Here is a 60948-nt window from a genome sequence, read left to right on the forward strand (position 1 = left end):
TGAGGCACATAGACCTGCAGCACTAGGGAACATAGAACCGCAGCACTGGGGCACATAGAACCGCAGCACTGAGGCACATAGACCTGCAGCACTAGGGAACATAGAACCGCAGCACTGAGGCACATTGAGCCGGCATACTGGAGCACATAGAGCCGCTGCACAGGGGCACATAGAGACGCTGTTGACCCATGCTCTCTGAGTAAAGGTAGGCTACAAGTTCCAGAATGTACTACAATGGTAACAACAAAACACGACTTAGAAAAATAAACAGTTTACCTGATATGTGTCAGGTAAAGCATAGTGTTGAACGAGTGGGGCACATAGAACCGCAGCACTGAGGCACATACTGTAGAACAGCAGCACTGGGGCACATAGAGCCGCTGCTCTGGGGCACATTGAGCCGGCATACTGGAGCACATAGAGCCGCTGCACAGGGGCACATAGAGACGCTGTTGACCCATGCTCTCTGAGTAAAGGTAGGCTACAAGTTCCAGAATGTAAAAATATACTCCATTACAGTAGCAAAAAGTATTTAATGTCTCAAATTTAAAGTGCGCATGAAAATGGTCCCTGTGTGGAATCTCAATCTGGAGGATAAATTCAGTCTTTTTAAAAAAGGAGCTTAATCTCCTGAATTGATACTATTGTAATTCTAATTGTCATACTTTGAGGAGCCATGAAAGACCAACACATTCTCCATTTTGCGTGTTCTGTTTGTGATAGAGGTTCTGGTGAGCACAAAAGACATAAAGCTATGGTACAGTCCATGTTTTTTTTTTATCAAACACAAAGATAACATGTGTATGTACAGTCATGTACAGTGTTCAACACAACATTACATCAATATGAAAACACTTGATTAAGATAGTCAGCTAATTTACATACATGACATACTTATGTCAAAGTGTCTCCTAATCAAAAAAGCTGCAACTTGATATTTAACTTGAAACAAACATATTTGATAACTATAAACATAAAATAACTTGCAGCATTAGTGAGCTTTGTAGGGTATGTGTATGATTTACATGTGGCTTATTATTACAGGTACTTTAAGAAGGTTCTCATAGTAAAAGTTGAATTTAATTACAGGTCCCCTTTGTGGACAGTATTAGTTGCAGACATTTAGAAAGTTCTTCCACAAAAAGGTGCTTAAAAGGAAAGCTGGTTACACAGTCAATTATGGCTTCAAGTTCAAAGCCTCTCAGGATATATAATAATATAAATATTTCTCGTATGGCTTAAGAACAATAAATATTAGAACATGTAAATTACATAAAGGTTATATTGGTTAGTTTAAACTAAAATGACCTTTAAATGGTTCACAATATTATTCAGTATCAGGATACAGTGTTATTTGAAATAAAATAAAAAGATTTTTAGTCTTACATAACCACCAGAAGAGCAGCAACAATGCATTTCAATAAAAAGTTAATAACAATAAAAGGATGTATTAAAAAACGTCTCTTTTTTCAGCTACGCCATTGACAGAAAAATACTTCCAATGCATTAGCAAGGATATCCATAATATGATTAACAAAGAGTGAACAAAAAGACCAAGTGCCTAGATTAATTTATAACACCAATAATTTTACCCTGTAAAACACAGACGTCATGATTACCCTGTAAAATAAGACTTTGTCTTTTGAACTAATCTAAATCAGAGCAAACGAGTCTTCATGTGAACTGGAAGCTGCCATCCTCACTCCAACAGCACAGACGATGTGAAACAGCCCACTTTAACCAAACCTAAACATTCTCAGTATTTTCCCTGCAGTCTGTCAGTAACAACCTTTCCCATAGCAGTTGTATCGAATGTGGAGATGGCTGACTGTTAGCTACCCTTTATTGTTGTCTATACATTATCCTCATTGGTTCACACTTCTTATTTCTTTTTTCTCTGGCTTCTTGCCTCATGCATCATTGAGTGTGCAGGTGCCTGGTTGCTTTTTCCTGTAGGAAAGAAAATTAGATATTGATATAAAAACATATAACTGTATAGATGAAGAAAGTGGGGGCACAGACACTGACTTTAGAAAAAATAAACATTTATAGAAGCATTTAATTGGTTTAACTGCTCATTGTCTGTGGATAGAGCTTACAGCAGGTATCTAAACTCCACAAGTAGGCTTGCTTTAAATGGGAGTGAATGAACATACTCGTGTTGGGTAAGGGGGGCTTTGTCGCAGGTGACCTCTGTTAGCTGCCTCGAGTCCTTAGTGAGTGTCTGCACCCCTGCATCCACATGTTGCATACTGCCTCTGGGAGTGGATATACCCTTCAGCTTCACTTCTCTGCAGCCACACAAAGGTTTGAAATATGACGATGACAACTCAATGATGGAAAAAGTGACACAGTATATGTTCAAGATATACGTGAATAAACACTTTCCCAATGTCTACATACCCGTTGGTGGTTCCTTCTCCTTCTTCAAGCATTTTGAGGCCTGGGACTTTCTGTCCAAAGAGTTTCACAGCGATGGACATGAGAAGGCCGCAGCGATTTCTGTAGCAGCAGGTGGCATCCACCACCAGGAATACCACCAGGAAGATCAGCATGACGATGCCAACCACGCTGCCTTTGGTCAGGCTGGTCGCTTTGGCTGGATGGAGAGATGAAACAGTCAAGGTATGGCAAACATCCTCATTTGTGCCAAGAAACACATTTTTGTTAGGGGATCCGTTTCACCACAACATTGATGTGCAGTTAATCTCTATTTGTGTCACCACTCCCTGTTCATAGCCACATTTCCTGGCTACCGGGCTAAAGTGTATGATGTTGGGAGCAGGAGGCCACATACCAGGCTGTCCTCCGATGGTGAAGTTGAACATGGCAGGGATGGAGGACCCATTAGCGTTGACAGCCGCGACTTCCAGTTGATAGTTTGAGCTATAGGACAGGTCTTGAAGGGAGACAGAGTTTGCATCGGATGACAGCTGTATCTCTTTCCAATCAGCCTCCTGTTTATCCTGAGAGAGCATGGGAGAGAGATGAAGGTAAGGACACAAAAGGAGAGGAACTCATTACAAAAGGCAGACTAACACCGTCGCTTACCTGCCCGTATCGTACGTTGAAGTGCAGCAGAGGAGTTCCACCATCATCAATCTGTTTAATAGGGACAGAGACGGAGTTACCCTCTACCTTCATCTCATCGCACGACAACACTGGACTGTCTGGTTCACCTGCAGACAGGAAGCAGGGAGAAAAGAAATAACCGATTACCTTCCATGACAGATATACATACAGACTGACTGAGCATGTCAGTTATTTTTTCATTGTTTATTAGATCAAGTTGGGTACTTTACCCCCTGAGGACGGATGACAGTGGATTACATCAGCAGCAGGAATGAACATCAGGCGGCAGATGATCGTGTCGTGGAAAAGTTATGATGATGGTTACATGAAAGATAAATAAGAACAATAAGTGATGGCAGAGGAGAAACACATATTTACACTAGCATGCATACATACATGCACTTACACATAATATACTGTGTACATCAATAAATGAGCATCACTTCTACTTTTATGTATTGCTCCACAATGCTTAATGCTCCACGTGTAGATGTATGGATTTGGCGTGTGTTGACAGTGTATTGCTGCTGATATGTCGTTTGTGTTCAGCACTTACGTATTCCTTGGGTGCGGACGTCACTTGTGTCTGAGAACTGTCCAAATCCCACTGCATTCATGGCAGCCAAGCGTACTGTGTACGAGGTGTACGGCTTGAGGGAGGTGATAGCGAGGGGATCTACAAAAGCAGGCACAGAGAGACACCACATTGGCTTATGTGCATAATTAAATGTCAATTTATAGTCTAAGTTTTTTAAAGTATAAATGATTCACTGAGTGATTTTCTCCTGAGAGAGCTGCACAGTTTTTGTGAAAAGTAGATGTTTTACCTGAAGCTGGGACTGTGAGCTCACTCCACTGTTCTGCTGCACTTTGCCTCCACTGCAGGAAGAAACTAGTGATTGGTGTTCCTCCATTGATGGGCAGGGTTTTGATGGAGAAGAGGACTGAGGTTGGTCCAGGGGAGACGGACAGGTAGAGAGGCTGGCCGGGCTGAGCTGCGTATGAGGAATCATTGTAAGAGGCATGATTATAAGTAAAGTGTTAATCTACTTTTCTTTCCCTTTGGTCTTAAAGACAAAGACAGACAAAAACTCTTACTGTGTATTGCAACGTCTCTTGATGCATTTCCAGAGGTGCTGACAGCCATACAGGAATACAGCCCACCATCAGAGGGCGCCATCTCATCAATCACCAACATACCATCGACAACATGGACATGACCAGAGCTGGAGTCCTGACAGAGGGAGGCACAAATCCAAACATCCAATCACATGTTGGACCGAACATGTCTGTGAATGCTCACATGTTATGTTGTTGGAGTAGTTAAATAGCGTTGAATGTCAACAAGCAGCAACAGCACCATGTAATTGGGATGTGCAGCAGACCCTTACCACTGTGCGTCCATTGTGCTTGTTGAGCCAGTGTAGCTGAGGCGGAGGATGGCCAGAGACGTTACAGGACACGGACACACGCTCGCCCACGGATACACTCTGCTGCTCTGCTGACACAAACACCTCCGGGGCCTCTGAAATGAAACACTTCGAGAGTCATTATATGCAACGGGAAGTGAACGCGTCACCATGGAGCAGGTTCACGTTGAGTGATTAATTTGTTTGTTTTCATGGCATGTCGGTGTTTGTTAGTTGTGTCTCAGTGATCTAATGGAGCTATCAGAGAGTTGGAAAAAGAAAAGAACTGACCATAAACATGAAGCATAAGGGTAGCAGTGCTCTCGCCTATCTTGTTGATGGCGGTGCAGATGTACTCTCCATAGTCGACCCTGGCAACAGACCTTATGGTGAACTGGCTGCGGTCTGAGTTAAAGTGATGACGTGAAGGGTCAAACGTCACCGGCCTGGGAGGAGGACAGAGCAAAATACTCACTGAGTAATGCTGAAGAGATTGGTTAAGCATTTGTATTTGAAAGGCCATGTAGGTATTTGCAGGCACAACTTAATGAGATATAGGACATTTCACGTTTTACCGCACATTAATGCATAATGTGCCTCTCTGAACAAAATACTACACATGATGTTACCCACTCTCCACAGGTCAGGACTTACATGGTCCAGGTGATGTTGGGTTTTGGTAGACCGTCCACCAAACACAGCAGGGATACGTTGGTTTCTGGTCCGGCCATCACTTTTTTTACCTCTTCTCTCAGACGCACAGAAGGAGGAGCTGTGGGATGGAATCGTACTTTAATCTAAATAATGCTTTATTTACAGATTTATGATGGCTTCATTATCCCTCAAAGCAAAATACTATTTTTTTAACCACATATATTATTCATTATGTTCTAAACCCCTGACCACTGTTTAATCTTGATGAGGAAGCAACACCAACCGTTGACGACAACAGAGACGGAGAGTGGCTGAGAGATGGACCTTCCTCTGATCTGGGCCTGACAAATGTATGTCCCAGCGTCCTCTCTCTTCACTTTCTCAATGAGGACTGTATTATCAGGCAGCTGATGCACACGCATTCCTGCTGAAGTTAGAAATGTAGGGAAAGACCGTGTGAGACAGAGTGATGAAAAAAAGGGTAAAAGCAGGCGCAAAAAGACAGAAAAGAAAGTTATGTTTCTGCATGAAGAACCACTATCCACTCTTGTTACACAGACATATTCTGTTTTCAGTGTAATTTTACCACTCTACATATTCAGAGTAAGTCCATGCCCAGGGTGCTGGTCATACCATTAGAGGGGATCTCTTCTTTGTCCCTCATCCAGCGAACATCCACTGCTGGCTGGCCAGTCACCATGCATGGCAGCACCCCATCTGTGCCCTCCAGAAACTCATGGTAGGTGTTGGTACTTCCAAATGATGGACCCTCTGACAAAATAGGGAAAAGATTAGGATGCTTATTTTCTATGCAATGAATGATTAAAATGGGGTTTGGTTCATTAAGTCCTCATATGTTTACCAATGTATATACCTAAATAAAGGATCTGTTACAATAGACAGGTAACAACTGCCAATTGTTACGTACCATAAATATACAGCTGTGTGGAAATCTCATCGCTGTGTCCGCTATCAAATTCACACTGGCAAGTATACCTGCCCGCATCCTGCATCTTAGCCATCTTAATGATCAATTTGGAGGACGTCTCATCTACAGGTTTTACGTTTTCTTGATCAACATCTTCTCCATCCTTCTGCCACGTTATTTCTCCCTCTCCCCCAGCTAGGACAGGAGAAGAGACGGAAAGGAGGAAGAGGATTCAATATATGCTTTAAAATGCTGGACGAGGTTCAAACTGGAAAAAGGAGTAATGACTCACCTTTACAGAATAATAGGATCTCTTCTCCAACCTGAACATCTGACTTAGCGATTATCATCATCTTTGCATCTAGATGAGGAGAAGAGTTTTGGTTTTCTTGTTTTCCTGTTTCTGCTTTCCCCTAATACCATTTTGATTTAACGTCCACACCATTGATTCTTTTTTGATAACTTAACTCATTTTGGCAAAAAAAGAAAAATGCAAATATCAGAATTATAGAACAGTGATTATTACCGTGTGACAGTTTTAAACATAAAAAATGGACTGATATAAAGTATCCAACACTTGTGAGGTGTGAACCGATGTGGTTTGAGGCACCTGACAACAACATCATCTAGAGTGACGGCATAACCGAAAACTCAAATCTAAACTTGCTTGGTAATAATTTAGACTACTTTTTGTATAGCAAACAAAAAAATGAATCAACCTTTTCAGCTGCAGAAAGATGTCAACTGTTTATATGACTTTTAATCTTTTTCTAACTGTTTTAATCCAATTGATGTTCCTTGTTTATACAGACTTCAAACTTTAGATTTGGGACAAAAACAATCAGATATTGGTTATTTCCTGAATGATTTCCTGCTTACACTTTAAATTACCAACATAAACTTACTAAGTCTTCATATTCAGCCATGCATTGTGTACCAAAACATATTATTACAATACCGTCTTTCTTGCTTAATCTTAATAATCAGATTATTACTCAACAGGTCTTACCTGTTTTGTGCAGCAGCAGCAGCACAGCCATCTTTAGGATGAGAGTTGAGTGGTCCGTCATGTTCACCTGGCTTCGGATTGCCAATCCTGTATGACTTCAGATCAAAACTCAAAAGTCTGAATGTTTTGGTTTTCAAGTCAGACAGAATACCCAATATTCTTATAACTTATACTGTTTAAGTAACTGCAAAGCTGCCTCAAATCTCAAGTGTCACACTGACATGCAGACACCTGTTGTTTCCTAACATCCATGTGGTAGGGAGAGGGTCTGTGTCAGAGGTTATATAGGGCCACAAGAGCAGAGGAGAGGAAACAAGAAAGGGGTGGGAGAGAGAGAGAGAGAGAGAGAGAGAGAGAGAGAGAGAGAGAGAGAGAGAGAGAGAGAGAGAGAGAGAGAGAGAGAGAGAGAGAGAGAGAGAGTGAGAGTTGCTCTGGCATCCTCCTATAACCCCAAAAGAGTTACTGTTGGTTATTCATGAAGAGAAATAAGAAGTGATGACTGAATGATGTCCATCCAACTCTCAATTGTTGTGACTCAAAAGTGTCCCTACCTATCCTTTGTCTGCCTCTTTTTTAATCTTTAATATATATTTTACATTGTTCTCTCTCTCTCCTTCTCCGTCTCTCTCTCCATGCTGTTCTCCCTCTCTTCCCCGAGACCACCGGATGAAAGCGGGGAAAGCAGCCCCCACCCCTCACCCAGGGGAAGAAGAGATGGGGAGAGATATTTTTATCATTCCATCATTTTTCCTCCCTCGTTTGAGAAAAAGGTCACATACTTCTCAGGCACACGCAACAAATGGCACACAGTATGCCAAAATTCACCACGCCGCCACCATTCACATTTCCTGAAAACGCACATCCTTTAGGATGCTGAAATCAACGCACCTCAGTGACACCCATTCTACTGCAGAGAAAACATTTTCTGAACTTTGAAGAATGGCCCATAGTCTACTCGCTGATTGCAGAAGAAACTGCATTTGATGGTGTTGATTGTCTAGTCTACTATTTTTACTCATCTAATCCAAGTGTCACAAGTCAAAGTAACATCAAAGTAGACTTTAAAGAAACATTTTGATTAAAGTCAGCATAAAGCATAAACCAGCATAAAATGGTTCTTTGTTTATTTATTTATTTTTTGCTCTATTTAACTGTCATAGTAGGTCGTGTTACTGAGCAAGCACACACAATGGGCTTTTTAACAGCAGAAAACACATCACCTGGTATTTTATATTATATATATTTTATATGCCGGCTCATGACTTACTGGTACTCTAACAACAGAGTCTCACACACACAGAGAGAGAGAAAGAGAGAAAAAGAGAGAGAGAGAGAGAGAGAGAGAGAGAGAGAGAGAGAGAGAGAGAGAGAGAGAGAGAGAGAGAGAGAGAGAGAGAGAGAGAGAGAACATGACATGAAATACTGGTTAAGCTGCCTACTGTGAGGTAGGACACACAGCCTTGCAAAGCGGAGCACAGGTGTGTAATATGTCTTCTGTTTCGAGACAAATAGTCAGTTGTAGCCGTCACCGGCAAGCGGGGTCGAAGATGAACAAACAACAGTACAACAAATACCCTTAGTTTTAGGAAAAAAACATCACAGTTTGGTTTAAGTGACCACGTCTCTAAAGTGAACAAAAACACATACAACCACCAGATGTGAACACAAGAAACAACACATGGTCTCTCTGGGACAAGAACAGCTGTTGCTAAAGTGAAAATAAAATGACACATTGTGAACACTAAACAACACGTTTCACAGGAGACATGAAGAACCAGTGTTTTTTGGCCCTCTCACCGGCCTTGTGTGGGGTTTTCTGGTCTTGATACTATGTCATCACATCACATTCCCACGCTAAAGGGTGTGTGGGTATTAGACGCTGAGGGGCATGATAAAGTGTCTGGATTTGACGAGTTGGGAGTGAGGATGTGCTCGATGTAATTATATGAAAATAGTGTCCCAGTAAGTCAAGACAGTGAGCCTGCGTGTACAATACCAGCGCCCCGCAACTGAAGCAGCTAAATGGAATTCAGCCATCATTATTTGTATCAACTCTGAACATCAGTTTTAGTCACTGGCCAAAGTTTGATGCTTCAGGCTTCAACATTAATGGGATACATGGGGTCAGCAATCTGACCACCTTCAACTGAAACACCCAAACAGCTTGATGTACGTCATTGGCCTTTCATCTTTGTGGTGGTGTTGGGGCCCACTGCCAGTCAAGTTTTGCTCCTCTGGGTCCCATCACTTCTATTGGCCAACAGCCAGCCTGCCCCTCCCACCTCCCCCTTGATAGCCTATCAGTCTCTCCACACGGCTGTCTTACCGGCCAATGAAACGGGTAGAGAGTCCAAAGGGGCCACCTATCAGGCTGATTATCTGGAGGTGCTATTATGGCTCATTAGATCGGAGTGTGCTCATAACGAGGGCTGCTAACGAGGGCCATTAACAAGGGTGGGCACACACAGCTGCCCTACATCACATCACATTCTTTTGAGCAGTTCTTGTTCACTCACATACTTATAAAAAATGTCAAAACTCATATCACATTGTGTAAATGCAGACTCAAGACTCAGTTACAACATCAACAACAGAGAGGCTTTTTGAGGCCAATCCTTAAGAGCATCATTCTGACCTGCTCCATCATAATCTTCATGTCTATCTTTTCTATGCAAAATTATGTTATTGTTGTTGGGACCTAACCGTTAGGACTACACAATGCGGCCTACAAAGCCTACACAATGCGGCCAGACAATGGGACAAAGGAGATAAAAAACTACAACCACCATTTTAGTGTCACCTCCACCTGGTCGCGAGATCTGACGTCACACAACTGGTGCCCTATTGGCTGGCAACTGCATGGGATTCCAGGGGGTCCCCCGGACCAGCCGTGAGCTATAAATCCCGCGGCCACCAGAAAAATTTTCTCTCTCCAAAGTAACTTGCGTTACACCAGGAGGTGAATATAACGTCTGCAGCGTTTTCCTTTGTCCTAGGCCGCAGTCTTTCCCCCAAACTCGCTGGACGAGCAACAGACTGTTTTACCCCTCTTTTTCTCTACTCGTTTTATTTTTCTTTTGTTTATCATTTTGGATCCCGAGGAGACCACCGCGACAGCGCGACTCTCCCGTTCCCCGCGGTAAGAAGAAAAACTTTCTTCGTGCCAGCTGCCAGCAGAACGGATAACTCGACCCGTCTTTTTTCTGAAATCAGCTGACTAAATCGCCGAGCCCCGCGATCGTTCATCATTTCCCTGCAGAAGGATGAATAACTAACGGTTTTCTTCAACCAATTGGATCCGGCGCTGAACGAGCGCCCACGAACTACCGTCCGTTGCCGGTGTCAAGGAACGCCATCACCGCACGGGACGAAACCCTCACATCGACGCATTTCACATCGACAAAAGTAAGAGGATATTTGTCTGGGCAGAAGCAGAGATTCGATAGTGTAGGACATGCTTGTAATTCTTGTTAATGTGTTTTAAGTTCTGATCGCGGACCGCCGAGTCCGTTTGTTCATGTGCTGCTGTATGTGAATGCTGATTGGGTACCCACGCAGCTGGGTTGATTTCTGTAACAGTGTTTTCGACTAACCTCCACCATATTCGCGAGTTCAGAAAGCCTCTACTATCAGTTAAAAGACCGGTCTCGCGGAATAAACGCCAGTTCATTTACGCGAGCCCGTGTGATAGCGGCACGGCTTCTGGGCCTCAGAATATCGCTCGCGCATTCTCTCTCTCTTTGTTTGTGTCCCGCTAACACACACACACACATACACGCCGCACACACGTGACCTAAGCCAGCTGTTCCCGGCCGACGCTAGGGACATAGCTACATCTGGTGGCTACGGCTATCTCTCTCTCTCTCTCTCTCTCTCTCTCTCGCTACTCCATCGGACGTCAGTGGCTCCGCCCCTGAACGCTGCGAGGAATAGCTCCACCTCTCTCTCTCTCTCTCTCGCTACCCCATCGGACATCAGTGGCTCCGCCCCTGAACGCTGCGAGGAATAGCTCCATCTGGTGGCCGCACATAGCCATCTCTCCCTCTCTCTCTCGCTCTCTCTCTCTCGACACGCACGCAGCACACACACGCACATGCACACGCACACGCACACACATACGCACACACACACACTCCACGTGTGTCTCTCCCTTTGTTTAGCTTAGCTTTGTGTGTTAGGTAGTTAGGTAATAAGGCTTTGTTAATTGCAGTGTTATTGATTGTGATCATTATTACTGATTTTAATAAATCTTATTATATTATAACTAGCGGTCTCTTGTGCTTGTTGTGTATATGTCACTGGATAACAGCAGGTTGTGAAGGCTAGTGCTTGAATTTCACGCCCTTCTTAATTGTTAGATTGTTTTTATGCTTCCATGCCAATGATCACGATGATTGGCATGTGAGTATGAAACCTTTATATTGAGACTGAATACAGTTTTAGGTTATCTTTTCCCTGATCCCAGGGTGGTGCCCCGTTTATTCATGATTATATCATGATAATATATTAAATATAATTATTAATACCGATAATCATATTGATATTGATAGTTAACTGTTGATAACCAAATCTGCTCCTGCTACAACCCCAACATTGTTCAAGTGTTTTGGTCAACTGATATCTCATTCTTAAATTTTAAAATAAGCGTTTACATGGAACCAGTATAGACAGAAGACCTCGTCTACGCCCATGACAGGGGGAAAGCTTGGAAGCAGCAGTTACTAGTATCTGTTTAGTGACGTTGTGCACTCCTGTTTTTTGACAGCAATTATGGAAAATCTAGGGTCATGTCCTCAAAATACGTGACTATGCAAAACTTTGACCTAAGGACAATAAAGATGAAGACCTCATCTATGCCCACGACACGGGGAAAGCTTGGAAGCAGCAGTAACCGGTATCTGTTTAGTGCCGTTGTGCATTCCTGTTTTTTGACAGCAATTACTGTATGTCAAGTCTAGGGTCATGTCCTCAAAAAACGTGACCACACAAAACTTTGACTTAAGGACAATAAAGATGCTTCTGTTGCAGTTACGTCTGTGAACGTGAGTGAAGCTTGAGCTGTTTTGGTGTGGAGAGCTGCATCAGTTGTAATATACGTCTATCCGTACAGTGACGCGTAAAGACAAAACGTGCAGGTAGCCTGTTAAAGGTGAATTAACCCATATTCTTCAACAAGGCTTTAAATGGCTAACCCAGACCTAACCGTAATAATAAAAACACTGTTTGTTCAGTGTTTAAAATATTCCTCATCGGTGCATTTTTTCGTCTCGTCTGCTTTTGAAAATAGCAAAATAGGAGTTTTCTAAAAACACTATGATAAAAACACTAGTTTACATTGAAAAGGCTATTTCAGTCACCCTTCCACAGGAATGTAGCTTACAAGGACTCATTGACTCACTTTTTGAATGTTTGCTTTTGAATGGTACACGTGTACAAGAAACAGACAATACACAAAATACATTGTATATAGTAAAAATAAAATACATTTACACTATCCATGTTTTTGGTATCTGTGTATATATAGTGCAGAGACAAAAACAATGTATGCATAAATAGTTACACGTAACACACAGACCGACAGAAACAATGAAGTGACGAAGAAGACATGAGGACGAGACAGGCAGGAAGGAGAGAGAGACAGAGACAGAGACTCTCGTGACTGGAGAAAACACACCCTCACTCTTCCCTTTGTGTGGATAAAGCAGACCTGTGTGTCTGTGTGTGTGTGTGTGTGTGTGTGTGTGTGTGTGTGTGTGTGTGTGTGTGTGTGTGTGTGTGCATGTCTATGAGTATCCTTGCTGTGCAGATAAGCTTGGCCCTTTGGTTTATGTAACTGGAACCTCATTAAACAGTAGGCTTGCTGTCTAAAGGCAAAACATGCCATTTCCTCACTGTTTTACACTTTTATTTTCAGAGATGCTTGGATCCGGAGTCAGGACAGGAAAAAATATCAACAATTGTCCCCTTTTGGAAATGAAGTAAATCACCGAATCTCATCTGCAAAATACTGACTGTGTTTATCTTGGCAGAAAATATGTGCCTGTTAACAGGGATGAACCTTCACTTCCAAATTATTCAAATGTTGCTCAATTTCCCATGTCTTGAATTTACAGCAACTTTAATAATTATAATAATAAAATAATAATTAATAGAATTATCAGCCATTTCTATTGTTTCGCGTCAAAGTTAAAACCTGAAATAATAAAATAAGTCAAAATTAGTAACAACCATGCCTTCATTCCAGTTACAGTCATGGCGTCACTCTAGTATTACTCTAACGTCAACATGCAGGAAGTACTTAAAGTAGACAAAGATAGTGATCAGTGCTGAGTTTGCGCAAGTGTATGTGTGCAGCCACACGTCCTCTCCAGCCAGCTGAAGTATGGTTGACGTAAACCAAAGAGCGGCGCCGTCACACCGGCTGAAGATAACTGAATGTGTTGTGTGCTCCCTTCACCAGATTAGCTCACAGAAATAAGCTCAGAAAGGTTTAATATCATTTAACCAGAATCAGAATCAGTATCAGGTTTATTGCCAAAGTAAGTTTTCACTTGCAAGGAATTTGTCTTGGTGTGTTTGGTGCATAGCCTACAATAAACATGTAATAAAAAAGAGAAAAAGTACTGGAATAGAAATTTACACTAAAAAATATATAAGAGACACTATAACATATAACTTAAACAAACATAAACATAAACAAGTATGTACAATATAACTGTTTTGAGGCAGTGCAGTTTGTGCAGGGAGTGCAAAAATATCAAAACTGGATGTGCAAGTTCACAGTATATATAAAATGATGATGATATGCGCAATGGTCAGGGATAATAGTCCAGGTGTTAGTGTAACATGTAGTTACTGGGTGGGGGGTTAGAGTCTGTCAGTGGGGGTCCCGAACTTTGTTGATGAGGCCCACTGCAGTCGGGAAGAAGCTGTTCTTGTGGCGTGAGGTTTTGGTCCTGATGGACCGCAGCCTCCTGCCAGAGGGGAGTGGTAATGCACATGTGCATTAAGAATGCTAAATGTGGAATGCAAATTAAAGGTTTGATCTTACTCATTAAAAGTGGGCTGCGACTTCCAAACGTTGCTTTATGCTGCAGTAGTGTTTTTAAAAGCTGGTTCAGTAAATATTATGTGTATAAAAGTGTACACTGCTGGGGTATAAAGTATTGGATGCTTAACAATTCAACATTTCTGTTTATCGCTCTGCTCTGCTAAGATATAGTGAATATTTAGTAATTAATCGACAACTGGTTTTCACGATGTACTTGGAGCCACAATGAATGCAACATGAGGACTCAACAGTGAGACAACACAAACAGTATTTCTGCAGACAGAGAGAATTAAGTGAGAGCTCAGTATTCTTCTCACTATCATTGCCAAATGTATTAATTATTGTGCAAAATGTGAAAACACAGCTAGCTAATTCTGTCTCTGGGAGTGTCGAGGTGAAAAAGGATATCCGTTGACATGACAACAGGTTCAACCAGTAGCTCCACGATCTCAGTCACCTGTGCAGATACCAAGACAGGAGCCAGATTCAGTTTGAACATTTGTTTCCACAGCATTCAAGTTAAGCTCTAGCCGTCTGCGAACTTAAGTTCTGATCATCGGTTGATCTGAAGAAAAAAAATGTTGACGTAATAATTTAAGAATCAAAAAGCTCAAAGTAACGTGAGGTAACGCACTCCACTTTACAGAAACGTTGCCGAGATATACTGAATATTTTGTAATTAATCAAAATGTGTTCACATAATACATTTTACATTTACTGTGAATAAAAATGTATGGAAATACTTTTAATTTACTGAATTGGAAAAACATGTTCTACCTGGATTGTTGAGGTATTGCAAAGACAATGCTGAAAAAGTGCAGTTGTAATTACCATCACAGTATTCCAAACACTGCTTATTCCTCGCACGCAGAGCCATGGTTGCTGCTCACGTCAGACACATCATCGCTGAAACTAAAATAGTGTCAGCCCGGATGACTAGACAAAAGAAATAGTTCACTGCTCCTCTGTATTCTCTATTGTTATCAATGTGAAAGTGACAGCAATGGAGCTGCTGGCTATATTTATCCAGTGTATATTTATACACAGAGACAGAGAGAAAAACAAAATCCCTTGAGGTCATTTAAACCTCTGTTTACGCCAACCATTGTTGTCCCATAAACAGCTAATAAACAAACTCAGCAGTGTGTTCTCCTCCTGTACGGCGTATGTGCGTGCATTGTCTGTGTTTTCTTTGTTGTGTCTAATCTGGACCGGTCCAGTGATTGGCCAGGCTTATTTCCTGCCCTGTGCTCCTCTCTTCCTGGCTTACAGGAAACTCATAGTGGATCAGTACGGCCAGGTGATAGACGCATCTGTCTGTCTCCATGGTTTGTTCTGAGCATCAAATTGTGTGTCAGTTAAATGTCAGAGGCCCAACCACAGTGCACAGGCAGGCCATTATTATGATAAACTATGGCTATGCAAGCCAAAGGTCAGGGGCACAGCACCCCACTGCGAGTCCAATGCCCAAAGGGAGATGCGCAGGAAATATTTAGGGGGTTTTCTTAAGAGGCGAGAGTGGTACAAAGCATAGTGCTACTCAAAGAGACGATTTTTCAGCCAAAGCCATGTCCCTCATCAAACGGCTGGGCAGTCTAAACAATCCCGAATGTCGCCGTCAGATCTTTAATCTGGACATCTAAGTCCACTCCGGCAGATCCAGCTGCTGATGTTCCACCTCTAATTAAAATATAGCCTGCAACAACAAATTTGAGTGTGAGAACCGAGCCCTACACAGCGCTCTTTAGGAATTAGGCCACATCATTTCACAGCGGTTTGAATGAGAGAAATGTTACTCAATGCGTTAGGATGTGCAGATAAAGTTGGAGAATCTGAGTCCGACAAAATGCTTGGTGCTGATTGAAATCTATTTTTACATTTCTAATGTACATGTTCTAATTTCTGATCTGTTGAGTGGCAGAGAAAAGTGCTAAGATTAGTAAAGAAATGATGAAGTGCTCACTCACACACATTCAGTCCAACATCAATCTGTTATCTGCATCCAGCCTCTGTCATTGTTACTGTACGTCACCGAAAATCAAAATACAATCAGGAGCAACAATAGTAGGAAGACAGGCTGGTGTGCAGTCAGCTCCTAGAAATAAGAACTAAGCATCTTTACATTTGTGTTTTGACTAAATATCTGTCTTTTTTTGTAGACAAACAAAGCAACATAACAAATGAGACCGTGTCTGGTTCTTCCATTTGCATCCCACTTAGATGAATTTAGAGCCATAAACCTGCTCAGGCAGGCTTCAAAATAGATTTTTTTTTTCACTTAGAATCAGTGACTAAAATAAAACATAGATAACAACAGTGTACTTCGGTTCAAGTTTCCATTGACATTTTGAACTGAAGGGGAAGCTGTTGACCCCTTCCTGGCATAACAACACAAACAATACTTACCAGAATGGAGCCATGTTTATTTGACTTATAGTTTATTTTGCATACCATGCCATGAATGAATGAATTCATGTCAAACACAGCAGCCGACTGCGAGCCGTTTGGCAGCAGCTGCTATTTTACTAGAATTTCCGTTGAGGATGTTTCCATCCAAACACATGCGGCCTCTCATTTAGCAGACATCATTAAAACGGGCTGTTTCGGTCAGTTGCCTGGTGATGTGGAGAGAATGGGGGGGAAAAGTGGATTTTTATGAATGAACATCTACTTGTGAGTACAGGATTTTAGGTTGGAGAGTTGAGGCAATTTAACCCTTTCATGCATGAATTATGATAACCTCAGTCAGGATTTTTTTACTAAGTGTTTTTAGTCATCTTTAGGCATGAAATACAAGGTTTGAACTTTATTTTTTTTCAACCCATATGTAATAAAGATATAATTACATGTACAAATTTATATAATATAGTGTATTGAAATGTGAAATTTTCATGTGAACTATAAAATAATTTCATTTATGCATTCATAACTAAAACACCATTGAGGAATTCACTCTCCTGTATAGATTCCCAAGTCTCTTGCTCACGATTCATCCAGCACTAACTTACACTGAATGTGTTTATGGCTTTACTGCAAGGAAACCTACTCTACATACTGTTTTATAAGCCAGGGCAATGCCTGTCCTTTTCCCTTGAGTTCTATGGTGATGGTTTAGGTGATGCATCCTCAGCCTCAACTCCCTCACCGTCATTTGCATCCTCAGCTCCATCAGCCTCATCTTCCTCAGCATCCTTTCCAGATTCAGTGTCCTCAGCTCCAATGTTACTACTGCTAGCATTTGATAACCCTTCCTGTTCTGGCAGCCCTTCCTCCTCACTGCTACTGGCATCATCATCATCCTCACTTGACTGTGGTAATTCCTCCACTATCCTGTAGGCCTGTCTATTACGCTCTGCTCCTGAGCTCTACAAAATGTAAAGATTTACAAAAACTTCAAATCACATTCTAAAAACATAAACAAGTTGATTTACAGGGAAAAGAAATTACTAGGAATTAAGTTTTTTCAAGAACAGCAGCAGTAATAGACTAATTGTAGCCTATGAATTGTACTTGAAACATAGCTCATGATGCATGATGTACACTTCAGTGGACATGTGATCAATCACAATTTCCTCCCAATATAAAATCAATACTTTGACAATTTAGCAATTGGATGACTCCTTAGATGTTACTTGATGTCACCATATTTTTCTTACCTGCAAGGGTCTCTTTTTACAGAAGTTTTCAACAGAAGAAAATGAACAACTTGGAGTTGTCTGTCGGCCATGTTGGTTTGACTTGGGTTTTTTTGCACTTGCAATGGCTTGCCACTGAGTGGAAGTGTATGAGATGATGCAATAGAGTCCACTGTAGTGGCTGCTATGCAACTATGCCATAAAAACTCATGCATATAAACAGCTTTTGAAAAGGTGTACACTGTAGTGACCTCTATGCATGAAAGGGTTAATTCCCCCCAAGATAAACAAAAAAACAAAAAAACACAACAGATACTGCGTGATTGCACTTTTACATGAAAGCAGGCAGAGCCGGCATGACTCGTGGATGAGGTGGAGGACCAGAAACACAGTGCTGGGCAGACTGGCACGTACCCTCTCCATGCTGCATTACTGTAAGTTATTTGTTAGTGGGTCTTATCTTAGTCTCTAGTGTTGACTGAGACCTTTTCTTTTGTTTAGCCGTTGCCTTTGGGGAGTTGATGACGGGAAAAGGGAAGATTTCATACATAAACACATGAAGTAAATCCTCTCTCTCTCTCTCTCTCTTCATCATTCCCACACACATACACACACACAAAAACTGAACTTCCACTATCATTGTGATACAATAGCTGGTGGTTGATATGAAGAGAGGTACGTGGGTAGTGGCATAGAAACGTAGGCTACTGTGTAGGTATCCGTTTTTGGTTCATTGTGTTTCTTATCACAATACTCACACATCCATATGTACATTGACGAGTTATTGGTTGCTGTGGTCATTCAACCTGTCCACGGACAAATTTTGTGTCAAAGCAAAGTTAATATGAGGCTTCAACAGTCTGCGTTAAACAAATGAATTAGTTATCTTCCAATCTTACCAACTTTTAAATACAAAATTGCCTTGCTCCCTATTTCTAGACAGTGTTCCCTTGTGGAGTAGCGTTTCGATCGTAACACAAAGAGGTCCTTTTGTACTGAAAATACTATAAAGTAATAAATCCATTTTATTTTAGTAACTCAAACTGCTGCAGCCACATATTCATGGCTGATTCTTTTTTACAGAAAATGGTGGAACAAAAGAAAAAATGTTGAAACGATAAAAATTTCAGTGCCTCTTACCTGATCTAGATTCTAGAGGTGTAACGATTCATTCGATTAATCGATGAATCGATTGTCAGTCCTATAGATTCTACTAAATCGAGCTGCTAAAATAAATAAATAGAATGAATCGTTTTGGCTTCAACAATAGTCGATGTGAATGCATTTAATTGTATGAATCGTGATTCTTAATCATGATTAATGTTTTAATACGTTTAAGACACTCTCTCCCCTGCCAGCATGTAGTCTATTGAAAATGTTAAAAATAACTGAGCAATGTTTAATTACATTTTTGTATTCAGCATAAAATATTATGCAGGACTACTTTTTTATAGAATAAATATGTTATTTTTTCACCTTTCAGAAGAATACCGATAGTCTCACTCGCATTATTGCATGTTTATTTAATGGATATAGAATTTTGGTTACAAGTTACTGAATCGAATCGTCCTTGAATCGAATCAACTACGACCAACTACTGTATCGTTAATCGAATCGAAGTGAAGCCAAAGATTCACACCCCTTCTAGATTCCCTCAGCCAGTTATGTTTAACTATAAAGGACATGTGAAAATATGAAAAAAATAATAATTTCATAGCCTATAGATACATAATAATTTAGCATAATCTCCATTCTGAGCTCGAACACAAAATCCCATAGTGTCGTTATAATATTCAGTCTTACTCGGCTTGCTATACAACAGCAATCCTGCCAGATGTTGGTCTAAATGCTGCGTGGCCCATGAAAGCTACCATCCAGTCTGCTGATGTGACCTGGAGCTGGTGTCAAACCCACAGGACTGTTGTGACTGTTTTGCTCTGTCTTTTTTGGGCCTCCCTGATCACATCCTCTTACGCTCTACAGTACTACTCATACTATCATCCCTGTCGCCCCCCTGAACACACCCACCCAGCCGCCCAATAGGCATGCGGTGTCATGCATACAGGAAGAGACAAGTGCTCCTGAAACAATAGGGAGACATTGTAACTGCAGCCAGGAGCCACAGTGTAGATGAGCCAGTGGCACGTTGATGGGACACGTACATTCGAGGAATAGTTATTGCTGAATTGCTGATTTATAACTAATTTAATTTGTTTTAGTATCTGCCTACTTCCGATGACCATAGACTGAAAATGTCTCATCAATTTCTGAAAACAGTAATAAATCAACCAAAATAAATCAAATTAATGTATTATTTATTATCCATCGAAGATGGGACATATTCTGGTTTCCTCATGTCTTATTTCTAATTTAAGACGAAGGCCAGCAGGTGAATTATGGATGTCTCTTCAGAACATTTGTGTGGCGCTTTGACCCATCCACATCCACATCCTCCTCCACATCCACATCCTCCTCCTCCTCCCTCCCAGGCTCTCTGCCCGACTGTCTGTGTCTCTACGTGACCGGTCCAGGATCTGTTAGAGCCAGTGCAGGCCGCCATGGCAGCAGATAACACTAACTAGCTTCCTGTCATTACTGCTAATTGCCCCATGGCCCGGAACTGCAGACACCCTGGGTGGGGCGTGACTGAAGAGTGTGTGTGTGTGTGTCTGTGTTTGAGAAAATGTTATTATTCACATGCCTGCAAATACTACCTACCTGTTTAAATGACTGAATTCATCACTGTTTACATCTTCTGTGCCGGGGAAACGTGTTCAGTGTCGTAGTATTTATAGTTCATGGTAAATGGAGGAGAGGATGAAGTGCATGTAGTTGGTAGACATAACACGTGATAACATTTATGGAAAATTATAAAAAACTAAATAATTTGCTGTTGGTGATAAAATTGTTCCTTGTTTCTTTTATACGATATTTCTATTCAGTTTGTTTTAACTGTTTTTTGCTGTTTTGTTTTAAGTCTGTTGTTTCTTTTAACTTTGTATGCCGCTATCTTGGCCAGGGATCCCTCAAACAAATTGATTTTTAAACTTAATGAGAAATATTCCTGAAAAGAATGAAGGTTAAATCAAATAGAAAATGATAACAAAAACTCTTGTTGTGTGAATCACAAAGCAGAAGAAAGGTCCGTCGTCAGACTCCAGTCAACCTCTGAGCGGGTCGACTGGAGTTTAAATAAGGACAATCAGCTGTATACTAAAGGAGACTTGGTGTGTTCGATTCACAGAACATAGACACATGGAATTAAGGACAAAGCAACAGTAAAGTAATATCATTGATATTATTAAAACAATATTAATATTGTAATAAATAGGTTAATAAACTGGAGCATCAATAGCAAGTAAGGGCTAAAATAACCAAGAAAAATAAAGTGATCATAGCTTAATGCAAATACCAAACACTGGTAAATTAACCTGCACTTTTCTACTCGCATTCATACACTGATGGCAGAGCAGCCGCCACTTGCCCAAAGATGTGGAATAGCTGAGACACGGACCACCGATCCGCCAATTGGAGGACGACTCGCTCTACATCTGAGCCTCTGAGAGTATTAATAATTATAAAGAAACAGACATAATGCCGTGCATTGTACATAACTAGAAGGCATACAAGGGTGATGGTGCATCGGCGTTCTTAATGACTTTCTTGTGTCATACAAAAAGGGAGGAGAGGATGTTTAGATGTAGCATTCTATGTTATCACTGGTCACATCTGCAGATGTCTACAGCAGCCTATATGACCCTGGGGAGGGCTGGCAGCCAGCTGTATGTATGTATGTATATAACAAGGATGGCAATTTAGCAAATGATAACGAAACATCATGGAGAAAATAAACAGCCTAGGGGATGCAGGAATGTGTGGCACATTTCTTGTGAAGTAAAGTTGTATTTATATAGCATATTTCAAAACCTAGGTTAAAAGTGGCTTAAAGAGGATACATGATTAAAGAATTGAGTAAAACATAATTATTACAACAGGAGAAAATAGTTCAATAACAACAAGAGAAGCATCACAGCTCAACATGAAATCACAGAAGATCTTCATTATTATCTACACCAACCATGTACGTAACTTCCTATGAGCAACGGTGCTCAAATTCAGCTGAAAGTCACCTGTTAACACAGTCACTCGTTCAACTGAAACACCTGTTGCTCTGGAAAAGCTGGGATCCTGTCTGACTTCTGTAGATTCTGACTCTGACTAGCGGACGTGCAACGGTCAGGCATTTTGATGATGTTCACCGGTTGTATTTCAGTATTTAAAGCTTGCTTTAATAAACATATTTCCCAAAACTTTAAAGTAGTCTACAAAAACAGATGATGCTACAAATACAACATCTGGAACTAACTTTCACACACATACCAGCTGGTGGACCTGCATTTATATAGCGGCATATTCACATTCACGATGGCAAAGCCTTCGGTGGCAATTTGGGGTTCAGTATCTTGCCCAAGGACACTTCGGCATGGGGACCGGATCTGACGGCTCGCTCTGCCTCTGAGCCGCAGCCTTGTGTTTACTGGGACTGGTACACTTGCATGTCTGGCCGCCTAAATTGTCATTTTTCGCAGGTTAGTGGATAGGCTAATGGAGAAATAAATAATAATGGGCACTGTTTGGATTGGATTGTCAAGCTTCATGTGGCACAAGACCTCAGATATGCACGGCAGTGATCTTCATAACCATTGGTCCTGAGCAGCCTACTCCAAACACTGCAACTGATCAAAAACATTTGGCTGCCCTTGACTGAAGCTTCATCGGATAAATGAGAGTATCGCTCTGGGCGGAGAAGGTCAACTGACCTAAGAAGAAGTTACAGACTTTAAAAAGATTGCAGGATATTGTGAGGAGTAAGTGGCTATCTTGTGTGAGTGTGTACGTCTAGAGTGTGTTGATGAGAAGAGGGCATCAAAGCAGGCCAGCATCCTGTGGGCAGCCCAGGGCAGGACCGGTGGGCACAGGGCGGCAGCGAGGTGGGTGTCCTGGACCCAGGCACCACACCGTCTGCCAACACACACACACACACACACACACACACACACACACACACACACACACACACACACACACACACACACACACACACACACACACACACACACACACACACACACCCTCCCTCCCCCAGGCACAAAAGGCCAGCATGTAATTGAGGTAGTGTCAGAACTCAGGGGAGGGAGATGGATAGATGGGAGGGACACACAAACACAAACCCAGAGGAGCTAATCTACAGCCAGTTTAACTTGGAAATCAATGTATCATTAACAATGTACAGCTAAGAATAAGGACAACAGTGATTGAGGAATGTACTTGTAGTCAAATGTATGATCTGTGATGATGATCATAGAACTGTTTATGACTGGTGTTTCTCACTACCAATATTTCTATATATTTTCTATATATATATATAAGTGGAAATCTGTTGATATGAGTAGTATGTTCTGTCCTGTTTGGCTCATCAAATAATGTTTTCTGAAATGCATGGACATGGAATTTTCTAACAAATGTGGGAATTGCAAATAAAACCCAACTTTCACTGAAAAAATAAAAAGAAGACTAACTCGCAAACAATATGCTGTTAACTAAAATTAGCAGGAATTACAAGTTCAGAACTGAATCAGGATGATTGAATTGAGCAAATTATTTTTTTCCACTAGTCAAACATTATAAATGTTATTTAATAAATATTTTTTTAATTTAAAGTATCATGATTGGGAGATGAAATCAGTGACACATTTGTGCACATTTGTCCTTAAAATAAAGATGACCTTGTTTTTTAGATCTCCAACATGACACCAATAAAAGTTAACAGCAGCACCATTCAACAAATGTAAATAACGTTTTACTATTATGACTGTTTCTGGTGTAGGTTTGGCTACTAATAGTGAACAGAAACAGTGACGTGTTGCTGCCATCTATTGGTTAAATCAAATACATTTAAAGTAAATAAGTTATCTGCTGCAAAATGTGTTTTACTTCACCGACAGTGAAGTTGTCCTTGTACATTTAACAATTACTCATCCTAATCCTGCTAGGTACTTTCCAAATTAGAGTGTGTGTGTGTGTGTGTGTGTGTGTGGAATACGATTGCCTTCTGTCTACAGAAGGTTATGGTATGTTTTTATTGTTTTTAAAAGGTAAGAGATAATCAATGTATCAATCATACAGTTTTACGCCACAAATGTTCATAATTATAGTACCACGATATTAATAAACAAGTCTGCGTGACATTGATGAAGGGCATAGTTCTTATTTTCCCATTATAGGTCGTTTGATAATAAAATGTAACCTGACCCTCTAGATGGCTTGTTGTTGGCCATTCATTGGAAACTGTATGGGAAAGTGCAGGAACTCTGTCAATCATCCATTCACAAACATGCAAACTCATCGACGTATCAAGGGTGAAAAGGCTCAATCATCCATTCACAAACATGCAAACTCATCGACGTATCAAGGGTGAAAAGGCGACAAAGATGCACTTGGTCTCCTCGTCTTGGTGATCGATGCATCTCGTGATGCTTTCGATTGTGCGTCAACATGTAGGATATGCTCGTTTAACATCCCCTTTAGCGTTTCAATAGCAATCAGCAGACTGTGACTGACACAATCACCTTGCTGTCTTGTTGTGCAGCATATGTTTCTCACAGCGTATAGCTTGTACGTTTCTGTGTGGAACTCTCACTTTTAGACCTCCTGAGCTATTTCTGAAGGCCGCTGCAGCACATCTGGCGGAGTATTAATTATAAAGAATAATTTTAGTAGTAATTGAAATAATTTGACAATAAATATTGATTTAAAAAGGATTTTATTGTTTCCACAGAAAAATTATCCTCTAACTGTGTACAGAGATCAGAACTGTGTCCATAGCAACAATCTGTTTATTGTTTATTGTTAAAAGGATCCCCATTAGCTGTCGCCAAGGTGGGAGGAGCTAGTCTTCCTGGGGTCCCAGGGGCCTTCTACTCATAGCAGACCGTAGAATTCATTGACTAATCAGAGAACTCAACAAAGCCATGTAACAACATTTAATAACATGAATGATTAGTTAGACTATGTTGGTTGCCCGATTGAAGAGATTCTCCCCAATATGGCTTTTGAGTAATAATCATAAGCCTAAAAACAAGAACACATTGAATCAAATTGTGAAATGGTCAAGTAAGCTGATAGGTGAGCCACAGCTGAACCCTTCTTCCCTGTATACCAGACAGTTACAGCGGATAGCCACGACCATTTTAAATGATAGTTTACACCCTTTGCACAGTGAATTCCAGTTTCTTCCCTCTGGACGGAGGTTGTCAGTCCCATACTGCAGAACACAACGTTATAAAAACAGCTTTGTTCCAGCTGCAGTAACACTGGTAAACAAGCTGTAGTTTGCACAAAAGCTGCACAAGTCACTTTTCGGAGCATGATGTATCCCCTTTTTTATCTCATTGCTTTTATTCATTCTTAACTTGGAGGAAATTTTGCTCTTGGTATTTTTAATTCTTTTTTAGTTTCATGCTTTTTACTTCTTATATTTATTTCATGAACTGCAGCACTTTCTGTCGAGCCGAAGCTGTCTCTTGTTTTATGTGTATGTGTTCTTTTTAAATGTCCTGTTTCTGATTTGATTGTTCGTTTTTCCGTTGCTTGTTTAACTCTCGACTGCAAAACTAGTTTACCCTTGGGTATCAATAAAGTAACCTGAACCTGAACCTAATAAGCCTGCTATGAAAATGAAGCCATTCTAAAATCTTTTAAAAAGCAGCTTTAATTTCCATTTCATGTATGTGAGGTGAGTTTGCAGCTTATCATTTTGAATGTAAGTTTCAGTGTTCGAAAAACAAATTCCCATTTTCATGAATAATTAAATAAGGCAAGATGGCCTTAATCTTATATGTGAACTCTGATCAGACCTTCATCAGACCGTAAAACTGGACATTCAGGTTAAAATAACTAATCCCATTCCAGTCTTTGTATACAACACACTTGTGCGAACCTTCCGACCCCCGGGCTGCAGCTGTTTAGTACTGAATTGAGTACTGTGAGGAACAACAAAGAAAGGAGTGGAACACAGAGAATGTAGAAAAGAACATATACAATCAGAAAAGCACCAAGTAGCGTCGTATCATTTCATCACACACTAAATGGGGCTTTGAGAGGCATTGGGCTTGAATTCTTCGCTAATCAGAGATCCCATCCGTTAGAAAAACACATGTCAAGACAGGAGTAGAACAAAGGGCCTATTGGAAACAACATTCCAGTGATTCACTGACAGCTTTGGGTGAGGAATTTTTCCTGTTCAGATTTTCATGTAAGACAAACGACGCTCGTTTTAAATAGATCTGCACTACACAGAATGCATTTATTTAGTTTTAATGATCTTTTAAAGGGGAGTAAAATAAAATTTGGTGATGATCAGTGTTTTTTGTGTTAATGTAAGAGCAGTTAAAACAGGCCGGTCAAATTTGACCGGGAACACTAAAGTAAGGGGGGAGAAACGAACACGACACAAAGGTTAAAGGCTTTTAAAATCACTAAAATGCTTTTATTTGTATGCCTAACATTGAAACCAAATGTAACTGACAATTTTGGACGAGTTAGCACTGATTTATTACTTGCCTTGATTTTAATTCTACATCTCTTGTGCTCTGTGTCTTTGCTCCGGTGGACGGTCACTCCAGGCTCCATGGCAGAGAGAAGCTCTCACCCTCCAGCTCTTTGTGAATGACCGATGTGAATCTGGCCAGTTGCTCGGAGCTGAAATGGTTTTTCCAGTCTCCAGCAACACCTAATACAAAAAAAACACACGCAGAGTGTCACGTGAACGCATCTCTGATGTGAAAGAAAAATCAACTTAAAACGACTGAAAATACAGGTTGACATTTCAATCAAGACAGTTAAATGCAATTCAAAGGAAACTGACAGAAGCGGAGGAAGTGGTGATGGACACACACGGACTCACCTTTCCTAAGGAATTCAGATTTGTCGTGGTTCATGTAAATCTTCGGGACTAGGCTGAAGTTGGACATAGAGTTGGTTTTCATGGTCTTGAAGGAGCAATGTTGTGCTATCTTCTGAATAACTTCCTCACTCAGATTACGGCCCAGGAAATCTGACAGACGCCTGAGAGCTGCAGGGAGGTCCTGAAAGAAAGGCACAACAGCTGACCCCCTTTATCTTATTTTGCACATTTCTCTAATGAACAGTTTTCTACATGATTTCTATGATGAGGGCTCATTTGACTGGTCATATTTTTTACTATACCTATTACTGTGGCTTCATTTACCCCTCGTCTACACGGGAGGCCATTTGATCAGTTTTTTCATCATCATACCATCGTCATTACAGTTAGGATTGGGCCAATCGGTTAGTCAAGCAGAAACTCCAGCCTTTTAAGAGAGTTTTGGGGAGTGTCTTACCTGAACCATTTCTTCATATGTGATGTACATTATTCTGTCTCCCAGCTCTGCGTTTCTCCAGCCCTTCACATGGTCAGTCCATTTGCCAAACATCACTGCAGACAACATGGACCAACAGACCAGAATGCTGAACCACTCTCCTGCTCATATTCAAACTTTTTTCGTAGTAAACTCTTTTATGTGGAATGAGACTTCTGACCTCTGCCCTCAAGGAATTTCTCCATGAATTCATCAAATGTTCCCGGATCCTCCAGGAATTCGGCCATCTGATGGAAGTAGTATGAAGACACCAGGATGTCCTTTGGGTTCCTCATGACATAGACCACCTACGGCAGACACACATGAGACTAACATAACAGGTGAAATGTGTGTTAAATATTAACTATGGAAATGAGACCATGACAAAGAGAGTGCTAGATACGGACACACACTGAAGAGAAAATCCAAGGAAGTTGACCCCGGAGGCTGAATAAAACTCCCCGTAGTTATTGGCCATAGTAGCCATTTCACGGAGTGAGACCTTGACGTCACTGTATAAAATGACCATCTGTGGCCTCTAGAATAATCACAGGCTCATGAAAATTTACAATAAAAAAGTAAAGAACTAGGGCCTTAAGAGGATGTGTGGTTTCCCTGGGTACAATAACAGGCTTTCTGAACAGTTTACACAAGTGCTTGCCATCCAATTGCAGAGAAACGCAATTCTTGCAGAAATCTCCAAATGTCAAATCACAGCGTGGGTTTTTCTATCTCAAAGTATTGATGTCTCATTGGGTATTTTGGAGGGGATTTTTGGCGTATCTCAGGGAGGTTGATGACATACTGCACAGAAGGCGGCTCCACCCTTTTACCTTGGCTTTGGAGGCGCGGAAAGACGGGGGCATGAGGTGGTAAGGAAAATGTGTGACCAGCGCCCGTGGAGACACCAACTGATCCACAACCACTGCCAATCTTTTCTCCTCCAGCCAGGGGGCCCTGTCCCAATTAGGAATGGTCTGGATCGGTGTCAGATCCCCCCCATTCAGCACCAGTGGGAGGACCTCCTGCATCCAGATGGTACCTGCAGAGAAGAATAGAACAGCAGGTAATACATGCAAGTACTAATTTGTACTATGAGGAAAGTACACCAACAGAGTGATGAGGCAACAAAATACTCCAAGTCAGGGGTTTGGAAAGTGCAACGCTGTGGGTCCCCCCTCAGACAAAATTTTAATAATGTGCTCCCCAACACCTCCCACTTGAGCCCTGTTTCTTAGCTGATATATTTAGGTACCATTAAAAGTATGCAATAAGGAGGTATGGAAGAGTATATCAATGAATGTGCACAAGAGCAAATCCCATTTCAAGCAGTGATTACGATCTCTCTCTCTCTCTCTCTCTCCTTGAATATACCGTTTTGTATAAAAAATAATTTATTTCCTTCAATCCATTTGGAAATAATGTCAAGAGGGGCTCACCGTTGACGTTCACATGTAGGCAAGACATCTTATGGTGAAACATCATCCACACGACAGGATAATTTAATTTAGAAGCGTTTCATTCACTCTCACTACTGATGCAGACGGAGGGCTGAGTCCCGACCTGAGGAACCCCAGTGTTGTGCCATTTGCTTGCTTAGTTTACCCAATGTACAGCTCTGTGCACTCCTCACTTCATTGGATCACATACAAAAAAACAAAAAAAAAACATTGGGTATTTTGTCCTTTGGGTGGACGGGCTTCTGTCACAGGTTGTTGCTGGGCTTGAAGTGGTGTTTGTTGAATATCCTCCTGAGTTTCCCATAGACCACAACATATGGAATGACAATATTCCTCTGGTCAGGACTCAGCAGTCCATCTGCAGCTTAAGGTCAAGGGTCACTCCCTTTGAGGACACCAATGTTCACAAGGAAGACAGATGGTTTGAGAGAGGGGTTAGAGAAGACATTTGCATAACCTATCAGCCACATATGATACAGTCCTCAGATCAGTCCACAGACAAATCAACAACCATCCACGGACTCATGAGACCATAGCGATTCACATGGTGGCCGGATGGGTCAACGACCCATCCAACACCCATGTGAGTAGTTAACTTGATGGTCAGGACCCACTTGGCCCCACCAAAGTTCTAGTGAGGGCCGGGGGGGTCCAGGAGTCACATGTCTCTCAAAGTATTAACAACCATAGGCTACAAGTGGTTAAATACCCAGACTGCCTACTAGTCAGTTAGACCGAGTCATCGCTTTGAGGTCAGAACCGGTTGGTTTTCAACCAATCCCATAAACCAGTGCGACTACTCAGTTCTTGCCAACTGAGCGCTGCAATTAACCAATGCCATAAGCCATTGGGAGGTTTTATTGCAGTCAGCGAAGCAGCGAATATGACTTTGTAACAAATAGGTCAAATGTATGTATAGCACATTAACAACCACAGGAGTTGTACCATAGCTGCTATAAAGATAAGAGTTGGACTGTTAGTGGACGGTTTACTCAGTACTCTCCAGCCGTCCGTATTGGCTAATGACCCGATCCCGTAAACCATCGCGATGTTTTGTCAATGAGGTGGTGGATAGGAAGTTTTAATCAATGCTCAAATCAGATTAAGTCAATTTAAATTGTAGAGCGCATTTAAAAAAACAACAGGAAGAACAGACAAACAAACCAAACAGAGGGACTTGTCGTCGACGTCGTCGTCGCTTCCTCGTAGTGGATTGTCGGCGGAGAAACACGAACCAATGACCACAATGTGAAATAGTTTGCTTCATAACTCCACTAAATGCCTGTCATAAATATGCGGTGAACAAAAAACAACAACTCGTATTTCAATGTTGCAACTAACCTGACTTCGGGTACACGGAAGCCACGACGTCCTCATCTTTGAACGTGAATTCCTGCGCAAACTTCACGCTTTCTAAGGAATGAGTCTCCCGAGGGAGCATAAGTCCGTGATACTGCAGATACATTTCTTCAGAGGAAATGTTGCGTGTGAAAGCGGCGCACCGGCTCCTATCAATCACATAGGCGGCCTCTCTGCTGCGTTCAGGTATGTGGGAAAAATCTCAATCGAGACATGAACGCGCATAAAAGACCAAACAAAATACTGAAAACCCAATCTTGAGGCTCCAACATTCTCTCAAATATAATGCTACTGCTAGTATCGTTTTGTGTTATTCTGGTGATTCGTGTCATTTTGCAGGATATCACGATTACTAGTATCACTGATCTATCATTTATGTCGAGCCATAGGCCTACACATACTTTAATATTGCATCATGGTGAATTTACATGTACACAACATGCTCGTTGTATGGTAGAAAAACAAGTTGTTTAACTCTCCCAGGGGCTAGTGGAACCGCTGAACAGAGACAATTTACAGATATGAGAATTATTATACTGTACCTGACTTGGGGTAAGTCACAACAAACACATCGGTGTCTTCCACTGAGAAATTTTGGGCATACTCCAAGCTTTCTGTGCTGTGAGCCATAGGAGGCAGGAGAAGGCCGTGGTACCAAATGTACTCACACGACATGATGATTGTTGCTGGTTCAAAAGTTTAAAGCTCTAAAGGGGACTTGTGGTCTGCTATAGTCTAGTTGCCTCCGAGTTGCTCCTTCCTCTCTCTCTTGCTCTCTTAAGAGGTTCTCATGTTACTTAGTCCTTTTCTCTAAGGTCCTCTGTATTTGCTGCTCAAGCCGGGAGGACTTTATCCCTTTCTAATTTGTTTTTGTGAATGACACGTCTGTACTGCAAATCATCAGCTGTTGAGTAATTCAGGGGTTGAACCTGTATATGAGCTGAAGGTCATTGGTTTGCATACTTAAACAAGATTATACATGCCTATCAAAAAAAGATTGCTTCAAGCCCCATTCGGTGAAACTCATGGAGAGAAGACGTGGAAGTGAAAAAGTACAGGCTCTGAAATGTACAATGTACAAAGTAAAAAGTAAATGAAGGACATTTATTCAGCCGGAAATGGAAAGGGAGGTCTGCACACATGCACCCAAGTCTTCCTTGGTGAGAGCTGACACAGAAAGTATGAAAGATTATAATATTACAGTTGATAATCAGAGTATAGCACATTGTATTTTCTCACGGGAATTCCTTCTTCTCAGCAAGTTGTGTTTTCCCATTTCACATATTAATAAGAAAAATAATCGACAATTCCCCTCAAATGCATCAAAACAAAAGTTAAAGTTAAAAGATGAGTAGAATTTGTTTTAAAATGTAGGGAGTAAAAGTAAAAAGTTGTCCTGGATTGGATATGTTTTTGTCCATTTAGCAGTTTTGAGATTGAGTCACATGCCTCCAATTCTCATTAGAACTCGCACGGTCAAGTAAATGTCAATGTGTCACTGTGGCCATCTCTCCCTGACAGGAAAGTGGGAGTTTTGCAGCAGACAGACACAAGCACCATCAGTAAACAGAGAAGGTAGTGTTCATATGTATTAGGTAACAGCAGAGCCTATTGTGGCAGCTCAATAATGTCCAGCTTTGTTGGACTCCAGGGAGCCCAGCTGAGAGGAGGAAGAAGAGGGAAGCACATGCAGGCAATGAGCTTAACTGGAAAATGGGGCGACATGGGAAAAACCTGAGGTATGATAACAGAAGTGCGTTGTGTTTAGAGAATGTGGAATATAAAATATTTGGAGCAAAACCCATGTGCAATAAACTAGATTGATTCACCACACCGCTCCAATTTTAATTGGATTCCTTCAGGAATTAAGTTTTTTTTTTTTGGCAGCATTCCCATCTGCTGCAAATAATTTATTTCACTCTAATAATAATAATAATAATAATAATAACGAAGACAACACCTTTTTCACTGTTACTTTTGTTTGACCCTTAAAGAGTGGAAGTTTTCAAAAGCAAATCCCTCTCATGCTTTTTATTCTGTTTTTCTCCCTTTCTTTAAACATTCTTTTTAAAGGCGTTTTGATTCACTGCCTCCCTCAAATGTGTAATAGTAGGAGTGTGAGAACGGAGTGAAAACCTTTTCAGTACATGGCAGAATGCCACAGCAGTGAGCATTTAGAGCTTCATTTGTGTTCGATAGTTAGCAGGAATAACAGTGATCCAGGTGGGAATATCTGGAAAAAATATAAATAAATCATTCATGGCATCCAATAAACACTATAGTCTGATTAAAAACAACTCTGAGAGCAAGATAAGACAAAAAGACATTTATTATTTTAACATCAAAAATCACAGATGCTAACAATTCAAAACGGTGTGGTCACAATGCGGAGGACCTCAGTACACTGCAGACCTGTTTATTTAGTTAAATACTTAAGTTAGAAAAATGTTGCTTCGGTTGTGTTTTAACATGTTTCTGTAATATTCACTTGTATATAAAAAAAAAATTTATGAATTGGTCGGCCAAATAAGGAACTATCATTGTCATTAATTTGTTATACATTACTATTAATCTAAGCAGCCTAAGCGGCCTCATTGTTCAACACATAGAAAAAGTTTTATATAAAGTCTCAATTGATTTGTGGTCATTTCGGCACAAAATTCACCTCTTAACAAAACCAACACAGCGAAAACATAGGCCAATCATATGATGGTAGCTTCCTGATGTCACCACACAACCTGCAGTTTTAACTGATGGAACTGATGGACTGAAAGTAAACAACGCTTCAGTGCATGTTTTCCCACCAATGGTCTGTATACACCAATAAAGACAAACTGGACTGGTTTGGTTGCCAGGTGGTAGCTGAGCCCTGTTTGTATAACAGACCAGTCTAGCTATCCCGATATCAAAAAGCATTTTTCAGTAGTCTTTGGTGGTGTATGGTGATACTTCGTCTGAAAGGGTATCAGGAGTCAGCTTCTGATTAATGACAAGTCAAGTATGGACCAGAAAGACTGTTGAAGGCTTATCCCAGGGTGCTAAGTTGTACTTAGTTGCTGTGGACCAGAGTGACGAAGAGAAACAGCGAGCAGAGAGAGATGGCACCAGTCAGCACGGCTTTCACCAACAACACTGTCCAACTGCCCAACAGGAAGACATGGACAAACAACCTGACGGCACAACAAAAGAAAAACATGATGGAGGTTACAAAGTGAAAGAACAAAACAAATGGCTGAAACCTTTCCATCAGAGGCTTTAAAATCCCAATCTCTTCCACTTGTTGACGTACTTGTAGGGTTGCAAAATTCCAGGAATTTTCAAAAGTGGAAACTTTCCATGGGAATTTATGGGAATAAACAGGAATAAACTGGGAATTTTTCAAATTGATGGTTGGCTCTTCAAAGGGGACTTAAATATAGCTGAGGAAAGTTATTTTGTAGCATAATCTTGACTAAAACAAACAGATGCCATTCAAATACACTTGAATATCCATGCCATTCCTCAACCACATGCACAGAGCACTGCTTAGTCCATGGCTATTGAGACCACACCCCCTACTGGCTCTGTGCATGCCTCCATCACATGTACAGAAGATCACTGGAAGACTGGACCACACTTTTGAGCCTGAAGCACATTGAAGGCACACATTTGAGCTTCTGGACTAAACAAAGTGAAGTAAGTTTTGATGCTATTATGGGGAAATATATTTATTAAAGTTCTAGTCTACGATTTCAAAGGTTTGAAAAAAGCACCCCCCCCCCCCCCTCCCCTCTGTGCTCCTCCGAGCTTGTAACGTTCTCCCCTCGCAGCCTCCCACCTCCCTCTTATTTTATAAGCCTCCCACCTCCCTCTTATTTTATAAACCTCCCACCTCCCTCTTATTTTATGAAAATAATTAAACGAAATGTGTTTCTGAAAATTTTTTAGGCGAGAAATAAGCTATGCAGTTGCTGAATCTGTCTTTATTTTAGATCGACAATGGTCAGTTTAAAAGATTTTCATGAGCTTGTGGGCGGTGGCCCTCCATCTCTCGAAATCCGCCGCTCCGCGACGGCATTGCATGGCTTCTTACATAGAAAATGAATGGGAACATTCCATTCCATTCTTGAGAATCCATACTCTCACATAAAACACTATCAGGGAAAGAAAAAGGGTTTTGCCGGTTTCTGAACACTCTGGAGAACCTCTCACAATCCGCCGAGCTTCTTTTTTTTTTATCTGCACACCAAGAGAGCTGATTGGTCAGTAGGCTGTGTTTTTCTCCATGTTGATCTCTTATCAGTAGAGGTGTAACAATTCATTCGATGCATCAATGAATCGATTGTCAGTCCTATAGATTCAACTAAATCGATCTGCTAAAATAAATAAATAGATTGAATAATTTTGGCTTCACCAATAATCGATATAAATGTGCTTAATCATATGAATCGTGTTTCTTAATTATGATTAATGTTTTAATACGTTTAAGACACTCTCTCCCCTGCCAGCATGTAGTCTACTGAAAAATGTTAAAAAATAACTGAGCATTACATTTTTGTATTCAGCATAAATAATTATTCAGGACTACTTTTTTATAGAATAAATATGTTAAATAAGTAATTCTGTGGTCTGTTTATTTTTTCTCCTTTCAGAAGAATATAGAATTTTGGTTACAAGTTACCGAATCGAATTGTGGTTTACAGAATCGAATCGAATCGTTACAAAAGCAAAATTGTCCTTGAATCGAATCGCCAACAACTACTTAACTATTGTTAATGGATCGCTGTGAAGCCAAAGATTCACACCCCTACTTATCAGGAATATTAACTTGCTCCGGAGCAGCGTAAGTTACCATGGCGATCTAACCCGGTAAGAAGTGAACCAGTGTTGGAGGACGCTGGGTTAACCCTGAAGTTACCCTGCTAAGCCCAAATCCTGCTTCGTAGTACAGGCCTCTGGTCCTCCTGTTGGACTCTTATTCTTTTACAAAACATCAACTCCCTTTAGAGTTGTTCAAGAGCAATTTAAATTTAAAAAAAAATTGTAAGAGAAAAAGTCAAAGAGATTTTAAGTACTGTATGTGGTGCAAGGTATACGTAGTTCATTTGCACTTTTATTTTAGTATTCACATATCATTCAATTTGTATTATTGCTCATGTTGTTAACTAGTGCCATCCTGTGGTTCACAAAATTAAGTGCAGTAACCAGATATGCAGTATGTCTGATGATGTCTATGTTGAGCATCTAAGTATGTGTACAAGTGAGTCAGACTTACTCCATTAAGAAGGCCTTGTAGACACAGAGAGCCAGCAGCACAGTAACAGGAAGCCTGAAGCTCTTAGGAAGGTCATAGCGTGTGAACATCCACACCACTGCTGCCATGGCAATATAATGGATCTATAAACGCAGAAATAATCACTGGTTTTAATAAACATTTTTACACACTCTGGTCCAATCAAACAGTCATTTACATTACAGATATAACAGCAATATAATTGACATAGAGATTAGAAGAAACCCATGTTTGTCTGAACATGCAGAAAATAACTAATTATTGTATTGTGATTTTTCTGAAGAACATTGCTGTCAACTAAGTGAATGAATATGAAAAACCTACTGAAAAGAAAAATCTACATATGACAGCACTTGTGAAAACACAGTAGAAGGGGATAAGATGGGGAGAAAGACAAATATATAGCACAGAAGATTTGAAAATACAGGAGTAGACAGAGAGAAATCAGAAGAGGGCGACTACTACTCACCAAACTAATGTTAGAGTCAAAACTCATCTGGATGTACTTCCAGTCAAACTCAATCCCTCTGGCTCCCACCCACAGAGGAAGACACCTGGAGAGCCATAACAGGACACAAACCGCGAGATTCATCGTTTATATACAGTATGTAAAATAGTCAAATGTGGTAAAGTTAATGTTTCTTCTGCAGGATCAAAATAACTGCTTACCTGGACATCACAAGTTCTGCTGTCGCCCAGCCCATGGCAGCCACCATGATCTTGTACTCCCCTTTACCAGCATTACGAGACATCACAAGATGGAGACCCAACAGGTCGGCCAGGTCCACTGTTGCCTTCATAAATTCCTGGAAAACAAACAAACACACAAGCTGGTATTCTATTGGCAGGATCTCTTTGTTTTTACAATTATATTAGCTGTTTACTATAATTATAACATAATCTGCCAGTGTGAGAAAATGCTCATCTTCCTTTCTGATGTTATTACTTTGACGAAGTAACAACACTCACCCCTACAAAGTCATAAACTCCAGCTCCTCCTTCCCATGTAGGGAAAAATGTAGCCAGAAAGAGCATCTGAAACACAAAAAGAAGTTTACTTATTCCAAACACAAGCAATGGCATCATAGTTTTTACTCTTCCCTGCAATATCCTCATGATGAATTTTATGATGACAGATTATTTAAACTCCAGAAGGCTAACCCACCTTACAGAGCTGGACAAACAAGTAGGTCGCTCCAGCCTGGACACATCTCCAGAAGGCATTGTACTCTGATCTAAAGATCGAAAGAGTTAAATGGCAGGGCCGTAAAATAAGGAAGCACAGGCAGGAATAGGCCATTTGGGACAATGTTTTAAGATTTGATTACTATAATGGTGACAGAAACAAAACTAATGTTGTTAAGCAAAAGTAGGCCCAAATTCAAGAGCACACTACACAGTTCTAAGAAGATTATGTGGACCCCCTCACAAACCTCTGACATTACTAAGGAGATTATCAAAAGACTTCTTAGTCTCTGAGCATATGTTGCTATAACATAGGAACACGAAGAAACTATGAACCATAACTATTTTCAGACATAGTGCAACACAGTTTTTTATTTTATTTATATCCTTAACTCCGACTACGATTCACTGGCCATGACTGGACTGATGGATATCCAACAGCATAGAACGTGGTTCATTCACTGCATGTGTTGCAGATCCCTGATTCACAGACACACTTACAGTCCACTGCACTTGTATGTTATGAAGTAAGGGAAATAGGCCAGGGCAAAGCAGTTCCCGAAGTGAAACAGGGTCATGATGTCTGGTCACAAAAATCCAGCTCCCTAGAGAGAAAGAAGATAGGATTTAACTACCATTGATACAACAGACAACACCTCTGATCCATTTTGAACACAAAAAAAATCCACGGAATATTAAAATGCCCCTCAAACACCTTAAAATGTGTCCTTTTCATCGTCAAACAGCATAAAACGTTAACATATTGAATTTACAATTATAAAAACAAGAGAAAGCATCAATCCTAAACTACACGTTGTCTTAAATCACAGTTAATCAATTGTCTACACGTTTTGTCCAGGTTTATTGGGATTAACTAATCGATTATTAGTTAATTATGTATTAAAACGTGTCTGACATATATTCGTAGACATAGTCAATATTATTTTAATTCCTGGTTTTACGTGGTCATGTCTAATCAATAAAAACCGTAGACTATGACACAGTAGCAGTTTTGGATGATGTTACAGGGCCGCCTGTAAGTTGACAGTTTATGAGCTACGTTGATACAAACAGGATAACGGTCTGATTTACAACATTTGCTAAGCATATCACGTCTGTCGTGGTCGAGTAAAATGTTAAGTACGTGGCTTTTTAAGGATTTATTCACAGAGATGTGACGTTATGCAACGATGAAGAAATTAAGGGGATGAATATTGTGGACGTTAGCTAACGTTGACGTTAGCTAAACTGACGTTACAACCCGTGGCCGTTGTAACGTAAGACACGCTCCTATATCTCGCTTCTAAGTATCGAGGGTACTTTATCTCCGTTGAGTTGAACCATTAATAAAGCACGTCTTCATTAAATATCATTTTAATCATATGGCAACAAGAGCATTATACAGTGTAAGAGTGTCGGCACTTACTATACTTGAAGCGCTGAGCAGAAGCGGACTGTCGTTGAATGACAAACGGAAGTGAGCTGGCTCGACCTCGAAATGCGTCCGACTACATCCGTGTAAATTTAACAATCCGTTCCACAAGAAAGCCCCATAATGTGCGTTAGCAGTATATGTGTAGATAGGATTAGGCTATGAGTTAGTTATTAGCTTAGTTATATTCATCTTAGATACTATTCAACAAATAAGGCCTACAGGGGGCGCAGAGGCTGTGGTGCATTCAGGGCACCGCAACATCAGACATGATAATTACAATATGTTGTCAGGAATCAAGCCCTCAAGAAAAATCAGCCAAACCTGTACTTTAAAGAATAATAGATTAAGATTTCTTTTATTTATAGATGAGCTTACACAATGGTTACTACTCACAATAGAATGATGTCATGGTTATCTAAGATGGGCAAAAAACAACATGCCAGCAAAAAAATAAATCTTGAATGTTACATACATTATATATCAGGCAATTGATTGTGTTTTATTTACAGCAATTATGGATTTACAATACCTGATTATGGCTGCCAGCACTGATCTCATGTTAATGATGAGAGTTTATATGATATGTATGGTAAATTACCATAATTTGTCCATGATGTGTCTTTCCCATTTGAATTTTTACAGTGGCTACTGATAACAAAAATCATAATAATGTGTAAACACCAAAAAAAAAAAAAAGATCTAAAATCTTTCTGGTAGAAAGAGAATCACGTCACGACATCCTGTCACAATCTGTATGTTAATGTTGTTTCTTCCTTTTTGGCAAAAATAAACAAGGAAATTATCTAATCTTCTATTTTCAGAAAAGAAAAGATCATCACTATTGAATAAAGAACTCTGTTATAGTGAGAGTTCAGTGTGTAAACTTACAGACAAAACAGGCTTTAATAAACCTAGAACTGCTCAGTGTCTTTTCACAGTTCTGATGAATCATCCCCTGTGAGAAAGACTTTCTCTCTGTAGCAGATGAAGTTTCTTTGCTCGGAGCAGTCCCTGAAGATCCACTTTTGTTTTGTGTTGTATTTGGACAGGGCCCCACAGTGTTCATACTTGGACGGACAGTCTGGCAGCACCCCCTCGTCTTCCAAACTCTCTCCGTTTGCCCACCACCAGTTCCCTCCCAGGAAGCGCAGGCCTGTCCAAACCTGAGAAACACAAGGCAGGCTTTAAGCATCTTTTAAAGTGTTTAGTCTGTGACTGCTCACTCTTTCATGCTTGCTTAGTCTAGGAGGCTGTAGTTTGATGAAGCTTAGAGCTTGTAAACAATCAGGTTGCAGCCTTCATTTCCTGGAACAGCAAACATCTAATGATCTCCTAATAGTCTAATAGTTGAAGATTAAAGTTAAGTAATTTGCATTCAAATGACATTAGAATAAACTCAAAGTGTTAAAAAAAAGTATTTCATCAAGGGGCTGCATGAGAAATCTGGAGGTTGTGAGATCATTAACAAGAAACAGAAAATAAATCTGCTTGGCTTTCTTCTATTGTCATTATTGCTAATTAGAAAAATGTGATCATTCTATTTATGCAGGGGGGTCTCAAGCCATCACCATGTTGAAAAAAAATATTTTACGACAGTTTTCAATGAAAATTACAATCTGTTTGTGCTAATGTTTGACCCTGAATCTCAAACCTCATCAGTCGTGGCTTTGCGGATCCTGTCTCTGATGTAGTTGTAGTGAGAAGAGGATTTCAGGCTCAGGAGCTCATAGCGGTATCTGCAGTGCCTAAAGGAGTGCTGACATGGGGCCACCATGCTCCTGCAGTGTTCCAGGGCATCCTCCCACGTCTTGTTCTCATTCACCAACACCAGACTGTCATCATAGCAGACAAACCGAAGCTCTTTGGAGCACTCTGTGCTGTGCCATTTTTCATTGTCAGGATGAAAAGAGCCACAGTCAGAGGTGAGTGGCTCTCCTTGTGCCCAGTTTCTGTAGTCAGAAGGCTGATTTTCGATCCAGTTCCAGGTCTCACCAGCCACCCTGTACAGTCCAATCCACCCAGCGTCCAGTAATGTATCTGTGTTTCTTATGGTGGCTAGGCCATTTGACCCAATTGTCTTACAATGCTGAGAAGCGTTTTGCCAGTCATGGGAAATTTTGTGATGTTTAATTTTGCTTTCCTCTGAACAGTAGAAATGATGTCTACTTGAACACCTATTACTATACCACTTTGAATCCTCATCCACAAATGCACAGTGACTGCTCTGCTGTCCATCGGCCCAATAGCTGCTCTGTGAGAGGTCGTGCCCTGGGATCCCCTCTCCACTTCTGAAACAAATGAATGACATCTCGTTTAGCCACTGCATTTTAAATCAGCACAAAGATCATATAAAACAAGGTACTCACGTGACATTTATCCATTTCCAGACTGAGTCATTCTCAGGGTCTCTGAATAGACCGATCCAGACTTTTTCGACCCCAATGTTCATCAAGCCCTGAGTCAGCTCCAATCTGTCCACTACACTCCAAGTAACCAAGTCAATGTGGTGCTTCTGGCAGTACAGTCTCGCCTGTGTCCAGTTCATCGTCTCAGCGGGACAGTAAGCTGTCCTTTCTAGGATAAATGCCTCCAAGCAAAGAGCAGCACTGAGCAGCAAGGAGAGCAACCAACAGCCACTCTTGTTCCCCATGGCCAGTCCGTCTTCACAGCAAGTCAAAGATGTGTCTGTCTGCAGAACCCTTATTAGCCAGGTCAGTTCTTGGTGTGGTTATGGATAGTGTTGAGCTATCACTCTTCTCTTATAGCAACCACGTAGCCTGCCTGGTTACTCCCACATAGACACACCTTGTCAACCAGTATACATTCTCCACACCAGTGTTGCAGCCCAGATGGAGTTATTCACGCCAGCTATTTTGTTATTGTATTATTAAACTTTAAGTTAAGAAGATGAAGATGCTTTGTGTTTGTAACACTCTTTCAGGTAACCCAGAGCAGTGATTCCCAACCAGGGGTACCAGGATAAGCTTATTTGATAGAAATACACTTCCACATATTTGTGTAAGGAGAAACATAAACATACAAGCAAGATTACAGATTACTGTGATGATAATCTTTAGTATATTTTTTTGTCACATTAACAGGAAACCTTCTGCCTATAATGGGCTGACTAACAGGACGTGCCTCATTTTCTCTCTGACCTGAATCTGTTGTATTACCTTAAAGTGGTCATCTGTACAATCAGTACAAATGAAAACTCGACCACACCTACTGAAAAGAAGGACAGCCTAAACCTAAATAGGATCCTTCTATGGGTTCATGTGTGGACACAGATCCATCACAGTCATGGAATAATTCGAGAGGGCCCATAATTAAATGTTACTCGAGTCACACTGACAAAGTGAAGTTGATAATTATATTGGACCAAAAGAATGTGTGTCTTTGTATCTGAACACTTTACATTTGTTTTCTATGCAAATAAGGGCAAAGTCACTGGATCTAATCTATTAATTTGTATTGCAGTTTAAAAATTCCCATTTATATATGGTAAAAAACAAACAAACTCAATGAACCATTGACTTGGCTTCTATTTGTTTCTCAGTCTCAACAAATGATGAGGAAAATAACAAGAAGGGAAAAAACAAAACAAATTAGACCCAAATCCAGTCATGTGTGGTGCAGTGAAAGGCTCCATTCCTCTGAATCTGAAAGCGTAATTCAAATGTTCTACATTCAAAAATGTCCAGTTTCCATGCATGGATGGGGAAATAAGGCTGCAGGCAAATTACTGGATTTGAATCTTTTTAGTCAAGACAGATGCTGTCGACCCCATCCTTGAGCTGACCTCTGTCCACCTGACTACTTCTACTTCTACTACATATTTATGCCAATAGCTCCATTGCCCCTTGAAATGTGTTGCTCTTTTGCAGTATGTTTAGTAAAACAGTAGGTGGCACTGCAGCAATGTCATAATAAACATTTTGTAATCATGACAGTTCACTTTTATGGGGAGTAACTTGGCAAAGGTGGGAAAATACAGAAGCCCTTAAGGGTCATGCATACATACATTTTATTTCCTCTTTCTTCCTGTGATAACGAGATAATTCCTACGTTTTCTCGTGATATCGAGATAATTTTCCTCCATTTTCCCGTGATAACGTGATAATTTTTCATCCGTTTTCTTGTGATAACAAGATAATTAATTCGAGATCTCGAGAAAACAAAACGATAGTGTAGTCTATTAAATCACATAAGCAGGAAACATCATTCAGTGTAGCAATGTCAGAGGAGCAGGAGAATATTGGTCACCGCATCACATATCTCTTCAATCAAGGCCTGACACAGGCTGAAATAGCTTTATGCCTTGCTATTACAGATAATGTACACATTAGTGCGCGTCATCTAAGAAGAAGGTTAGCAAGGCTTCAGCTTTATCGGAGGCGCAATCCAAGTGAAATCTCGTCTATCACGAGAAAACGGGTGAAATTGATCTCTTTATCACTGGAAAACAGAGGGAAATTATCTCTTTATCACTGGAAAACAGAGGGAAATTATGTCTTTATCATGAGAAAACTGAGGTATTATCTCGTCATCGCGGGAAAACAGAGGAAATAAAATGTATGTAATGTTTGACCCTTTGGGGCTTCCGTAGGAAAAATCAGAAGGCAAACGTTCCTTCTTCTATATTAGGACACAGCCTTCATGCTGAGTCTTACTGCAGTATCCTCAAAGAGGCAGCAGGAGGCTCTGGCTCTGGAGAGTCCCTCCAGTGACTGCTCCATGCTTCCCCACAAATGTCTCCTAGGAGTGGATGACTTACAGGAGACTGGGAATGGACTCAGTGGATTTAGGGTTCACTCACACCAGGGCCATTCGATCCGTACCGTGGCTTGCACCCCCCTAACACAGGGGGTCCCCAGCCGGCTTGCACACACACTGCTCTAGCCTCAGCCCAATTGCCTGTTGTACATAAGTCATCACGTCGTAATACGACACAAACATGGCTTGATGTTTTTTTTTTCCAAGGAGCACCGTTTTGAAGTCATCACAAGAGAGAACATAACTGAAACTTTACTGAGATGTCACATCTGCACATATTTCTAGTAAACATTCGGCCTGCATCAGACATAATACTGTATGTAATAATGATGTCCTTCACTATAATTATCTTTATGCCCTAACAGTTGATCAGCACACTTAACAATGCGAGATATGAAAGAAAATAGTTGTGAGGAAGAAATATTGAAGTGAAAGTAAAATTAAGCTTTAATCTATTTATTCACTGATAAGTAATTTTAAACTTAACTTAAAACAAATTAAAAATAAAAACCATACAGCTTAATAGTTGTGCACCATGTTAATTATTTAACTAAAATATTATTAATGGCTGATATCTTTTACTTGTCTGATAACCTTTTTCTACATTTAGTCATCTTTGAGGCTCTATAGGACACAGAAAACAGATGATAATAATGAAAACAGGACAAGTGGACAGCTTGAGATTTCTCCAAGTTTTATTTCTTTGTCTCTTTGCTCTTAAGAGGAGTTACAGTAGTTCTGCCTCTCAGCTTCCTCCTTCCACTGGTGACTAAGCCTTTAAAACACACCAACAGGGAGATGGATACAGTAGTTACCATAGCACTGAGCCATAAGGACACATCTAAAGTGGCAGTGGGAGGTGGAGAGGGGGCACACGGACACAAATACTGTCACCGACCAATTGTCTCGTCATTAAAGGAAATAACAGATAAACTGAGAACACTCAAACACACTGCTGCTGCCTACATATACTGTAGTAGAGCTAAGTGATGCTATGACTTGGCTATGGGTGGGGCCTGTGTGTAAAAGAGAAGTGAGGGTGTGGGAAGGTGGTTGGGGGTGGTGCCGTTCCTGACTTCCTTTTTGGACAGGAAGTGTCTACTCCTTGGAGTGCATGAACAGCAGCAGGTCAGCGACACGGTGGCTGTATCCAAACTCATTATCATACCTGGAGAGAGTTGGAGCAAAAAGAGGAAAGAGAAATTAGATAAACACTAACCTGTTTTACATGTGGGACTGACCAAGACATTTAAAAAACTCACCAGGAAATGAGCTTGACGAAGTTGTCGTTGAGGGAGATGCCAGCGCCAGCATCAAAGATGGAGGAGTGGGTGTCACCAATGAAGTCAGAGGAGACCACCTGCAAACAAAACCCCACTACGAGTCAGATGTACTGCAATGTAGCCAGGTACAACTTAAGCAATTCATTACTAACTGTAAAATACAGGTCATGTTTTTTAATGTCTACTTCCACTTCACAATTAAATGTATCACAATTAATTAAGAACAGAAATAAATGTTAATTTGTATCTGTGCATCCACAGAATTGTACAGTATTTGCTTTACAGTATACGTGAAATAACTTTGGGCATTACCTGGTCCTCGGTGTAACCCAGCACTCCCTTCATGGGTCCATGTGCAGCCTTCTTGCACGCTTCCTTAATCTCAGCATAAGATGCAGGCTTTGACAGACGGCACGTCAGGTCCACCACTGACACGTCAGCCACTGGCACCCTGAACGCCATGCCTGTCAGCTTACTAGACAGAGACGATGGACAAAAGAGAGAAACCTGTGAGACCTGCGTCACCATTTGTTTCTGGTTTTTGTTAACCTCCTTGTAGGCATAAATGAAAGTGATTAAGATGATAATAAGTGTGTTTGTCCTTACCCGTTGAGCTCGGGGATGACTTTGCCCACTGCCTTGGCGGCACCGGTGGAGGCTGGAATGATGTTCTGGTGGGCACCGCGGCCATCACGCCAGGCCTTGGCACTGGGACCATCCACTGTCTTCTGGGTGGCTGTGTATGCATGGACTGTAGTCTACAGAGAGCAGAGTCGTATTACACAAAGCATTAGTAACTCCATGCATTGAATTACGATGGTGCTTCCTGGTATCCAAAAACTTTCAGATTTACAGTGTAACACGTGGACGCAGATTTAATGCGACTTACCATGAGAGCCTCCTCAATGCCAAAGTTATCATGGATGACTTTGGCCAGGGGGGCCAGGCAGTTGGTGGTGCAGGAGGCATTGCTATCAACAGAAAGACAGACATGGTCATTAACCGCCAGTCTCTACTAGATTACATTCCCTTGGCATACCAACCTAGGAACATGTTTGTGGAAAAATGTGAATACATGTCCAAAACCAAAGGTATGTTACCTGACGATAGTCATGGAGGAGGGGTCGTATTTGTCCTCGTTGACTCCCATGACAAACATCGGAGCATCGGGTGAGGGGGCGGAGACGACCACACGCTGAGCTCCGCCCTGGATGTGAGACTGCGGTTGGAGAGGAAGACAGCACAGGTTAAAAACCAGACCATCTGGCAGTTTGTGTATTTGTTTTTGTATATGAGGGTATGTTTCGTGTACATACGGAGGCCTTATCCAAACTGAGGAAGACTCCAGTGGACTCGACAACGTACTTGGCTCCAGCATCGCCCCAGGGGATCTCTGCTGGCTTCATACTAGAGTGAGAGAAAGAATAGAGTCAGTCTAAGATGAAATGATATCGCTATCATTTAATGATGTTAAACTTGGCATTGACAAAGACAGGTTACACCAATAAAAAAAGTCACATAGAGAGAAGTGAGGGGTAATGTTTTTACACAGTACAACCTGTGCTTTCTAAATGTGTGTGCAGAACCTATTTGTGCTATGTCATGCTAGTACTGAACAAAAATCGTTTTTTTTTTAATGAACACCCGTCAAGAGCCTGTCAAAACGTAAATGGCATGGTTAAAAACAGGACACTCGTAGAGCGACACCTCACAAATTTAAGTTGAAAGAGCAACAGGAATGTCTCTTCTAAAACACTCCATTTTGTTGCTGTCATCTTTTGCAGAGTGGAGGCGCCACTACTGAAAGGACTAAAATAACAGCCGGTGGAACGGAGGGGAAGCTATTTGAGTGAACCCCGAGTCAGCACAAACCCTTATTCCATTGGGTTGCAGTTAAAAAAAAAGTATGTAATAATTCAAACTGAGCTCATAAATAGCTGATTCTATTACTAAACAGAATCAAATTCTATGAATTACGATTGTACTGAAGTGGCCCTTGATGAAATAATTCCTTCATAATGAATCAGCTGGCCAGACTTTGGGCTCATTTAAGCTTGTTGCCACCAGTTAACATGATCACTGCCGATATCTTCACAACATCCACTAGCCACTACACATCCTCCTCACTTACCACTGGAAGACAGAGATGGCGCTGCCATCGACGATGAGCTTGCCATCCTTTTCGGAGACCTCACCATTGTAACGGCCGTGGGTGGAGTCATACTTGAACATATAGACCTAGGAGGTGGGAGGAAAAGGAAGGGGTTATTAGGGCATGGAATTGGGAGAGGCATCGCATTTCACACACTTAAATTCATAATATTTGCATTAATGCCTAAACAATCTTAAAATTTGCTGGGAGATTTAGGGAGTCACTGGTAGTGTTCTAAGCTTGTCATCTGAATAAAGAACTACAACCGAATGAGATAACAGGCTACTCAGAAAACAACATTTGCTGAATTTGGGGAGTAAATCTCCTAACCCTAAGTTTCAGTTCAGTCTCATACAACAGATGCTCTTAATAATTTGTAAGCAAGTTTGAGCATGCAAGTTTTCTCACCATGTACTTCAGGTCAATGAAGGGGTCATTGATGGCAACGACCTTGATGCCTTTCTGAAGACAAGCCCTCAGGACCAGGCGGCCAATACGACCGAAACTGCAGGGTGAGGGGAGAGAAAGAGAGGAAGAGAGTGATTCGTTATAGCAGTTTTGGGAATGGTGGGAAACTTCCTCAGGATGTCCAACCACTCTTGGGACCTCACATGAATCTTCTTACTATGACGTCATGCATAGATGTGACCTGCCTGTTTAACCCCACCAGCAGAAACATCTTGAACTCTTGAGTAACTCCACTCCTATAGTTCTGCAGCTCCACTGCTGTTAAGCTACGATTAATGCTAGTTAATGTTGGCTCACAGTAAAACATTTCCAATGGCTTTTACTGTGAAGTTACCTAAACATGGAGCACTTGTTTGTCAGATCGGTTTAATATATTGCAAGGAATAATGGTAAAATACCATGTAAATACAGTGAAGAGCTACGTAAAGCCTCCAACATGTAATCAAAGTTAAGTAAAGCTTTCACTGTGCCATTGTTTTTTAATATTAGTAAATGTGTGCTGTTCTGCATCACTCTCTCATATCTAATCCAGAATATTGGATGGATTTTATGAAAATTAATTGAAAACTATTTCACCTCTTTTCAAAACCATTTACGAATTACAAGCACTTGGACATAGTAAACATCCATCTAACATGCTATCCTAATCATCCTAAAATCTGTGTCTTCCTGCTTATAAAATGGCTGTGTTTCAAACTCACCCATTGATTCCAACACAGAGGTCTGACATGGCTGCTGTTGTTTTGGGGGGATTGAGTTACCTGGGAGAAAAAAACAAACAAACAACAACATTAAAAAGAGTAAAACTACAGCTACTGATTGAGGAACATAACATGAAAACTCATCCAAGCTCCCTTTTCATACATATTCAGTCAGATGACAGTCAGAAATCACTGTCGTTTTAACAATGTGCCGGCAAACATCCTCTTGTATCTTTCTTTGTCATAGAGATTAAAAACACTGCAAGTATATGCAAGTGTTTAGACTGAGACAAACTGTTGTCTAGGCAGCAGAAGGTGGCTTAAATCGGGTTAGTTAAGTTGTTAGGCGTGTGTGTGTGTTGCTGTAATGTGCTCCAATCTACCATTTTAGTGTAAACCCTCTGTAAGTCAGACTCCACAAACCACTCTAAAAAATATGCCTGTATCAGCTGTAAGGTCTTTACAGCAATGATGCAATAACATGAGGAAAAACTGGTAGCAGTAGCCTTACGTGTGACACAATAGCACTATGGGGTGAAAATAACACCCAGGTGGTACAGTACGTTGGGTGTGCTCCTGATATTCTAACATGAGTTGAAGTTAGAATAACAGTTCACGACTGTGCAAAGGTGCAATTGTGTTTTCTGTCAGTGACGGAAAAATACGGGCTGTCAAATAGCATGTTTATGTGCTTCTGCTGAAGGAGAGGGGGCGTGTAACATCATGCAGGTACATGTTTAGAAAACAGTGGATATGAAGGGAGGGAGGGAGATGTAGGCACCGATAAAGCAACAAACAGAGACTTGTCTGCTGAGCGAACAAGGAGGAAGCCTGGCCTCCACTCAACTATGTGACCTCCTTTTCCCTCTGCTTTCCTGCAGAGCACTCATGTGCCCGTTTCTCCTACTTTTCCAGCCCCATTCTTTCCTATCAATTTTATCGCCTCTCCTTCCTTCGTCTCCTTCATCTTCTAACTCCACTTCTTCACTTAAACAGATGTGATAACTCAGTGAGCAGATGCTAGCCTCAGCAGGAGCTAATGTGTGTGTGTGTGTGTGACAGGCGCAGGTAGAGTAGGTAAGAGCAATGCACACTGTCCTTGAAAGTGGTTGGTTGTCATTTCAGACTCCCATAATCTGCTAATCCTATGGATGTGTGTGTGTGTGTGTGTCCCAGTGGGGAGCATGTAGGACAGGCTGTCGATCTGGTGAAATGCATTGTGGGAGCACTTTAAATAGACTAAAGGGGCAACCAGATTAGGCTAAATCATCTCGCTCATCCTCACACGTGCTCTCTAACATGAACAATAGATAATAACTTTGAACAATTTTAACCTGGATTTATTCACTTGTTACTACGCACATATACGTTCTGCACCATTGCTGTAACACCTATCTGATGCCATTTAAGATCAATTCAGTGAACAGTCTGGCACAATTTCAACTGTCAGGGTCATTCAGGGTTTTTCTTTCTTGTGTGCCTTTTATAATAGCTTTCTTTCAGGGTGGAGCAGCCATTTTGTTTTCTGCTGCCAGCATCCATTATACAAGGTCACCAAAGGAGAGCGAGAGGTAGGGAGGAAAGGGGGGGGGGGGATACAGTACGATCATGCTGTTCTCACATTACTATGTCTTTCATCTCTTTGTACTTGGTTTCCACCATTACCTATTGTTCATTCACAAAACTCTGCAGTCACCTTCTTTCCTCTCTTTTGAACTATGTGTCGTCTGTGCATTACTCACTATTTGTCTCACTTCTTGGCTCTCTCTCTCTGTGCTGCCTCTCCATTGATCTATACAGAGCAGTTGCCCTGGGTTTTCCAATACAAAATAGGTGCCCTATTGACAAACTATACTAGTTGTGTGACAGAGTGTGCTATTTCGCTTCATTAAAGCAGGTCTGGACAAAGACGTGTGAAGCCAAATAAGAGATCTGGTAGGACTCCAAATTTTAACTGTGCACAGAAAAGAATAGTTTTAAATAGGTTTCACGACTTTAAATTATGGAAATGTGAGATGGGACAAGCATGCAATTGTGCAGGGGACACTACCCCCCTCCGTGTTAGTTATTGTTGCCTAGGAACAGTGTGGGGCTTTGGTCAATCGATGGGAGAAGACTATATTGGACAAGCCTGCCCCAAAAATGCAGCTTCAATGATGAAGCTTGGTATACATGTTGTGATACAATTTTAGCATTTATATCCATGCATCCATGTGGTTAAATCCCTGCTGCAGTCCATGTTTCTATGTCAAGTAACATTACGTTTTTCATGTGCAGCAAATGTTCTGATGCAAATTCCACAGCCAGAAGCTCGTCCCACTTCTCCACCACTCAGTCCTGCCTCTTTTGACTGTAGACCAATGAGCACACACACTCTGTGAAAGCATGCGCACACACAAGTCCCAACTCACAGAGGCAGTATTGTGCAGAGCAAAGCAATCTGCTGACACTCATTAAAATGTAGGAAGAAGAGGCGCACAGACGGTAAGACGTACAAAGCGTAACAAGGTTCCTCTCTGGTCAAAGTCAGCTCCCTTAAATAGTACTATCTGCATTTAAACTGATTCATCATTGATGCATGAGGATTTATGAAGTGCCTCCACCGCCTCTTCTGACTGCTAGCCAATCATTGTCTGTCTCACCTCCCTGGTCCATCAGACCAAACCTACAAATCAATCACTGCACATGGGGTGGTGCAACCATCTCCTCTTCTGATTGGTTAGACAAATGATCAAGGATCCAGTCAGACAAGCTTTAATAGTGTTCAATATTTACAGGTAAACACTTGTCTACTCCACCTACTTCTCTTTTCATCCTTCGGTCCACAATACTTTTTGTTCTTCTCTTTTAATCTGTTCATCTTATTCGCCTTTGTCCTCCCCTGTTTCACCAGACTTTGCTCGGCTTTTTTGGGACCATGAGTATCCCACCTCCCTCCCCTTCAACCCGAAATAATCATTAAAATTCAACACCCTACCTCCTTCTCCCTGTCCTCGGCACTCTTTGTCTGATCCCTCTTATTAAGCACAACCCTACCCTCCCTCCGAGCTTCGACCCATTTTCCTCACACAAACACAGTTAAGCCACGGGGGGTGCAGGACAGGATCCATGCTCGCGTGGGTATACATACAAATAGGACCACTGGGGAAAAGACGACCCATAGCTAGTGAACCAGAAAAGTACAAAGAAAACAAGTCACTGTCTGTTGGATGACTGAGAGCAAGAAGAAAAAATTACACTTTTGCCATCAACACTTCTGATGTTAGAAGGACCGGAGTTTTGAGAATAGACTACTGTACATCTTTCCAACCGTATTACAGTCCCAGTGCAGACAGAATAAAGACGTTGTGAGGGAAGACTGGTATACTTATTTGGTATTGAATCGAGTGACCGTTTTCTAAATCTGTTACAAGCCAAGCCACAAGAGTCAAGCTACAACTAAGCCAAGTTTAGATAAAGCTAATAGACTCCTTCTTTGGATTGCCTCGGTTTGTGTATTAATTGGAAAGTTCTCAGCGAGTGAGGAGTGAATGAACTCACTGACTTGCTTTTTCTGCCCACTATGCCACTCCCCCTGGCTTCCTCCTTCATCCGCCCTTCTGTCAGTGTCGCTTGCCTATTCAAACCCTCCTCCTGCTTTTTACTCCTCTGCCACACCCTCTTTCTCTCCAGTGTTTTTCCACTGCAGTGACTTGATTGGCTAGAGGCCAGACAGACAACCCAATTAGGAAATGTCTTCTCTTCTTAGACGGCTTTCTTGGTGAAAAAAATAAATCAAAGGCAGATCAATAAATGTCATTTATACACCCTTGGGTGCACACACTTGTTAAGCAGAGTGTTATGTCTACGTTAGGTTTAACAAAGTTCTAACTCAAGAACTTTTATCCTGCTCATCATGTATTCCGTCTTCTCCTTAGTAGTATACCCGCTATCTCGTTTTTATAGTCTCATCACTGAGGCAATGTCACTTTGCTGCATCGAACTAGTCAGTTAGATGTCCAACACCATCACATCACCAGTCAGACACAAACACACAACACCACAGGCTGTCTGTCCCTGTCAGCAGCAGGCATGGTCTCCTGCTGACAGGTCCAGACAGATAAGGAGTTTACTGTTTCTATTAGAACATTGAACAGAGGCAGATTGGCACATAAGCTGACACTGAATTTAAAGTGCTTATTGAGAATTGAATTAACTTTAATCATTATTGAAATCAAGATATGGAAGGCGTTGTTTTTTAAGAACATTAGCAGTTATGTTTTGCAACTTGATAGAGACTTGTTCATGCACACCAACCATCATGAATTACTAAAAGGTGTGCTGTATTAAACTGCAGAGGATTCAACAGGCGGGAGACGACTGATTACTCTGCAGAGGTAATGCACACACACACACACACACAGACGCACACACACACACTGACCAGCATGTATCAGTAGGCATTCACTCCTCTCACAAGCAACTGCAGAGTAGTACAGTGTTATGCTGTGTTTGCAACCATCCTCAAATCACGCTTGTTGTACCAACACACACACACACTTTTGAATAACTGTATAAAAGACTAAAATATACTGTACATACAATATACTTGTGCAAGTAAGTGCCTTTCATATTGCAGTTGTGTTTATCCTTCCGTACTGTGGGCTTTAGTTCCTGAAACTGGCAACAGTTAGATGCAGACTGCTGAGTCACTCATGAGTTCCTTCTCTCTGACACACATCCTGGACAAGATGGCTGGTTTGTAGTCAGCAGAGCATAATGAAGAGGGACACAAGTGCTGACCTCAGCCTAGAAACAACCATATTACCTTTATGTGGAAAACTGTAATCATGGGTTGCTTGTATGGTTTGATATCTCCTTAATAACACGTTTCAATCGCTGTCATTTAAATATATATTCACAAAATTTCTTGTCCAAATTCACATGTTGGACAAGAAAAAAACTGCTAAACTAAATAATGTTATATGTGTGCTTTACAAGTCTATTTGATAAATTAATAAAGAGGGATGCTATACTCTTAATTGATGTTAATGAAAAAATACTGCAAAACTCCAACAACACATACAGCTTTTTGACTACAGTTGCTAAGCATCTCCCTGGCAAGACTGGGCCCGCTATAAGTGACCTTCAGTCATCCAGAGCCTGAGCTCAGTGCCATGGCTTCCCAATTCAAGAGTACAGTGGGAAAAGCCCTTTTCCAGTTGATAGGGAGTTTGAGGGTCAAAATGAACAGCTGCTCAGCATCACTACAGCAGCCCTGGGCCTGCAATGACCTTCCTTAGCTGGAGTGATGACCTTCAGCAGTGAGACACAGCCAGACATGGCTGCATCTGCATGTACCACACCTACATGTGATGAATCATAGTAACCTCGAGCAAAGAGTGACTGCCACGATGAATAACAGTGTTATTATAGATATTACTGACTACTAAACTAGACAATTAACATTAGCATTATCTAGTTTTGCACTGTATTGCTGATGAAGCATCTTAATAAGTAACTTAGGCTGTGTCGTATTTTTGCAGGCCTCTGCAAACCGCATCAACAGGTCTGTCCGGTGTGGAGACAAACTGCGACACAACCATGCGACAGTTGCACCGCTTCTCTGCCCCTCAGAGCCAGAACAGGAAGGCTTTCAGCACGACTCGCTCGTCTTTCGACATGTAATAAATCCGAGGTTATTCGTTTGTCCCTCTTGCATCACTATGATCTGCGCTTCCCGTCGCTGCGACACAAGTCCTCCCTGAAATCTAATGGCGCAACGACGACAGCCTCCATCGCGAAGATCAAGGGAGACACGTCTTCACCTCCACTCACGTCCATTCATTCAGCCCGGATGCTGGCTTTATCACACATCACGACAAGAACGTAGTTTCCCCCCCTCAAAAGCAAACTCATTTCCATACAAACCGCACAGCTACTTGTATATGCGTGTGTATCTGTCGTGATAAACGCAGAAATATATAAATATATTTGTACCGCGGCTTACATAACATGGAGACTAATCCACTTCCGCAAAGATGCAGCAGCAGGAGCTGGCAATGTCACGTTACCCGCTCAGTGAGGCGGTTTAGCTCCAGATGAATGAATTATACATTATGAACGGACTGCGACTCATCTTCTCTACGATGAGACGCCATTCATTGTCGTTTTATTACTTAGGGACGTTTTACAGTTGAAGCGGATGTCGGGTCTGTATGATGCAACGAAACGACTCGGAGAGCATTACACAATGAGCAGCCAGCCTCCCGTCGGGCTGCAAGGCCATGGCCACATTCCCTCCCATCTTTGCCTTTCTCTTCCTGGGCCATTAAAAGCGTCCATCCACGATAAACGAGTTCCGGGCTGGAATTATTCCACTCTCTCGTGCTATCTCGGTGCAGCACGAGCGCCACTTTAAACGGACAACGTTACATGGCTGATTAACAGAACCAATTCACTACAAAGGCTACAGGATGACCACTGGCTTCCACCAGTTCCTTGGGGCTTTCCGTAATGCCTGGGAAAGCATGCGAGGAATGTAATAGTAAATGTTAAAAGTGACGGTTAAAACTGCGTTTAGTCAGTTAACAAAGTGGATGTGGTGCAGGCCTACGTCTGAGCAGCGATAGATAACGTTAATCTAACATTTGTAGTGAATGCCGAAGCGTGTGAAATACTTTTACCGTCGTCACGTTTGTGTGATCTAGCCGCTATAAGGGCCTCTACACGCTGTAAGGGTGAATCGGTTTGACGGCTTACCTTACGGAGGATGGTTCTTGAGTCTGTGTGCGCAGTCCGCGGTGCCGCCTTCCGTTTTTATACGAGACACGTGCCACGGGGAGCCCGGTCGCCCTGGTGACGTGACGTCACATCGTCCTACACTGCCAGCCTCCATTCCGAACCAGGCGCTTGTCACGGTCTCTCCGCGGCTGCCATGGTAACCGCAGAAGGATGAAGCACTGACCAGGTGACGTCTTACACGCATCTCGTTCGTATAGAGCCGTGGTATGAGCTGTGTCGACGATGACGGATAATATCCACCAGACAGAAACACGGACACAGATCATAGACTACAGAGAGACCGTCAGGAGGACTGAACGTGGAAGTGGTGGGGAATGATGAAGCATTTTGTCACATTCCCACTATATACAGAGCATGTGCGTGTAGCAGGGTCCTGTTAGTCTGCATGGGCAGCAGCCGTCTGTTTTATAACCAGGCCTGCAATGTGCATTGATCTGTAAAGGACTGCATACATGGGTCGCCTATGGATGTGTGTGTGTGTGTAGCCTATGGATAGATGCCGCACTGTTATGTAAGAAGTCATGAAATGCCACGTTCCCATGGAGATAGCCTAGTATTCTTCTAAACTGGTTTAATTTAATGGATGCACATAGTGCTTAGTCCAATATAAATTAAAGTAGGTCTACGTAATAAAAAAGGAGTATACCACCCCCTCATTTCCATGAAGCACGTGTCGGACTGAGAAGGAGCCTACGTGAGGGATGGTACGTAGGCTACACTGGTGTAACATGGGAAATCCCTGCAGTGCAGTGCAGGAAGGAACGCTGGTTGAACAACATGATGTGCACACACTGCACATCGTGCCTTGTATTTCGTCATCGTTTGATTTCCGAATTTGTAAAACAATTTTAGATAGTATAGTCTATTAAGCTTTATTTTTCAATCAATCAAAGTGTAGTTTGTGCACAACATTTAGCCCCGTTTTAGGAAACATGATCAATTTTTTTGGTGTGTTTTTGCTACACTTCTCTTCTCTGTTGTTTATGATGGAATGCAATCAAATCCGCGTACGTAGTCATTCCGAGTAGCTACTTTTTTTGTTTTTGAATGATAAAGATTTTTATATTTGAGCTCCATCCACAGGTCTTACTCAACACCAGAAATAAGAGTATGGCGCCATCTCCTGGACAGACCACCATTCTACATACCACGCTTGTGAAATCTTCCTGTTTATGTTAGATGTTAAATCAAGATATATACTTGGTGAAATATGTGCACGGCTTTTTAAGGGCACTTGTCCTAACAAGACTCTCTGACACCACACAACTAGTTCTGTCAGCATATTTGGACAATAAACTGCATGCAGCAGTTTCTGGAGGACTTCTGTTCAATTTCCGCAGTGGAACCTTTAAGTTTGTGGTGCTCACTGCAGTGGAAACACATTATTTCATCCATGGAGGAAAAAAAAGTGTTCAGATTGGTAAAGACAGGAAGTTTCTGCAAAAGCAATTGAACCTATCATTATGTTTGGTTTGACCTGGGTCCCACCACTAAGAGGCCCTATTGTAATACTATACAGCTCTGCACAAGGTGATGGAGGTGAAAGGGCCATAGATGCAACAAACGGGGCAGAATCACCTTGTCCTTTACATTTACCCTTTCAAGAACAGTTTACTGTTAAACCAAACACATATGCTCATTTAAAAAAAAAATTAAAAAACATACTGGGCAGGCAGCAGGATGATGTACGATAGCATGGTGATGGTGTGGATTTTAAGACATTTCAGGGTCCACTGTCAAGCCATCTGTTTTTTCTTCATAATACCCCCTATTTTGTCTGGTTAATAAATCTTATTTTGCATGGTTACATTGCAGACCAGAATGAAACAAGAGTGATTCAATTTGAGGGGCATTTAATAACACTGCTCATGCAATTGCTATGTTGTGCAACAGGGGGCGAACTTGCCTTCATAGTAATGAGGGAGTATCAGTTGAGGGTTAGTGTTTGTGTATTTTCCACATTCAGTTGAGTCAGATGTTATGTCTATGATACTTTGGAATAAATAAATGAATAAATAATAAAGCAGTGTCTAATGAACGCGCAAAACTATCAAGGTATCTAAGACATCACTTTATTAAATGCCATAATTCTTTTATATGTGGATTCGAATACACTGTAAATCATTTGTCCATTTTGATGTAAGGCAGAAGTTCAGAAGTTTACAAAAATATTTCATATAGACCTTGTTGTTAGTAAGGCCAAGGTTTAGGAAATAAGTGATACTGCCATAAACAAGAATTAGTTACATAAACATGTTTGTAGAAAATCCTCCAAAAAGCAGTATATGGTTTATTAATCTGTGATGAGATTATAAAGTATGAGGAGAGACCTTTGCAAAATGTTGATACATTCTTTGGCTTTTTTTCATTATTTCTTTCCTCCACACACTGTAGATTATATCCTGGAAACGGAAAGCACCTGCATAGCAGTACAAAGTATTTATTGATATTTAAACTTCCTTATATAAACCGTCAGCTGAAATGAGCCACTGGCCAAATCTGTCATATACACCTCCTACCACCACTTAACAGGAAATTTAGGTCTGAGCAGAGGTGTGTGGGGGTGTGTGCAGATGTGAACATATGAGAATTCAGGCTCTCTCTCATACACAACATTGGAAAAACAAACCATTTGTCATTATAATTCAAACTTTTTAAATAATTTCCATATGTTCCAGTTATGTCATGTTTTAAATAGCCAGAGCATTATGCCTAATTTTCACGTTTACATTACTCCATACACATATGATTATATCTCCATAGTTTTTCTTCCGATTCTGAACCCACTGAAAGTGATTTAAGACAACCCTAATGCTGTGAGCTTGAACAGTTCAACACACTGAGCCCATGGTACCAGTAAAACAACCTCCTGACCCCCTCAGGCAGAGAGTTGGCCCTCTCTGATAATATTTTCATAGGCTGTGAATTATAAGTGTTTAAAGGGGCACTAATCGCAGACTTACACTCATGCCAAGAGCTGCTTAGCATCAGTAGACCACAAAGTCTGGATCGAGAACTTAGAGGGCCAGGTTTTATGCCAAAGTTTAAACATTCATTATGACAATTATTTTTTTTTATTGCATATCTGCCTTTTAAAAAGGTATACAGTGGAAAATAAATGGAATGACTGGAAGGATAGATGATGAAATACAGCAAAGCCCTCTTTAGTCCGAGTGAAACCTTTGACACCACTTATACATAGCGTGAGCCTGGGGCTGCTGCACAATTTTCCCAAACTCCCTGACAGAGTTAAAAAATGGTGGAAGGCAATGGTGGCCAAATGATGAGATAGAGTTAAAAGGCTGGGTTGGCTGAGTAAGATTCTCCCATCTGAACGGCTAGATTCTCTTGAACACTGTTTTACCTCCACTGTATGGAATATTTTTAATGCCTAAATTAAAACAATAAAGTGAAACATAATGCAGACTGTTAATTGTATTTGAAAATGAATAAATAGCTTTCCATTCTGTCATGAATGTTCCAAGCTGCATTCAAATCAAGTCACAACACAGAAAACAAAGTGTATTGCAATTCAGTATTCTCCAGCAGGTGGCAGCACACTCTTGCCAGCACTGAATGAAAAGCAATGTTTTTAGTTTTCATGAGGAGGTACAGAAAAGTTATTTTTTTTCTTTTATAAAGACGACGCATCATTGAGAGGGATACTCTAAGATGAATGGCCTGAATTCTTGTGAGGCCAAAGTGTTGTCGACTAAGCTATTTAGAGTTAGCTTATTAGCGTTATCTCACTGTAAACAGCTGGTTATTATTTTATTTTTTTCCAGGGTTTAAGGCTTTAGGAGAACCACTGAGATTGGGCCGTAATCTCAGACAGCAGCAACCCGATGATGATGAGGAGGAAGAGGGGGAACCATCATGGAAGGACAAGCCCCTGCACCGACAGATAGAAGAAGTGACTATGAAGAAATCATACCAGTGGCTAGATAAGGCTGATCTGAAGGACAACAGAGGCACTAATCATGGCAGCACAAGAACAAGAGCTGAGCACGAGATCTATAGAGGCCAGGGTCTACCACACCAGACAGGAGCCCAGGTGCAGGCCGGGGTCTACCACACCAGAAAGGAGCCCAGGTGCAGGCCGGGGTCTACCACACCAGACAGGACCCCAGGTGCAGTCCAGGGTCTACCACACCAGATAGGACCCCAGGTGCAGGCCGGGTCTACCACACCAGACAGGTGCAGCATGGGCTGGAAGTCCCAAGGTCAAGATGGAAGACACCTCCAAAGGTGGTTGATAATGACCAAGCTAAGTTCCTGTGGGACTTCCAGATCCAAACTGATAAACTGGTGATGGCTAACCAACCGGACATTGTGGTGGTAGACAAACAACACAAGATAGCAATAGTGATAGATGTAGCTACCCCAAGCGACAGCACCGTTAAGAAAAAGGAACACGAGAAGCTTGAAAATACCACAGGCTTAAAGATGTGTAGAATAAAGGCATCACCAGTGGTAATCCGAGCACTTGGGCCTGTAACCCCCAAACTCCAGCAGATTTCAGGAGTGACATCCCAGATCTCTGTCCAGAAGAGCACAATCCTCGGCACTCCTTTTTTAAATTATACATAATATTTCTGGGGTTTCATTGTAGGATAAAGGATAACAGATAAAGTATGAAGGATATTTTCCGTGTGTGTGTGTAGATGCGGCATTCATATGCAGAAATCTGTTTATGGAGAGCGTATCCCACCTGTATTCTCACTCAGCAGCTTTACTGGAATATAAGTTTTTATCCAAAATACTCATGTAAATGACCCCAGCCCTGTCTACATAAAATATGTAAATGCATTAAAGAATAGACGTTAAAAAATTTTTTTGTATGCAATTTTAATAAAACAGTCATCAGGGTCCAAAATCTGGATGACAGAAAAGTGAGAAATGATGACCTTCAAGTTCAGCCTCTGTGTGGTTGCCAGGCTCCAGGGGTTTGGTTGTGTTGAAAGAAACGTCTCCCCTTCTCCCTCAGCTGCTCTCAATGTCGTCCTGATTCACTGCAGCAGAAACAACAACGTGGGGCACCTGAAAAATGAAGAAGGAGCTGCAGGATCCGAAAGCAGCTGCTTCCTCAGAAGTGGGTGGTGCGATGGCTACCTGCGTTTATGTTGATGGCATTATTGTACATCATTTTCAAATAATATCTGGCAATCCGTACCTATTTTCCTGCAACAGAGCACTTTTTCCAATGATATTACTTCCATATAAAATATTCCACAGTGATCTGAGAGCCAGATCAATCAATCTGCCCATCCACCTACATTCCTACCTTCTTCCAGCCTACCTGTCTCTCTACTGTATATATCTCCTCCACTTCCTCTCCAGCCTCTCCCATTCTGCCCTGTTGTCTTTGGCCTCACACCGAGGGACTGGAAGTGTCACCTCATCACAGCAGAGTTCTGTTTCCCTTGGAGGCTGCAGTAGGATGTCTGTTAATCTGATCTGAAATCCTCAACCTGGATTTGGCAGCTTCCTACAAACACTGTTGGCTCTCGAACGGCTCTATGAAGTCCTTCTTACAGCGTTGTCTATCTGAGAGAAAGACTGTCTGTAATAACTCTACAATCAGCCTCAGCAGTGGGTGGCGCCGTGCCAGCTTTTAACCTTCCCTTACTTTGGCTGACTTTGACTGTGGATGCAAATAAGGTATTGTGAAATAGACGATTCTCAAATTCCACTCAGCTCCCACAGCGATGTATTTGCATTTCCCGGCAGTCTGATAAAATACACTTGAATGGGCAATTTGTCAGTCATATACATGTTATTTCTGCAGAGGAAGTCTATCTGCATGACAGTAACTGGTTAGATTCAGGTGAACGGAATAATAAACAGGCAGCAAGTTTACGCTCCTCTCTCAAAACCACAACGTGAATGTTTGAGCCTTTTGCTGGCAGCATTTTATTGTTTTATATGTGAGATCGTTGCACCAGGAGATGAGGATAGTGATTTAAATTGAGGTGACCTAAGCTGACTGATAATTAAAGGGGGGCGTAGGGAAGTGATGTACTTACACAAAGTTTATTATTTTGTGTTTCTAGGTGAGCGCTTTTGTAAGTATGTTCAACCACTTGTTGCGGTTTGAATTCAGCCCAAGAGTGAAAGTTCAGTCATATAGTGGTTTGGGAGAGTGTCAGGGTGAAGGTTTAAAGAAGTCAGTGGAATGTCCTCATAAATGTGTGTGTGTCTGTGTGTGTGTGTGTGTGTGTGTGTGTGTGTGTGTGTGTGTGTGTGTGTGTGTGTGTGTGTGTGAGAGAGAGACAGAGAGTAATGCGATGAGTTTGTGTGCAGGACGTGGTATGGCAAGATTAGGACGACATTCTTGAGATCCAACGTGTCTCTTCTCTTTTGCTCACCTTCTGTCAAAAACATCAGGTGGGTCTCTGGAGAGATGAGCAAACTTTCTTGGAGGAACAGAGAGCGAGGTAGAGAAAGAGGAGCAGAGAGAGAGAGAGATGAGCAAACTCTTACCAGAATAAATAATGACCGTTTCTGTATAACAGCTAATTTTAGACCGACAGCAACCGGCAGCTTACAAAGCCACAGTAAATGGAATTGACTCAGCAGACATGCTTTTGTCATAACAGTGCTCACCGAAACGAACGCATTAATAAAAACACATCAACAGAGATGAATGCAAATTCCTTAAGAAGTGTTTTTAAATAATCTTAGAGTCACAATCTGCTCCTCACCACCACATTTCAAAACAGTGATTGCATGTCATGACTCAAATCATTGATAGATGTTTCAATAAAGGGACTGCTATAATAACTATGACTAAGTTATTCAATTATGCTACATGGCAGTCAAACAGGCCAATGCGTTCCTTCGAGAGGCATGCAAACTACAGACTTTCCTCCTAAA

General features: G+C 41.3%; 5 protein-coding genes across 6 annotated transcripts; all 5 read right to left on the reverse strand.

The window, feature by feature from the left end:
• Nucleotides 1-758: 758 nt before the first annotated feature.
• Nucleotides 759-7333, reverse strand: LOC311024851 (neural cell adhesion molecule 1-like). The gene is made up of 16 exons (XM_084027425.1): nucleotides 7073-7333; nucleotides 6356-6424; nucleotides 6064-6258; nucleotides 5769-5906; nucleotides 5419-5562; nucleotides 5136-5253; nucleotides 4773-4927; nucleotides 4464-4597; nucleotides 4171-4306; nucleotides 3900-4067; nucleotides 3629-3748; nucleotides 3052-3179; nucleotides 2798-2966; nucleotides 2404-2599; nucleotides 2157-2291; nucleotides 759-1950 (listed from the first exon to the last, which is right to left on the reverse strand). The coding sequence occupies exons 1-16, from the start codon at nucleotides 7131-7133 to the stop codon at nucleotides 1911-1913; spliced, it is 2106 nt and encodes a 701-aa protein (XP_083883551.1). The 5' UTR covers nucleotides 7134-7333; the 3' UTR covers nucleotides 759-1910.
• Nucleotides 7334-24564: 17231 nt separating this feature from the next.
• On the reverse strand, nucleotides 24565-30722 carry sult2st3 (sulfotransferase family 2, cytosolic sulfotransferase 3). Of its 2 annotated transcripts, none has more exons than XM_084027801.1 (7): nucleotides 30560-30722; nucleotides 28032-28240; nucleotides 27380-27506; nucleotides 27181-27275; nucleotides 26724-26904; nucleotides 25484-26549; nucleotides 24565-24889 (listed from the first exon to the last, which is right to left on the reverse strand). In XM_084027801.1, the coding sequence occupies exons 1-6, from the start codon at nucleotides 30690-30692 to the stop codon at nucleotides 26434-26436; spliced, it is 861 nt and encodes a 286-aa protein (XP_083883927.1). In that variant the 5' UTR covers nucleotides 30693-30722; the 3' UTR covers nucleotides 24565-24889; nucleotides 25484-26433. The 2 variants fall into 2 exon arrangements, with proteins under 2 accessions (XP_083883927.1, XP_083883928.1); XM_084027802.1 differs by lacking the exon at nucleotides 30560-30722 and adding an exon at nucleotides 30000-30163.
• A 1606-nt stretch (nucleotides 30723-32328) lies between these two features.
• tmem147 (transmembrane protein 147) lies at nucleotides 32329-37079 on the reverse strand. Its single transcript, XM_084026413.1, has 7 exons — nucleotides 36976-37079; nucleotides 36455-36524; nucleotides 36259-36324; nucleotides 35959-36095; nucleotides 35759-35843; nucleotides 35272-35393; nucleotides 32329-33187 (listed from the first exon to the last, which is right to left on the reverse strand). Exons 1-7 carry the CDS (start codon nucleotides 37050-37052, stop codon nucleotides 33067-33069), a joined length of 678 nt encoding a protein of 225 aa, XP_083882539.1. The 5' UTR covers nucleotides 37053-37079; the 3' UTR covers nucleotides 32329-33066.
• A 1728-nt stretch (nucleotides 37080-38807) lies between these two features.
• Nucleotides 38808-42648, reverse strand: LOC311024853 (secretory phospholipase A2 receptor-like; the record flags this gene model as incomplete). Its single annotated transcript, XM_084027428.1, has 3 exons — nucleotides 38808-39072; nucleotides 39561-39995; nucleotides 42583-42648. 3 exons carry the CDS (start codon nucleotides 42646-42648, stop codon nucleotides 38842-38844), a joined length of 732 nt encoding a protein of 243 aa, XP_083883554.1. The 3' UTR covers nucleotides 38808-38841.
• A 714-nt stretch (nucleotides 42649-43362) lies between these two features.
• On the reverse strand, nucleotides 43363-47439 carry gapdhs (glyceraldehyde-3-phosphate dehydrogenase, spermatogenic). The gene is made up of 10 exons (XM_084026222.1): nucleotides 47290-47439; nucleotides 46529-46625; nucleotides 46100-46206; nucleotides 45285-45375; nucleotides 45069-45187; nucleotides 44858-44939; nucleotides 44575-44726; nucleotides 44281-44443; nucleotides 43948-44045; nucleotides 43363-43853 (listed from the first exon to the last, which is right to left on the reverse strand). Exons 1-10 carry the CDS (start codon nucleotides 47316-47318, stop codon nucleotides 43784-43786), a joined length of 1008 nt encoding a protein of 335 aa, XP_083882348.1. The 5' UTR covers nucleotides 47319-47439; the 3' UTR covers nucleotides 43363-43783.
• Between the last annotated feature and the right edge of the window lie 13509 nt (nucleotides 47440-60948).

The sequence above is a fragment of the Eutrigla gurnardus genome (genome assembly GCF_963514095.1).
Source record: "Eutrigla gurnardus genome assembly, chromosome: 14".
Classification (NCBI taxonomy): domain Eukaryota; kingdom Metazoa; phylum Chordata; class Actinopteri; order Perciformes; family Triglidae; genus Eutrigla; species Eutrigla gurnardus.

Bases quoted from the DNA above. Each gene is read 5' to 3' on its own strand.
- LOC311024851 (XM_084027425.1), bottom strand. From the start codon at position 7,133: ATGACGGACCACTCAACTCTCATCCTAAAGATGGCTGTGCTGCTGCTG. The intron at 5,907-6,063 runs GTACGTAACAAT...CTATTTTGTCAG, and splicing joins CACACAGCTGTATATTTATG to AGGGTCCATCATTTGGAAGT. The intron at 5,563-5,768 runs GTATGACCAGCA...TTCTAACTTCAG, and splicing joins AGAAGAGATCCCCTCTAATG to CAGGAATGCGTGTGCATCAG.
- sult2st3 (XM_084027801.1), bottom strand. From the start codon at position 30,692: ATGTCGTGTGAGTACATTTGGTACCACGGCCTTCTCCTGCCTCCTATG. The intron at 28,241-30,559 runs GTACAGTATAAT...TCTTCTCTGCAG, and splicing joins TGTGACTTACCCCAAGTCAG to GTACCATCTGGATGCAGGAG. The intron at 26,550-26,723 runs GTGAGTCCGTGT...TTTTTGTATTAG, and splicing joins ATCTGAATTCCTTAGGAAAG to GTGTTGCTGGAGACTGGAAA.
- tmem147 (XM_084026413.1), bottom strand. From the start codon at position 37,052: ATGACCCTGTTTCACTTCGGGAACTGCTTTGCCCTGGCCTATTTCCCT. The intron at 35,394-35,758 runs GTGAGTAGTAGT...CTGCGTTTATAG, and splicing joins TTGACTCTAACATTAGTTTG to ATCCATTATATTGCCATGGC. The intron at 33,188-35,271 runs GTAAGTCTGACT...TTGTGCCGTCAG, and splicing joins TACAAGGCCTTCTTAATGGA to GTTGTTTGTCCATGTCTTCC.
- gapdhs (XM_084026222.1), bottom strand. From the start codon at position 47,318: ATGTCAGACCTCTGTGTTGGAATCAATGG. The intron at 46,207-46,528 runs GTGAGAAAACTT...CCCACCTCCTAG, and splicing joins TCATTGACCTGAAGTACATG to GTCTATATGTTCAAGTATGA. The intron at 44,940-45,068 runs GTAACATACCTT...TTCTGTTGATAG, and splicing joins TCCTCCATGACTATCGTCAG to CAATGCCTCCTGCACCACCA.